Source organism: Medicago truncatula, chromosome 2 (genome assembly GCF_003473485.1).
Source record: "Medicago truncatula cultivar Jemalong A17 chromosome 2, MtrunA17r5.0-ANR, whole genome shotgun sequence".
NCBI lineage: Eukaryota > Viridiplantae > Streptophyta > Magnoliopsida > Fabales > Fabaceae > Medicago > Medicago truncatula.
The window spans coordinates 51,597,264-51,658,211 of NC_053043.1; the positions used below are offsets into that span (position 1 = coordinate 51,597,264).

Genomic DNA, 60,948 nt, shown 5'->3' on the forward strand with positions numbered 1-60,948 from the left:
TCCACCTTTGAAAGTGAAGAAGAGGTTGTAGAAGACACTGAAACACCAGCTGACACAGTTCAAGAGGTAGAAACAATGACCTCAACATCAAGTGATTCATCTAATGAAGATCCACCGGTACATGCTGAAGGAAGAATTCGAAAAGCACCTAACTATTTGCAGGATTATGAAAGTGGTGAAGGATTGTCCGCGGGTGAGAACTATTTTGCAATGTTTACTTCTCATGAAGATCCAAACTCATTTGAAGAAGCTGAAAAAGATGAGAAATGGAGAAAGGCAATGGACTTGGAGATGGAGGCGATAGAAAAGAATAAAACTTGGCAGCTTACAAATTTACCTGAAGGTGCTAAGAAGATTGGTGTGAAATGGGTCTTTAGAACCAAATTAAATGAGAATGGCGAGGTTGATAAGTTCAAAGCCCGGTTGGTAGCTAAAGGCTATGCTCAGCAACAAGGGTTGATTATAACGAAGTCTTTGCTCCGGTAGCAAGGTGGGACACAATCCGGATGGTTTTAGCTTTAGCAGCACAAAAGGGGTGGAGTGTGTACCAACTCGATGTCAAAAGCGCATTTCTTCATAGTAAGTTAATAGAGGACGTGTATGTAGAACATCCATTAGGGTATGTCCGAAGGGGTGAAAAAGAAAAGGTCTACAAGCTTAAGAAAGCTTTATATGGGTTAAAGCAAGCACCACGAGCTTGATATAGTAAAATTGAATCATATTTTGCTAAGGAATGATTTGAAAGATGCAATCATGATCATACTCTCTTTGTCAAAACAGGAGGTAAAAGAATTTTAATTGTGAGTTTGTATGTTGATGATTTAATCTTTACTGGGAATGATGCATGCATGTTTGAAAGCTTTAAGATGTCAATGAAGATTGAGTTTGATATGACGGATTTAGGGAAGATGAAATATTTCCTTGGTGTAGAAGTTCTGCAAAATTCAGACGGCATATACTTAAGTCAGAAGAAATATGCTTATGAGCTACTTGAAAAGTTTGGATTGCAGAATTGTAACTCTGTTAAGAATCCTATAGTTCCTGGATTTAAGCTGTCAAAGAATGGAGAAGGTGTTAGGGTGGATGCTACTGCTTACAAGCAATTAATTGGGAGTCTCATGTACATTACTGTAACGAGGCCTGATTTAATGTATGTAGTATGTCTCTTGAGCAGGTATATGGCTAATCCTACTAAGTTGCATATGCTGGCAGCAAAGAGGGTTCTTCGTTATATAAAGGGGACAACGGAGTTAGGGGTGTTTTATAAGAGAATGGATGACGAAGAATTGGTGGCTTACACTGACAGCGATTATGCTGGAGATATTGATGATAGAAGGACCACATCCGATTATGTATTTTTACTGTCTGGTGGAGCAGTCTCATGGGCATCAAAGAAGCAGCCTGTTGTAACATTGTCCACCACTGAGGCAGAGTTTGTGGCAGCCTCCTCTTGTGCTAGCCAATGTGTGTGGATGAGAAGGGTGTTGGAGATTGGGCTCTCACAAAACAAGTGTACTGTTACTATGTGTGACAACAGTTCAACAATTAAATTATCCTAAAATCCAGTCATGCATGGTAGAAGTAAACATATAGATGTAAGGTTCCATTTCTTGAGAGATCTCACTAAAGAAGAAGTGGTGAAACTGGTCCATTGTAACACAAGAAATCAAGTAGCTGATATTATGACCAAACCGTTGAAACTTGATGTGTTCCAAAAATTAAGAGATCAGCTTGGAGTTTGTGAGGTGCCAAGTTTAAACTGAATGCATATGTGAATCAGTGAATCAATTTAGGGGAGGAATTGTTAGGATTTATTTTAATGTTACTATTTATTTGGGTTCAGTTAATAAGTTCCTAGTTTCTAGGTTCCACCAAGTAGAATTGCATTTGTTTTTTTTTGTAACCATCAACACATTTTTAATAAGTGAGTTGAACTTTTCCTTCTTATCATGTAAGGCTATATATACCACCTCTATGTTATTCAATAAACTTAGTTGTTTCATTCCACAAAACTCTAACAGTCATACCTTACCTATATTATGACAAAGTAATCTCCACGTCAAAACATCTACCATCTAGTTCCTCCCTTTTTTGGCCTTTCAGAGAACCATCTTCGGAACGGGTCAAAACTACCACTATTCTATTGCCTAAGGGGTACATCAATATTTATAGATATATTTCTCACTCCAATAACATCAAAATCTTCACATAATCTCAGATCTTATGATCACACCTTATGTTCATCAAGGTTTACATCAATACATATTAGTCAATTCAAAACAAATCACAATAGTTTATGCACATGAAGATAATTACAAGTACAATCCACACAATAGGGAATCCATCACATCATACATTCAAATAGGATTCGTATTCTCATCTAAGAAGTTCCAAGTCATTTCAATACACTAAAAATCTTTAAGAATGCAAAAGAATTAGAATTGTAAAGAACGTTTGTGCAGAAAGTTGAGAAATGGCCTAACGGCTGTTATTTGACATTTTTAAGGATTCAATGGCTAAATGACTTGTTCCCACCACTTATACGCATCAAACTCAACATTAATTCGCAATAAATTTAATCAACACTCACGAAATCATATAAACACATACCATTTAAAACATAGCAAGTATTGCAGAATCCATACATACTTCAAATACCAGGCAATTTCAACATCAAAGCTACTGGTTTTTAACATCAATTTTAATGCTCTTTGTTATGGTTCACATGCTTTTAAGGTTAAATCTTACATGGTAAGCCCCAAATGAATCTTTTGATATATAATAACTTGTCATTGCACGACGCAAACACAATGTTTTATTCCAAAAGACTAGTTTGTAACTATAACATTATTATTGGTTTAGGAAAAGCAATGTCACGGAATATGTACCCAAAAAAACAATTGTTACCAAATTATTTTTTTAATAGACGAAACAACAATAGTCATTAAAAACTCACACACACAAGTGAAGGAGCCGGTGTTCAAACCATAGTCACAACGTCCAACCAATATTTAGTTATAAAAAACATATTCAACCTAGATTTTCCAGTTGGGATCAGTTATGTTTGTTTAGAGACACAGTCAAAATACTTTTTTCTTTTTTCCAAATTGTTAATTTTCTGTCAACCCAATTTAGAACTTTGCGTGGATTAACACAATTAGCCATTCTAACATTGTTGGACTTTTGTGTAAAAAAAAGAAAACATTGTTGGACTTTCTTTGTTTTGTCCTCCTTTTACGGCACCAAAAGATATTTAAATTCCAACTCTTTTCATAATGTATTCAATTATTTGATTCTTGTCTCTTCATTTACTTCAATAAAATATTCAATACAATCTTATTCTTCTTCGTTCTTCCAAACAACAAAGGATTTGCTTGTATTAATTTTTCAAATGGCAAGAGAGATGAGATCCATCCACAATTGGTGTGAAGCTGCACCAACGACCCTCCTAATATCTCATTCTCGAAGTAGGAGATCCTCAAATTCCTTCAGATTAGAACCTATTATTGAAGAGGAACCACAACTATCTAAGTCAATGTTGGAAAAGGGCGTTTTTTCTTTTCCTTTGCTACTCTCTGGATTGTTGTACATTTTCTTTTATAGAGAATTGTCTGTATTTGGAGTTTAGAAAGAAGAAAAAAAACAACTCAAGCTAATCATATAATGCAATTCTTTTTTCTTTTGCAAAGGCAAATCTAACACATTAGAAGTACTCTCATACAAGTCTTTTATGGTACAAGACAACCGGTAGAGTGTATTCCTAGTTTAGGTTTGATATTTTAAAAGAAAAGATCCAAAACAACTTATAAGTTATGATAAAATTATAGGTCTGACATCTATTTACTGATAATGCAACCAACCGAACCCAACCTTAGCTGCCTTCCATGGTCACATGGATGAAGCTTTAACAAAACTAGAAAATATAGAGGTTCCATCTTTCAGAAGGATCTGCGGATGTCCTTGTTCAGCCTTGAAAATAAGGAAGAAAGAAAATATTAAAACTGATGTTATTTCATGTCGGTAAATAACTTGAGCCTCAAGGGAACTATAGAATGGCAGCTAATGCAAAAACATTGTATGAAATTCTCATAATATGCAGTTAACATGTGACAAACAACTACACACTCACATTGCAATTAAAAAATGACACGTAAATCAACTTTGTGAAAATTTTGCAATGTTAATTTTAAGATCTACATAGTAGTGCATAAAATTATGTCCCAGCAGAGAAAATCTGAATGGTGGAGGAAGAGAGTGGGGGTGGGGTGCAGTCAGTTTTCTTTAATTTCAGTTTTTTTATCTTAACAAACTAAATGCACAAAGGTTGAAAAGAATTACTGTGAAGGTAACGAGTACCCTAGAAAAGTTGTGGAACTAAATCATACATTAACTATAGTAGATGAACCAAAAGTACAATTAAGACAAGTAAAACATACCAGGTTCCCGTGATCAAGAATCAGAATATTATCCAGATTTATTACAGTTGAAATCCGGTGAGCAATTGTGATGACCGTCATTCCTTTGCATTCACTGGATATGGTGCTTTGCAGCAGGGAAGCAGTTTGAATGTCCACACTGGCAGTGCATTCATCCAAACAAAGAACCTAAGCACACCACAATAATCTACTCGTCAGATTTGGAAGAGGCTTGTCATATATTATGTTGAGATATTTTCTTCATAATATCTAGAAACACGTTTCTTTGTATCAATAGAATGTGCTATAGTGAAGTTGTTGCTTAAGAAGATACTACCATCATCATCAACAAAATTAAACTATGACGGAAAAAAAATAGTGCAACCATTCTTACTTTTGAAGATTTAAGAAGTGCCCGCGCAAGGCAAAGAAGCTGCCGCTGGCCAACTGAAAATGACATCCCCCCTTCCTTTACAAGAACATTCAACCCTCCAGCTGCTTCTACTTCCTCTTTCACATGGCACTTCTCCAGTGCATCCCAAATTTTTGAGTCATCATTCGTTTTGAATGGATCTAGGTTATCCCTAGAATTTCGAAGATGTTCAAAATACAAGATATCAAGTGGACATGAAATATGTGTGCAATGAAAATAAATGCTAATGCAACTCTTTCCCAAAAATATAGTGAGAGAATATTATAGTATGCTTAAAAAAAATCAAATTGAGTACCGTAGTGATCCTTCAAACAAGAATGGACTCTGAGGAACAATAGCCAAATGTGTTCGTAGTTCTCTCACAGGAATATTTTGAATGTCCATGCCATCAACTGTGATAGAGCCTGCACATATTGGGGTAAGACGGAAAAGTGCAGTTAACACACTAGACTTTCCAGCCCCTGTTCTTCCAATTATTCCAACCTGATACATGCCGTGTAAAGGTATTAGACGAAGCTTTATACATATCCAAGACTATACGAAAACAGAAAGAAAAAAAAAATCAAGTATCATGCATTACCTGTGTCCCTCCTTCAATTTTAAAACTAATATTGCAGAGTGCAGCTGGTAAAGATGGCATATATTTCAAAGTCACGTGTTGGAATTCAATAACTCCTTGATTTGGCCAATCCGGATTCAAGTATTGACATCCAGCTTGTTCTTCTTGAGGAATATCCATGTACTAGAAAACATTTAATGTATGATAAGTATCGGAGTCTATACGTTTAAACATCTTTCTACTAAGTGAGATAACAAGTCTATTCATACTTGAAGGGCTCTTTCGATTGAAACCATTTCCTTTTCTGTTTCAGTGAAACTTGTTAAGAAACTCCCCAGCAGGGACACAATTGGTGCCGCATACGAGAGGGCCAATCCAACCTGTTGAAAAAATTAAATGTCAGGTTCAGTTTTTTGTATTTGTCGGTTGATCAATTCAGATATTTGCTAAAAGGAAAACAAACCAGTCCTGGAGTGCCAAAATTGATAGGCAAACTGCCATGAGATCCGGCAACAGCCATCAGGGCTATGAATGAGATGATAAATGCAGCTAATAACTGGAAGAAAGTCATTATTAGCAACAAAACAGTTGATATTCCATATTTCGTAAGTTCAAATCTAATATAATATCGAACAACTAATTTTGCAAAGTGTAAAGCTTTAGGTGCATTGAAATGTCAGTAAACTTAAAAGGAAAGTTACATACCTGAAGACGCAAGGAAAGCCACAGACTCGCCACTATCTCTGTATAGGAAGTCTTCTGATATAGTGTTATGTGGTCAGTAAATTTTGAAAAGAAAAAGTCCTGTCCACAATGACCATTGTACCAGAGTTAAACAGTTGCACAAACTCAAAAGGCTGGTAACACACCACAAGGTGATAAGGTAAGCAAATGATACCCTGAGAAGACCAAAGAACCAAAACTTCCACAAGTAAAATCTTAGGTTATGGATAAACAAAATTCTTTAAGAAATTTCACATGGTTAAAGTGGGTTTTTGAAACACAAAAAAATATAATTACCTGCACCATTTTTCATATGGTTCATGGATATAATAAGGAAAATATTTTAAAAAGATAGCTATTTCTCATCCATAAACAATGTTTATCATCACATCTTAAGTTATTAGTGAAATTCTTCAACATGGTGCAAAAGTTTCTCCAACCTCATGATCCATAGTTCAAAGATTACTTCCTCCACATTTACAATTGAATTAGATTTTAAATGACGGCAGCGGTAAGAATTGGAAGTCATTCAATAACACTCCTTACCTATAATTGTTATGATCTATGTAATATACATGAAAACAAATTTCTACTTATTATTATTACTTCTGTAAAATGACAAATGCATTTACCTCAGATTTAAATGCCCTAATAGTTGATGATCCATCAAGTGTTTCGGTGAAAGATGTATATATTGGAGAGCGAGAAACACTATCCAGTCGTCGTAATTCTCTTGATGTTGACCTGTAGAAGAACTGAAGCCATTGCATTGGTCAGTTCAACCAGCAGAGTAGTTAAATCCAAGAAAATGATAATAAGCAAAATGAGTACCTGAAGTCTACTGTATATATACCAAAATGGCAATAGCAGAACTAAGAAGAAGACCTACAAAAAAACCAAAATATAAAAATATATTGATGATGGAGACAATTAATGCAAATTTCAAAATCGCAGTGCATAAGAAAAAAAAACTAAGAAAAATCATGAATACCTGTACGTAGGACAGAATAATTGCAATACCCAGAAGGCCTACAAAATTAGCCAGGAGAATGTTCAAAATAAATGGAAGAGAATCATCGATTGTATAAAGATCTGAAGATAACCTGCACGTAACATTATAAATCATGAAGTCTACAAATTTCATATCCGTATCATCTGCAATGGCCTGAAGACATCATATTCTAACCTATTGAGTATTCTTCCGCCAGGTGTCTGATCAAAGAATTGCACAGGTGCATTGATAAGCTTGCTGAGCAGTCTATTGTGTACCTTGGTTGCCGCTTGTAAGCCACCAAATGCAAAAGAGAACGCCCTCACCAATGTGAAAATGGAATTCATAATACAAAAGAGACATAGTATAGCCTGGGGCATTCATTATCATCTCAAAATTAGAAAGTTACATTTATTAGTAGCCGACGGTAACTAGATGTTATGAAAACAAAAAAACAAAAAAAAGAACTTTCAATTAAGCTTAATATTTCCACAATGATCTTTACAGAATGATAGTAGGGGATTCCAAATTATAAAAATAAGGAACTTCGAGAAATTCTCAGTATTTTACGTAAAAAAAAGTTCTGGAAAAAAGTATTTTGTTCTGCTTCTTGATTATACGCAGTACCAAAAAAATATTTATTCTATCAACAGTATGTCCTGCAAAAAAGGTAATATGGAATCCATCACTACAGATCAGCCCATTACCAGATAGAAAGACATAGAGTAACTTGTTTGACCGTCTTCCGTTGTGGTATCAACCCAATATGAAAGCCATAAATCATTTGCATTGCGTGAAGCTTGCATCAGAAGAGCTGACAGACATATAATAACGGCAATGAACCAGCCAGTAAAAGCAGCATAATTCCTGCATAAGACACTAAAGTGTTAATGTACAATTTAAATCGCAAAAGATGACTTACAAAATTTACAACATAAGCTCCTCGTACATGAATGGTATCAACAATCAATGTGTTTATACTCACTTATACACTCCAAGTTCAACTTTCCCCTCTTTCCTCAACTCAACTTCAATTACATCCTCTTCTCCCTCCAGAGTATCCATGACAATTCTATCAGGAAGAGATTGCTCCTCGGATATAGAAGAATTTATGCTGCAAGATTGCTGATGATTATGTGGAGTTGAATCCATTTCATTCAATGGGGAGAATTCTGTATATAAAGAAGTTGGAAAATCAGAGGAAATTCCCATCCACTTTACGCATCCTTTGTCCAATACAATAGTCATATCTGCAGAAGATATTGCCTGCATATAAATTTAGACACATCATTATGCTAATCATCATATAAATAAACATCCATAAAAAAAATCACAAACAAATACAAATATATAGTAGAAATCCGTTTATATTGGGGTAAGACTTTGATTACTATGCCTATCATAATTTTAGATACAGTGTGATTCTTGTTGATTATTACACTGATTATTTGTGTCAAATCTCATAAGATTTTAAGCAAAAAAAAAGTTTATAATCATATAGTTCGTATTTTTATTTATTTCACAAAGATAATATTTATCTTGATATATCTCAATGACTGATTAAATAATTTTGGATTCAGGTAAAAATCTTATATATATGATATATAAGATAGTAATTTTCAATCCTATGATGAATTTTGAGAAATGAAAATTTGGTAAAATGTTATGGAATACTGTAGTAGTCCTTAAGTATCATTTTGGTGCAATTTCATACATACATACATCAGACACAAACATAAAATAATTGTAAAGAGAGTACGCAACGAACCTGAATGTTGTGGGTACAAAGCAATCGGGTTTTTCCCTTCAAAAGAGGACCAAGAATAGCATTGTGTAAGATCCACTGAGCAACTTGTACATCAACTGCACTAAGGATGTCATCGAGCATAATAACATCTGAGTCATGATACAGTACCCTGCCAATTAGACAATATTTAGTTCTTTTTCTTCATTATAATCAAATCATAAAAACCACATATAAGCTAGTGCAGTGAAAGGTGAAACGGAAGCTTGCACCTTGCCAACGCAAGACGAGCTCTCTGTCCACCTGATAAGTTGACTCCTTTCTCTCCAATATAAGCCATGTCACCACCAACCATCGATGAGATATCAACATCCAATGCACATGCATTTATTGTATCCGCATACCTGCTTACAGTGGGAAGATAATAACTAGGAAAGAGAAAAACTTTATTTGTTCAAAACATGTTTGTCAAGTTCAAGTTAACAGTAATCGGAGGAAATAGGTCTAAATATTCAAAGAGATAAAAAGTATTAGATTGTTGAAGGCGTTATACCTTTCGGGATTATAGCTTTTCCCAAATAGTATGTTGTCACGAACTGTTCCAGATATAACCCAAGGGACCTGAGAATTTTGGGAAATAAAGAAATAAGAAATTTCATTCTGAGGTTATGCATATGGTATTATCACATACAAACCTGTGGTACATAAGCTACAGATCCATGGGAATAAATAGATCCATGATCAAGCCGCATTTCTCCGAGAATTGAATATATCAGGGACGATTTACCGGAACCAACCTGAAGTGAAATAAATATAACTGTGGGCGTGCTTCAGATATTGGGTGATGTGCATTTCTTTCCATTTAATTTATCAAATTTAATTGTTGAATATTAAAAATACTGATGATTCTAACAGTCACAGATGACTAAGTGGTAGGATCATGACCTATTTATCGTATTTTGAACTAAAGATTTCAAATATCTATTAGCATTGTGATATGGAAATGTGATAGGCAGATATCCATTTTAATTCCTTTACCGCGAATGACACTGTTTTTATTTTATTGGATAAAGACATTGACGAAATTCAAAAAAAGATCTGACCTCTCCAATAACTGCAACAAAGGAACCCTTGGACAGGCTAAGAGTCACATGATTCAACACCAGATTTTTTGCTTCTTCATCACCACTAGACCAAGAACAGCATGCGTCTTGGATGAAGACAGCCAAATCTTGTAAAGAATCCGGCTGTTTACTCAGGAATGATGATGAACAGGAACTGTTCTCTCCCACTTCCCGTCTATGTTCAGGGCAAGAAAGAAACCTACTCAACCGTCTGGAGGATATGATGGCCTACAGTGGAGTTAGAGATTCTTTTTATTCTAAAAACCAATGAATGTGTAAAAAGAAACTTCTGTTGATAAAAACTCATGGAATATAGGAGACTCACATCAATCAATCCATTAATCACCCAAGGGAACGAATTAAGTGGTGAAATCAGCGTGTTAAACAAAGCAATACAAGTGAAAACCTGCAATTAAGATTTGCTTGACCGCATGAAATCTCTAAACAACTGACTGGAAGGAAAGAATAAAAGGACAATAAGACTAGGTATAACAAGCTTGAACTACCGTTGCAGCATCAAGTTGATGTCCCATCAAAGCAAAGAGTCCAAATGTGGAAAGAGAAAAGAGTGATGGTGTTGTAGCCCAAAAGAATACACACCAGGCATCCAAGTATTTCCGAGTCTATAAAACACAGATGAAACATGATGATCAAAATAAAATAAGAAGAAAACGAAAGTATCTTAGCAGCTTCTAAGAGCTTTTTTTCATAAAGTCTTACAGCCAAGTGTTTCACTTCCAAGGATCTTGTCGCCATCAACCAACTAGAAAAAAGAAGTTCCCATCCATACATCTTCAAAGTGCGAATATAGGTCAAAAGTTCTCCGGTTCTACGAATCCTGGAAGAAGCATAATATTAGTAGTATTATATGTACCAGCAGCTTTTGTTTATATTCATCATGTCCAACAGAATGAAGAAAAATGGTAAAATTAGTAAAAGAATGATAAGCTTTTAATCCTTAGACATTGATTCAATGAGGACATGGAAGTCTCAAAAGAAGTAAGCAACAGCTTGAAGACAACTGGATCGTGTTCTTAAGAAATATGAATCTATTCACTGCTGACACTTTTAGAAACTACAAGCGTCCCAGATAACTTTCAAGTGCTTATCAAATTCAGCTAATTGTAACTTACATTACTTTTTTAATATTAACCAAAATTTTCTAATGAAAAAATAAGCAGATTTTTAATGGTGTGCAATGTGCTGCTTCAGCTGTCCTCTGCAAGAATTTTTATTTTTATTTTTGAAAAATTATAAAGAAATGAAAAGTGAAACCATACTGAACTTGCTACATTTTACGAAGCTGGCCAAATCAGTTGATGGAAATACAAAAAAAAACAAAGAAGGACTTATAGTTGTCAAATTACCACTAAATAAGATGTTAATACCAATATGCAAATTTATTTAGACAAACACATGATAACTATAATGAGCATGGAGGATAACGAATCCCCTAAATGCAAAGGAAAGCACTTTCCCCAAAGAAAAAGGAAAAACAAATTATTACTTATGGGAAAGGTGATAATGTATGCATACCTTTCATCCTTCTCCTTCATCATTTGCTCAGTGGCCCTTGCAATCAGTGTTGATATCCATTTATTCACTGCATCAATTAAAATTCAGTAATAAATAAACAAAAATTCAATAAATGAAGATTTGACTATATTTTTGTATATTTAAAATGATATTTTTTTTAGTTTTTTTTAATCTATGTTTAGTTTTGGACTTTTGGATCTCTTATTGTTTAAAATTATTCAACTTTGATACCTGTTATTGATGAGAATGGGAACTGCAGTGTAGAGGATGGTTATCAGCTTAGTTCTGTGGTGTGTCATGTGTTACATCCTTCAAATGTCAGGAAATGTTGACGTGTTATCAATTAAATTAAATTTAAATAAGATTAAATGGTGTAATGTGTTTGACGCATTCTCTCTCACTCACAATTCCTTAGGTTTGCATTCGCAGGGAATGTGATTCATAATAATATTCAATAAATTAAATAAGAGTTCTTGTTAGGATGTATGAAAAACAAATTAAAAATGAACTGAAATTGTGAGTGATAGTTCTACCTGGTATCAATAAGATGGCTATTGCTAATCCAGACACAAATGCAAATTTGACTTGAGTATACAGAAGATAAAGCGCCACTCCAATTTGTAAAGGCAGGCTGAAACAATAAAGCCACAGTATATATGTAAGTTAAACATTATATGGTTTATGGTTAATAAAAATTTCATCAAATACATTTAGATAAAACTCAATTATCACATACAGCTAATAACTCAGAAAATTCCATGACACGTGAAAGTAGCTTGATTCAGAAATTATATTTGTAACCCATAATAAAAATCAAATATAAAAAATAATTAAATTTGACAAATAATTTTTATTGTAGCTAAAACACAGAAAGGTCTTTACAAAGACAATAAGCCAGTGGGACTAAAAATATTCAAGAGATAAGGAAAAGGATAATTTGATGAAATACATTAAAAATTAAGGGAGTACCTCCACATATCATGGAAACTATTACACAAGTTAACAGTTCGGTCAGCATCCACAGACATAAATGTTTGAATTTCTCCATTTGTAAATTTTGAACGCTCTGCTAGGTTCACATATAAACACTTGAAACAACATCAAACAATATACACATTTTAGAATGAGGTTGCTAAACTGTAGAGGCCATATATATGTATCAACAACATCATCATTTGGGGGAGGGGGATCGCATGAACATTTCATTTTTATGTACAGACAATAAATTTTTAGCATACCTTCTCATAGATTAGAGTCATGATACTAGATCGCAGCTTTAGCTTCAGTTTGGAAAGACGAAAAGTATATTGTGTATCTAGAAAGGATCTATACCAGAAGGACACTGATTTACTAATTGCTATTGGTAAATGCAGCAAAAAATGCATTAACAACTGATATAAAGCCATACATATCCAACATAGGTTTCTCAAACTCAGAGAAATGCAACATGAAAACATTAACCAACACAAGTAAAATTCATTACACATGTGTGTGAGTTCATTAAGAGAATCATTTCTCTTTGTTTCTCTACATTTGGTTGCTTTTTAATGGGGTTTGGATATTTGATTTGCACAGATTGGACTGATGTGTGGAAATTTGAAAGCTACCTAATCCTGCCATTAATTGTACTCTTCCCTAACCACTTCTACTAGAACCTTAGGCTGTTTATGTGGAGGACTTCCTCTGAATGGTTTTTATATATCAAACACACCAACATAGTTTCATTTTCCATTAAATCAAGATAATGAATCATAGGTTTTAACTTTTCAGTCTTTCTAATTTCTATGTTATTTACACAATTATGTAGGAATTCTACCAAATGAATAATGACCAAATGAAAAGCACTTAGTTAATCGATAGAATAATATTTCGTACTTTTCTATCAAACTATCAATAGTATCAGAATGAGTTTTGAACAAATCAATCAACCATAAAGATGTTTGTCAATAAATCTTTAATTTGATGTAGTGCAAGATAAAGCATCCAAAGTAGCAACAATAATTAGACAAGCACTGAATTATATAAATACAAATATACAAACTTACTTAATTATTGATGTGAGACCCAAGGATAGTGCAAGTAAATACCCATCCCAACTCGCTGAACCTGAAAGATGTAACAAACATGGAACCAATATTTTAGGTTTTTGTGTGAATTGGCTGATAAGATGCTAGAAAAAAACAATTCTCCGAAAAGAAAGGGGGATGGGACTATTATTGTTGTTGCCATGTTTCGTTTGGCAAATGAATTTATGTATCAAAGATTACGAAATAAAAGCAGTAAGCACAAAGAGTGTGATATAATGGAGATGCATTTCAATGAATTTATTGTTGAAACCTTGTTGAAGAAACTTGATCAGCTTGTTGAGAAGCAATGGTCCCGCAAAACCAATACCATCATTTATCACCTGGAAGAATTTCAAATACTTTGTAGTTCTAGAGCACAAAATGAAATAAAATAAAATAAAACATAGTTAGATCATAATTTTGGTTTCTTCTTAAGCAAGGAATTGGTTTTTTAATATTGACATGAATTTACTTCACAAAAGGCAAGTCAATACTATAAAAAAGGACAGGATAAAAACTACATATCATTTGGAAAAATCATTTTTTCTGAACAAGTGAACAATAAAGTAAATAATTCAACTGTCAAGGTGTCAAAGCCGTTATATTAAAGTGATAATCCATGTAATCCTACTTTTAAATTGACATGACAGTCCATTCAGCATCTAAACATTTAAAACACGTCAAGGTATCAGCACTACTAACTAGGATATAGGACAGATGCAATACATTAATACTATCTGGGTATTGGTAAGAATTGGTGTCATCTAATAAATGTGAGATAAATGTAAAATAAGTTTGAAGGAAGCGGTGTTACACCAGCCCATAGCAGGAAGCTTAAACATATAGAGTAAATATCGTATATAAATAGAGAAAGTGCAAGCTTCAACATTTTAGGAACTTAGATTTATCTAGCAGCACAAGAGTTGAATCTGTGATTTGGTGTAGAAAAATACCTTCAATAAACCAAGGCAGAGATATGGCCATCCATACGCATTACAAAGTGCACTAAACAAGGATGGATTTAAACTATTATTACTCACTTGAGCTCTCCAGCTATTCAAAATTATATCATGACAGAAAGAAGGACCCATATCAGGTAGTAGTGGCAGAAGATCGTCAGAGTCTAATTGCTTTAGCACACCTTGATTCATTACAGGACTTATGAATTTGAAAGTCATAAAATCCCAAAAGTTACAGTTATTTTCCTTCAGAAAGAAAGTTTGAGAGAGTCAACTAACGAGAGCATATCAATCTTATAAAAAGTTTAAGAAAAACAAAATAGAGGTGATGATTAGACAGCATATCAATTTTACACAGAAAGTCTGTGGCAAATAAACCTGTCAACTTTCAATTTGGTAATTAACCACCAAGTCAGACAATTGTTTTCAACAATTTTTTTATCTATTTCTGATTAGAAATTATGTTCCCACCGCTCGTAAGTTAAAAAAACTCAACTGTAAACCCATCCATTAGTTCCATGTTAAAAAGTTCATACTTTGGAATGAAAATTTGAAGTTAGCAATTTCTTCAAGCATAAGCTAACTACTGAAAGGTTTCAAAGTTGAAAGTTTATGAAACCATTTGACACCGTCACATTTTCACATTTCCCCCCAACATGTCCACTCATTGTGTAAACAAACAGTATGCAAGAGATAAATTGTATTCAAATCTAACAATTATAGCCTGCACGTATATCAGAGACTAATTATCTTAAGTGAGACTAGCGCAGTTTGAGAAGAGAGTTACAAGTGACAACATGTACTTACAAGGTCATGATTACCACCTTCCTCAAGGTCCCCTCCATTAGAAAGAAGCGGATCTTCCAATAAACTAAAATTATGACGGCAGTTCAGTCAAGAGCTTTGGATGTAATTTGGAAGCAAAACATATACTGCATATACTAAATGACACAGACAATTAAATGAAATGCACTTCACTTGGTACAGCTATAAGATCAAATTGTTTTGAATATGTTAGGACCCATAAGGGAAGTGAACTGGGAGAACAATTGAGCTATCAACTGTCTCATGTCCCACCTTTAAAAGAATTAGTGATACTTATCACTAATCTTTAAAAGAAAGGATTATATAAGAACGATAGACCAGTATATACCTGCTTTTGGAAGATAATCTCTTTAACCTGATCACATTGATAACTACGCCAAATGATAAATTCATGAGTACAACTAAACTTTCCATGATGCATGCTGAAACCTGAAATGAAAATTATCCCAAATCTTTGACATCTAATATATGGTACAAGATTTATTTGAAAATGAAGTAATGAAGGTAAACTTGACATGCTAAAAAAAAGCCACAAAATAATGGCACCTCCAATGATGGAAAATTCGTTATCAAATGGAAAATCCCCAAGATTGGATTCAGAATCCACCAGAAACATAAGACACGGTTGAAGACTATGCAATGAATGCTTGCACACTTTGTGAAGAGAATGATATTTGCCTACATATAGGCATAAGTGGAGATTTAAATCACAAGAAATCAAATGCATTAAACTCTTGAGAAGCTGACAACTAAAAATCAAGAAACTTACCCACACCAACAACTCAGAACAGCTATGTAACCACCTATGATATCCAACAAAGTGACCATCATGTTCTTTCTTCAGCAGAAACATTATTTCCAAAACTGAACAACATGCTCCAATGGCTGGTACAAAATAAAGGACGAATTTCTCCAGAAGACTCATCTGTTGGTTCATTCAAAAGCATCAAATATGGACCTAGTTACTTCATCTACATACTACGATATATACTAATAAATTATTTTTGTATGATCCTGCAATTTTCAACAATACCCGAAAATTGATGAATAATCTGTGAGATCTATTACTGTATAGAACACAGTTGAAAGCTTACAAAGAACTGTGTTACAAATATTAAACAGGGAAGATTATAAATATTCGACATGTTTCTTTGTGGTACTTTTCTAATGCCTTCTCAAAACCCTTTTAAGATCACAAGATCAGCTACTAGTACCTGAGCGTCTGATCTCTGAGTTCCTCGACCACTAATCTTTTGCTTAATTCCAAGTACAAGAATCATAGCAATAGTCACTACATTCACTGCAAAACCTAAAACAGTATGCACGATTAAGGAAAATCAATTCATATAACGGGACAAAATTGTGATGCAGAAACTTAAAACAAGAATCTCAAAAAAAAAAAAAAAGAATAAGGATATATGTCTTGAAAACAGTCTGAGAATCCTTTTCCATCCCATACCTGTAAAGTAAACCAGGACAAGAGAAATGTGAAATTCATAAAGAACCTTAATGATCTTAAAAGCTGCAACATTGAACTATACACAATCTAAATATTCTCAATGCTCCAGATTCCAGAAACAATGTTAGTACTTAGTTGCAGTTACACTAACACTGACACAAATAATAATTTAAAAAAATGGAAGAAATTGAATGTAACTTCCAACACAAGTAGTTAGATTCAAATTCATACAAAATAAAATATGGTCAAGAAAGCATGGATGCCTAGGTTTTAATGGAAAAGAGAATATGATTTGACAGAAAATGTAGTGTTTGATATTCATTCAATTCATGATGAAATAGCTAACATAAAAGTTAACGTAACATTAGAATTTGGAAAAATTGACTAGTTAAAGGCTAGAGATTATGAAATTGAGGTTCAGTGTTATAATTAAGTAAGTGTTTTTCTTGTTTAATAAATAAAAAAGAGTTGGAAAGGGAAAGAGATGCGTACAGATGGAGAATTAGGGCAAATTAGAGCGAAGAAGAAGAAGAAGAAGAAGTTGTCCATTGTAATGGAAGAAGAAGAAGAACAGAGCACAACAATAACACTGTTTAAGTTTAATTTTTAGTTGCGGGGTTCGGTTCGGTTCCTTTCTACTTTATCCTTTATTTATAATACCATGATCTCATCGATCATGTCTTTCTTTCACATGCAAATATATCAATATATTTTTTATCAAAGTAAATATCAATATATCAACCAAGATTTTTTTTTTGTAGAGCTTAGGTGGTTAGTTACTTTGCATTATAGTTTAGCTCAACAATATATTTTGTGCGAGAGTAATACTTGATAAACCACATCCATCAACAATAATTATTTCCTACAATTACTAATTATATAAAATTTAGTTCAATGAAAAATAAAAATCTTATATCCTACCAAACCAAATACTTGCAAAAACTACCGATCAAAATCATGATATTCTTTAGAGAACTAACAACAAGATTTATACGGTTTCCCTAAAAAAAGGTTGTCAAACTAGTAAAAATGTTGTGAATGAACTCAACTTCTCAATATGATGTAACCAATGCTAATTGCAACATATGAATCGTGCAATGAGCATAATAAACATTTATACATTTTTTTCGTGTTAACTTTATAGTTTGTTTGGTTATACCTTCATACATTTTGATTAATTTAATTTAATTATTATATTTTAGAACATTTTAAAGGAAAATGCCAAGAAATTACCGTAAAGAATCAAATATAGTAATTGATGAATATTTTTTTTCCTTAAAATAAACAAACTACCTTTGACTATTTCACTATGCAATGGCCTGTGAGTGTTTTTCTCCAAAAAAAAAATCAAAGAATGAAACAAGTTATAAATTTTAGCAAGTCAGATAGTTAAATAAAAGTTATAAATCTTGGTTTTTCTTTCAAGCAGGTTGTGTTTCGATAATTGATGGAGCAATAATGAAAAAAGTTATTATAATATTAGTTTGAAAATATGTGATCATTTATGTTTACCGTGACCAATATCATTTATGTATAGGGTGGTGTAGCATTGCATATATTAAGGGTGGCGATAGCCACTTTTGTCACATACTTAGTTCCGTCCATGCAGGAATCAAATTCAAGACAAAGATTCTTCAAACCTCACAAATTACAACAACAATAAACAGTAATCCCAGTCCAAAAAAAATAGTGTGAAAGTTCTGTCTGTAGTACCAAAATCTAATATCTACTGTGTCTTTCACTTAGGAATTTTAAATTTTATTGAATCTAAACCAACCACATCATATTGCAAAAGTAAAGCTTCTTTGTAAAATAATGCTGAAGGACCGGTTCATTCATGTGGATTATCAATGACCAAGGATATTTATTGTTTCAGAAAGCACTTTAATAAGTGGAAACTTTTCATGGAGAAAGGTATGCACAATTAATCCTGCTGTAACCAGATAGATTGATCAACGTCATGTGCATGGCAATGAGACATAAAGGAAACATATTAAAAGAAGGGATAAGGGATTAAAGTTCCTCGAATCTCTGCTCTATTAAAATCTGAGCTTACTTTCCCGTACGTGCAATCCATATCATAATTCCACTACACTTTTTAAAGAAAAAGTATATGATTATTGGCGTTATCCAAAGTCTAAAAAAAAAATCTCACTCTTATAATATAATGTCATTAGTTTTTAACTAGAGTAACAATCAGCAGAGGTGAGGAAAGGATGACAACGACAAGGGAATATTGAGGGCCGTTACCCCCAAATGCCACCCCTCTGCAGCCAAATGCACTTTCTATGCTAGTATTATTAAACAGTCGGTCGGTTGCAACCCTTGGTTCATTAAGTCCTTATCGTATTCTAGCATGGTCGTATGCTGTTTTACTCGGTCGCTTAGACTCCAGTCCCCCGAGTGTCTAGCCTTCCATGCAAATGTATTCCAATATTCCATGTCACTAGCTATCTCCAGTCCACCGAGAGTCAAGCCTATGAAGCGAAGGCACTCGACGTTCGACGGTGGGCAGCTATCTCAAATCCAGTTTGCATTTACCAAATCTAATGATGATCGAATTGCATCCCTCAATAGTCACTCCACACTGCCTGATTATGCACTGCAAAATTGTGAAACTACTTTCCAGCTTTTGCAACAAAATAACGAATGACACTGTTAATTAAGTGGTAGCCGATAAAATCGCACCCGTAGTTCTTTTGTATTACCTGTTAAAGCTATCTTCACACAACTGAACAGACTGATATAGATAAATTGTATGAATCATTTCACTGGCTATTAACACCACTATTTTATCACATACACACAGGGCAGAGGGTGGTTGTAGGGCCAAGGCCCCCTTCTTTTTTTTAGAAAAGATTTTGACATATCATATAGATAAGAGACTCATTCTATTGTTTGACTAATACCATGAGACATGGAGTGGTAACCCTTTTAGTAGCAATAAAATAATAAAAATGCAAATCAACCAAATCTTATCAACTTCTAGATTTGAGATTTTATTTGAACAAATTAGATTTTCCTCAACAAATTAAACTACTCAATCTGATCATATAACACAAACATTATCAGTCTAAAAATTTCTGTTTTTTAACTTCAACCATATCACAAATGCAGAGCATAGTCTGGTACTCCATCTCCGACTATTCCAATTCCTCAACCGATCTTTTATTTTCTTCTCCGGTAAGCAATGCCCTGTGCCCTTTTTAGAATATCAATGCTGTAGGAATAATATGATATAAATAAATTTTACCCACAACACCAGACTTTGTAGAATATCTGATGTTACAATTGTGGACACAATTTGAACACTTGGATCATCTAAAGAGACTTCCTAATTTTGGAGTATTAAAAACTATCTGATTTGTGCCATTGGTTGGTAAAATCTAGAAAAGCACAAGTCTATCCACTTGTGAATTGTGATTTTAACTCTTACTCTTACACTTGGTGTTCTTTTTCAGCTATAAATAGACTACACTTCACAACAAGATGGAAGTCAAACTTCTTAGATCAAATGATGTCATAATGTCTCGTCATAAATGATGTTTAATGATAGATCAAATAAATCTAAATCATTCTTACACAAAAAGGCTAGGAGATAAGCATACAAGAAGATCACAATCATTCTTCTACAAGGCATCACGAGCAGTCGAGCAGCTATTCGGCAAGTTGCATCAGCATTCAGCAAGTGATGATACTTCAAGTTCCGAGGCAGATATCTTATAATTATGAAACATAAAGAATTACTTAATATGCTAGCTGGCACACAAAAAAAATGCAAAGTGATCTGGATCAGAGCCCTCACAAACCTTTTGTATCTGGGATTGGTTTGCTCTCCGTTCCAGCTCCTCCAGGTCGATCTCTTTTCCAATGACGAGTTTCTCTATGGCTTTTATCTAGTAAAGAGAGACGTATATCATTTTAGCTTAGGGTGACAGAAAAAATTGGTGCTTTGCTCTATTGTAGAATCTTCTCACCTCATCAGGAGAAGCATCAAATCGAGCAGCAAGGATATAAATTGTGCTTCCAGAGATGCCACATCTTTTTAAAGATTCAGTAATCTATTTGCAAGACATGCTGAAATTAGCAACTCTAATTTGAAATCGGAACCACAACAGGTTAAATAACAATACGTAATTACATGTTTGGACCCTGAGTAGTTGTAAACGAGCTCTGACTGAAGAGTGTGTGTGGTCAAAGAGTCTTGCGACTTGGCTACAAGTGTCTTGTGTGCAGCTGCTATAACAGGGAAAATATATGGAATCTGGTGCAGTTCAGAACAGTGGGAACATCAGAAAGAAGCAAAAGTATTGTATACATTCATAGTTAATAATATAAGTACCGGCATCACTGCGAACTTCTCCTTAAAAACATAAGAAGGTCATGTTATGAAAGAGAAAGAAACAAAGTAAAATTAGTAAATCCTCTATAAACAAGTGTGTGCCTTATTGTCCTACTAATTACTACTTTTGTACATATTCTCTCGCAACATGACCTTCTCTTGTGAAACAGTTAGTGAAATTGGACATCTTGATCCTCTTGTAAATGGTGCTGAACATGAATAAAACACAAATATAAAAAAATTATACAAGAGAAGCATTGAGGAATTCGACTTTTGGCTCGAATCTCGCTGCTTGCATACTTTCCAATAGTTCCCTGCAAGAACAATAGTTAAATAATATGCTTCAGCTAAGGGCAGGTTGCAAATCTTCTGAATCAATTCCAAATAAAAAGATTAGTATTTTCATAAAGTATTTTGATATCTTTTTTTCTTTTTGAATCACTAAAAAAAATTATTGATCATAAAGGCACTATACAAGGAACAAGATGAGTCCTTGGTAGGCACAAAATTGTTACAGCAAGTCAACAGAAAATAACCAACTACAAAAGAACCAACTCTACACATGTAGCTACCCAACACAAATGAACCAAAAGGCCAAAGAGCAGCGCTCAAAACGGTGAACAATTGCTCATCTCAATACAACCTGAACCCCAAAATGAGCCCAGAAACTATCCACCAAACCATCCGAAAGCAAAGGAAAGAAGGTCACACGCCAACTCACAAGCAGAAAACCGAAACCAAATAAAAGACCTCCACAAAACCTACTGGCACTGAGGCTTAGAAACACCAGAGGAAAAAACCAGTCGGCAGAAAAACAACACCTACAAACAACCAAAACAGAGTAATAGAAACATGCCTCAGGACACCAGGGTCCCAAAAGCATTCGTTAATCAGACACTGATTCATCTTCGTCCTATGCACCCCCCCCAATCGCCACAACCAAACTTTAATTTCGTCAACCACCGCCAAAGGATCTGTATCCCATTTGAAAAGATTATACCCTTTCTAGCTTTCCAAATTACCTAAAGCATTGTACGCTATTTAAAATTTCTTGCACGTAGCTGCCCCCAGTTAAGCATTCAAAGAGCATGCTAAGATTTGGTGGTAGCATATCATAATTAAGCCCAACCACCGAAAAACACTATACCAAACAAAAGATGCAAAATTGCAGTGGAGAAACATATGTACAGCTGTGTCAACCGTCCTGTCCTGTCACACAAAACACAATCAACCGACATACCCAATGGAATGACTCCACGATACCCTAAGTTGAATTTTGTCGGAATTCTATTATGAAGCAATTTCCATAAAAAGACCACTGCCTTGGAAGCTGTTGGGCTTTTCCATATACTTCGAAACACAAAAGCCTCCAAAAAGGCAAGATTGACCTCGTTCAGCGTCAATGTAATGTAACTAAAAAAGAATATGCCGGTTTAACCTAGAAAGAACCTTCACTATAGAGTAGTGCAGACCCACAAATCTTCCTTCATTAACAAACTTGGCGAGGCAACGTCGTCAATAACCCCGCCTCTCACTCACACACACCTCTTTTGCCAGAGAAATTTCCACCTCCACCCACTAAATTCCCTCACCCCCATTTCATTCAACATGCTCTCTTTACTTTTACAGATCAGCGTATATGACCATAAATAGAATTTTATTTCCAACCACCATCATGATTAGAAGGAATCGGTATACGAAATAAAATTTATCACAAGGATTTAATTTGTATACACTGACGATGTAAAACTTTTTCAAACATGCATCCAATCAAATGAGTCATGTAAATTTGTGGAGATATTTTATGAACTAACCTATAAAAGCGGCACTATGGTGTAATTTGATTTGACACATGTGTAAGAAAGTTTCACCGTCAATGCATAGAAATGAATTTCTTTATCACAGATGGATTGTCGTAACAGCACAACCAGCACCAAATGTTGTTAACAGTTATCACGACAGTATTAAAAAAAGAGAAGCAAATTCTAACTACTGTAAAACTAAATTTTAAGATTAAGTGATTCCTTGTGAAAGTGTGAATAGCAATATTAGATGGCCACTCACTAAAAAACAAGCATGCACCTTGTTGACCAATTAAAGTAGTTGTATAACAAAGAAGTGAAAAAGAGTTGAACCTTTGATTTAAACATAACAAGGCCTTCTTGACAGTAAGCACAAAAAAAAATTATACTTTCGAAGCAATTCTAGAGTGAACCCATTTATGTTGATGAGCTTCATAGGTTTTGGTTTGAATGAATCTGTAAAGAAACCAAGCAAGAAGTGTTAAACAAAATAGGGAGAGAAAGCAACCTAGGAATTTAGCATGTCCAAGTGTTGTGCCTCAGCTTATCAGTGGACTAATATTCAGAGTGAAGACCCAATTTGGTTCTACAATTTTCTCGCAATCCAATTTAGTCTGACAAAATAAAACTAGACTAATTTGTTCCTCTTGTATAATTTGGTCATTATTTTGAAAAAAAGACTAAATTGAACTGTGAAAAAATTCTGAATGACAAAATTGAGTTTTTTACTTGAATATTTGTATTTGTGTGTGGTGAAAATAAAATAGAGTGAAGATGAATGAATGCATCAACAACAACAACAAACAAGTTTTATCCCACTAAGTGGGGTCGGCGACATGGATCAAATGACGTCATAGTGTTCTATCAAAAATCATATTTGGATCCAACTCATTTACCTCTAAATCCTTTCTAATGATTTCTCTAATGGTTTTCTTGAGTCTTCCTCTACCTCTTTTAACTAGACTCTCCTCCATTTGATCTACCCTTCTAACAACGGCATCTACGGGTCTTCTCTCTACATGTCCAAACCATCTAAGGTTATTTTCTACCAACTTTTCTACTATAGGTGCTACCCCCCACTCTCTCTAATGGTGTCATTCTTAATCCTATCTTGTCTAGTCTTACCATTCATCCAGCGCAACATCATCATCTCCGTTATACTTACTTTACTCTCGTGTTGGCTCTTAATCGCCCAGCACTCCGTACCTTACAACATTGTCGGTCTGACTGTTGTCCGATAAAACTTTCCTTTCAGCTTAAGTGGTACTTTCTTATCGCACAAAACACCTGAGACTCTTCTCCATTTCAACCACCCAGCTTGAATACGATAATTTACATCTGCTTCTATTTCTCCATCATTTTGTATTATGGACCCAAGATATTTAAACCGTGTAATTTGGGTATGATATGATCTCCAACTTTCACCTCCAAGGTAGACCCACACTTCTCCTTTTGTTGAAGTTACATTCCATATACCCCGTCTTGCTTCTACTCAGGCGAAAACCATACGCTTCTAAGGCTTGCCTCCAGGTCTCTAGCCTCCCATTTAACTCCTCCCTCGACTCACCAAGCAAGACTACATCATCTGCAAAAAGCATACATCTCGGTGCTAATTCTTGGATGTGTTCCGTCAATACATCCAAAACTAAAGTAAAAAGATAAGGACTTAGGGTTGACCCTTGGTGCAGTCCTATTGTTATGGGAAAATCTACGGTATCCCCATCCTGCATCCTCACACTAGTCGAAGCTCCCTCATACATATCCTGGATAGCTCTAATATAGGCAATCCTCACCCCATTCTTCTCCAGGGCTTTCCACAAAAATCTCTCTAGGTACTCTATCATACGCCTTCTCAAAATCAATGAAAACTAAGTGTAAGTTCTTTTTATCCGTCCGATATCGCTCCATCACGCGTCGAAGTAAGTATATCGCTTCCATAGTCAACCTCCCAGGCATAAAGCCAAATTGGTTATCCGTAACATGAGTCTCTTTTCTTAGTCTTCGTTCAATTACCCTTTCCCATAATTTCATGGTATGACTCATTAGCTTAATTCCCCTATAATTCGCGCATGGTAATACTAATAGAGAGAGGGGCATACCTTTGCTTTGCCTGCTGCGTTGTGTGAATAGATGAATGAAATAGGGACGGACCCAGAAATTGCAATAACCAATCACCAATCCAAAAAATATGTGTTCTTTTCAGTTTATATATTATTTTATTCCAACACAAGCTTAAGACACGGTGGTGGTAGATTGCTACGGTAGCCATTTTAAGATTGCTTTACAAAGGCAAATATCAATACTTTTCTGACACAGTGTCTTTATTGTCAGTTAAGATACCACAAAATATGACCGATAATCATGCTCTTACAAATGAAATTGTCATATGGTTATGGTTCGGTTCGATTTGGTTTGGATAACTGTGATTATTAATAGTTCGGTTCGGTTAATTAACTGTTATCAAAATAATGGTTCAGTTCAAAAATTTGTGAAATGGTTCAGTTAATTTTGATATGGTTTGGTTAACCGATTCGGTTCGGTTATTGGTTAATTTTGTCAACCCCTACTTGTGATATCACTAAGCATTTGCAGGAATATAGAATGATTTGAATTAAGAGGCCAACAACATCACCCTCTAACATGTAATTTATAGCAAGAAAATAAATAAAAAATTGAGAACAAGGGGACTGGTCATGGAGCAAAAGCTTCCGGTAAAAACAAGAACAACGAAAGTCAAAGTAAACTAATGTCAGTTTTTAAATTATTTGAAGTCTTTTGTTCCTCAACCATAAGATCAATCCAAGGGCTGTGAATAGTGAAGGAGAGGATCCGCTCGCGAAGTGGTAGTAGTTAATTATTGATTTAATTTTCTTAAAGTGTTAACAAAAAAAGTATTAAATTGAAAGAATAAATTAAAACCCTGAAAGAAGAAAGGTGAACAGCCGGAAAACGCAGTCATCAATTGATTGATTCATTCATTCCAGGTAAAGTATATTATAATTTTTACAAAATCCATCCATGAATCAATCATAATTCAATCTAAAAATTATGATTATTATTGACTTATTTCTGATTGATCGATCCTTACAGTAATTCTCTTCTTCGTAGCCGCCGGTGCTGGAGCAAAAATACAATAAAATGGGTATAATCAAGGGTTGCTTCTCTTTTATAGCAGGAACTGTTACCGGTGTTTACGTCGCTCAGAACTATAAAGTACCTGACATTGCTAAGCTCGCTGATACTTTCTTGTTCGTAGCAAAAGTCACCGAACAAACTTACCGCAAACCCGACAACAACAAGAAAGATGAAAATGATGATTAATTCAATCACAATCACAATCAGGTTATTTTTTAGGATCAAATTCAAAACATGGTTGATATTTGACAATAGTGCTTGATTTGTTTGTTTGACTGGCTATGTATCTTTCATTTACTCATTTGTGTGTCTCAAATCTTTCTCGATGCCAACCACTTTTCATGTATGTATGTGTATGTGATGGTATGTCTTATATTTCACAAACATGATGGTCGATGGAGGGTTGATGTGGTTGGTATTTAAGTCGTTAGGATCCACCTTCTAAAATAATTTGAAGGTTTTTATGGATGTACAGTTGTGGCTTTTCATTTATCATTATAACCAGTAAAGTAAAATTAGATTGGACAATCTTTGAAAGTAGGGAAGAGTTATGGAAAATGTGAGCAAACATGGATCCTCCCGTGAAGGGGAGGAAGATAAAGGGATTAGAGGGGAGCCAACTTCATCCTCACTTAATCGAGACTCCAATATTGGGTAGATTTGTAGGGTAGAGAAGATTAGCTTATTTCCTTATAATGCCAATGAGAAATGTGTGCTGCTTCTGATCTTTCTTTCGTTTAGGTTCTCTCTCTATATATCTATATCTCAATATACATGGGTGTAGTTAGAGAAATGTGCAATTTTGCATACTAGTCAATCAATTTATGGTTCATGGGCAGAGTAAACGGGTAAATGGTGAGCGTAAATTGAACAGAAAGATAATTGAGATTAATGAGTTGGCCTACTTTGTGTGAGTGTTTGGCAAATAGGTTTCTGAATAAACATGATCCTGTAAAATTGTTTTGGTCAGAATTGAATTTGAACTCAAGTTAAGTGTGTTTGGACTTTTCTAATCCAAAACGGTTTTTTCTAGATTACCTTTGAAGAATGGTGGATAATTTACCCACCAACCAATGAAAATGAGCAATTTGTTGGCGGGGTCAAGATAGTTCATGGATACCACTTAAAAATGTGCTTATGTGGCTAATGTGTATTGGTTGGGGTAAATTACCCACCATTCTTCCATGGGTACCCTAGTTGTCACCATCCAAAACTGGTTTGATGAAAAAGTGTAGTCTACATTTTGCAACTTAATAGTTAATGCAAAAGTTTTTTTTTATCACTTCTCGTTAATTAATATAAGATTTGGATGTTAGATTAGATACTTTGTGCTAACGCTAATTAAACATCTATTCTTTATTAAAAGATAAATCAATGTTGCTGGTGGTTGGTTATTTTCTTCTAATGACAATACCTGAAGTATCATCCAACCCATCAAACTAAATCCTTGTAATACTAACAACTATAAGTCTACAACATTGAATTCTGTTACATTTTTACGTGAAACCCTGTATACTGTCTTAAGCCATTCTTTCTTTTTGTTGTAGTTATGGATGATAGACAATGTTTAGTTGTCTGTTGTTATTTGCAGTTTATTCGGGTTTGCAAAGAAAGCTGGAACTCAGGGGTTAAAGTGATCAACATTCAGTAGGCTGTGTCTGATTGAGAGGAAAATTGGTGGGGTGAAAATGAGAAAATAGAGAAAAATATTTGTGTTCTCAGTCTTTGGATTGGTTATAAGATAAGCTGTAGAAATTGATATTTATACCTGTATTTGACTCTAAATTTTTTGGTTCCCAACCAATCTGTGATGTTTTAGGTTTTTATTCTCAATGGCAAACATTGTGTTGTCAAATTTTGACCTGTTCCATCTGGTACAATATTACCTTTTGAAAACAACTCAAAATGACCAAAACATGACGCAAATTAATCGTGAAAGCAAAGTAGTTGTTGTGGCAGTTCTATGTGGTTGCACCTTAGACCCATCCCTGGACATTTACTTGCGAACAAAGCAGTTGGATGTGGTATACTATACTCCAGTGCATTGTTTGCATATCTTAACACATATTACTGTGCCATAACCGTAATGGAATCATCGTGTAAAAGTAGCATATGATTGCATGCTCAATATAAGAGAGAAAAATGTTCAAGGGGTAAATTAAAACTTGTCATTATACCCTTAAACGCAATCCAAAACATATAATCTCTTATATAGTGATAAGAGGTTCCACGCATATTCATCATTCCACCAACACATCACCCATATTCTTCAGTTTGCTATTGTTACCACTTACCACACATAAAGTTAACTCTGATTCTGCAGTGAATTGCACACTATACGTAATGGGATAGTAAAGTAACAAAGAGACCTATGACATGCATATATATATATATATCGCAAATGCAACCCTTTGGTCCTTCATAATGTAACTTGTAATCTTTAATTTGTTGCTTTCTTTACCTATTCCATACGAAAAAGTAGAAAGTTGTACCTCCACGATTAATTTACAAGAAATGATATTTCTACGACTATTTTACAATAACTTTTTAACAATTTTCTCTCTTATACTCACATGATGTTATTATCATCTCTCTTCATTGTTTTTAACCAATAAAAAGATATAAAAACAAGATCGTCACCAAAGTTGTCATTAAATGAATGTACAAATATCATTTTGAAGTTGTATTGAAAATGTAAAGTGACATTCATTTTAAAACAATTTTTTTTTTGCTAAAGTGACATTCATTTTGAAATGGAGGGAGTAACTTTTTTATAAAAACATGTGTATTTAATGCATTAGAAATTAAACTATTAAACTTTTTTAAAAAATAATTTTTCTAATTTAGAATGTTTAAAAAATGCACAAGGGCACCTGTTAACAAAACCCTATATATATCAAAGAACTTGTATAATAGTATCAACAAAACATTTTAACATAACATAATGAACTATTTTGATTAAAGGGGTGAACAATTATTTTGAAAATTTCATAATTTGAGGGAGTATTATGGCGGACAAAAATGACTTTTGTCCCAGTAATTAAAATAAAATAATATTTCTGAGAAGTAAAATAAAATAAATAAAAAGAAGAAAGCTGAAGAGAAGACAACTCGCCGGAAAACGCAGTCGCAGTTGATCGTCGTCGTTCGTCTTCCAGAAACAAACAAACAGTGAGAAGATTCTATTGATTAATTTAAATTTAAATCCGTATAAATTAGGTTATAATCTCTAATTTTGATTGATCCGATCCTTACAGTGATTATTTTCGTAGCGGCAGCGGGAGCAACAATTGGTATAATCAAGAATTGCTTCTCTTTTGTAGCTGGAACTGTTGCCGGTGTTTACGTTGCTCAAAATTATAAACTACCTAACATTGCTGAGAGGGCTGATACCGTCTTCAAAATGGTCAAAGATGTTCATGAAAGATACCGCAATGATTAGTAATCAATCAGGTTCTTGTTTTTTTTTTTTTTTTGTTATATTGTTCTTTATGCTTATGCTACTATTATTTCTGCAATGATTTGTATCTTGATTGTTTGTAGTTTGACCCTATCTTTTCATTTATTCTTCTGTGTCACAACCTAGTGAGATAAGACTTGGATTGTTATCGTTATTCGTTGTTGTTTTACATGTGCACGAATTATAATTGATCAATTCTTTCTCGATGCTAAGGTTGATGTTGTAAATTGTAATAACCCAGTAATAACCAACTAATGGAGCAGTGGTTAATTTAATTTTTCTACTGCTCCATTAGTTCGTTACTACTGGGTTATTACAGATGTGGTGTTTTAGTAACAAGGATCTACCTTCTAAAAGGTACGAGTCTTTTTAGGATGTGATGTGATTTTTAATGTATATTAGTTGTACAGTTGTTTTCATTTTTATAACCATTAAATATAGACGAGGCAATCTTGAAATTAGGGATTGAATATAGAATCATTAGGTAAAGGGGTATGGAAATCCAAGGTTATCATCCCCAATGAGAAAAGATGGACCTTACATCGTATTTGTTTAAGGGCATTGGATGGGGGAAAGAGGAAATGAGAGGAATTATTTGCAATTTTCGTGGTTTGGTTTATTGTTTTGGAGGGATAGGAAGATGAAGGGATTAGAGGGGAGTCAACTTCATCCTCACTTAACTGAGACTCTCCTCCAATATCGGAGAGATTTGTAGGGTAGAGAAGATGAACTTATTAAATATGAAGTTTAACTTGATTGACAAAAATATCCTTATAATGCCAATGAGAAATGTTTGCTGCTTTTGATCTTCCTTTCATGTGGTTCTCTCTCTATCTATATCTCAATATCCATGGTTTAGTTAGTGAAGTTGCATGGCTGTCAATCAATATATGGTTCATGTGCAGGGTAAGTGGGAAAATGGTGTGTGTAAATTGAACAGAAAGAAAATAGAGATTAACGAGTTGATCTGCTTTGTGTATGTTTGGGTGAGTGTTTGGCAAATGTGTTTCAGAATAAACTTGATTTTGTAAAATCGCTTTGGTCAGAATTGAATTTGAACTGGTGTTATTTTTGTTATATAGTCTAAATTTTGCAGCTTAATACAAAAGCTTTTAATCACTTCTAGCTAATATGTGATTTAGATGTTAGATTTGATCACTTTTTGCTAACAACAATTAAACATCTATACTTTACTAAAAGTTAAATCAGTGATGTTACCTTTTTCCATGACAGAAAATACACACTTTGTTGGTAGTTGAGTGCTGTCTAGAATTTTCTTAGAAAATGACTTGCTGGTGATTGATTACTTTCTTCTAACGACAATAACCGAAGCATCATCCAACGTAACAAACTTGATCCTTTTATACTAACAACCGTAAGTCTACAACATTGTGGATATACAGTTTGAATTTTATTACATTTTATGCAAAATTCTGTGTATTATCATAAACCATGCTTTCGTTTTGTTGAAGTTATGAATGATGGACAATGTTTAGTCGTCTTGTCTTTTGTTATCTGCAGTTTATATAAATAAACAAGAAACAGAAAATAAATGTCAAAGAAATGATCATTCAGTATCCTGTGGTTGAGAGAAAAATTGGAGGGGTGAAAATGAGGAAATATTTGTGTTTTCAGTCTTTGAATTAGTAACATAAGCTATAAAAATTGATATTACTACCTGTATTTGACTCTAAATTTTTTGGTTCCCAACCCATTATTTATTTGTGATGTTTTGGGTTTTTATTCCCTTCAATGCCAAACATTGTGTTGTCAAATTTTTACCTCTTCCATTTAGTACAATATTACCTTTTGAAAACCATTCAAAATGACCAAAGCTTGAGGCACTACCACAAATGATTTTCATACGGGTTTGTGAAGAAAGCTGGAACTCTGGGATCGCAGAGAGAATTTATTGTGTAAGACCAAAATGCCCTTTGCTTTATCTGTTGGCCCTTCATTTTTCTATGTGGCAAACTAGCTACTTGTGTCAATCTATATGGTCAACCCCGTGCACGGGGACATGAGGCTTCTTTGGACTTAAAAGTAACAGTGCAAGCCAAGTAGCTGCTGTGGCCTGCGACGGTTCTCTGTGGATGCACCTCAGACCCATACCTGGACATTGACACTCTCAATAAACACCGTTGTTGATCCCTTCAAAGAATGTTACATGAAGCAAGTTATGAGTCATGATAGTGATGGGGAAGGGAGTGTTGTGATAACTATGCATGGTTTTTATGTGAAAGTGGGACAGGAGGAATAACTAGTTCAAATTAATATTAGTTTAGTTCTGTTGAATCCACTGTAATATTGTTTCTGCTTTTCAGGATTTCTTTGGAGGCAAGCCATAGGAAAATCTGGATGTAGAGGAAAAAAAGTGGTAAAAAATTCAAATACCAAAATGGGAAGGGTTAATTTTGTCATTTTAACTATATATTTCTTTTTTCCATCTTAACAAATACAAGTATTTAAATTTTTTAGTCACATTTCCTTATGAACAAAGCATTTGGATGTGGTATACTCCAGTGCATTGTTTGCATATCTTAACTCAAATTAATGTGCCATAACAGTAATGGAATCCATCGTGTAAAAGTAGCATATGATTGCATGCCCAAATATAAGAGGGAAAAATGTTCAAGAGAGAAATTAAAGCTTGTCATTATACCCCAAACGCAAACCGAAAAGAGGAGTGATATTTGTACAACTAGTTTTAAACAACCTTTGTGACAACCACTTTTTCTCACTTCTTATTGGATAAAAAGAATAGAGAGAAAGAAGAAGAGATAGAACAAAAATACATGTGAGTATGAGAGAGAGAGAGGGTTGTCACAAAAGTTGTCAAAAAGTGGTTGTACAAATATCATTTCTCAACCAAAAAATATCATCTCTTACGGTGATAAGAGGTCCTACGCATATTCATTCCACCAACACATCACCCATATTCTTCCGTTTGCAATTGTTATCACACATAAAGTTAACTCTGATTCTATAGTGCAGTGTACACTATACGTAATGTAATTTAATCCCTCATTCATACAACAGCGACATTCCATCTTTCATTCCTTTGTTATAAGACAGATGATATTGTCCACTCTAGTCTATGTGTGTGCTCTTCCTTTTTGTGGGAGTGGGATGGTAAAGTAACAAAGAGACCTATGACATGCATATATATTGCAAATGCAAATCATCCACTTTGGTCCTTCATGATGTGGACACCATACTAAGATGTCACATGTGATCTTTAATTTGTTGATTTTTTCACCTATTCAATACAAAAAAGTAGAGATTTGAGCCTCCACGATTCATTTACTGCCAGCCATAAGTTCTCACATTGATAAAAGAAAGTCTAGGGAGTTTACTCTTTTCTCAAAGTATTACTAGTATTTTTAAAATAATATCCAAACTTAGTTTAGCTTCGAATAATTCAATTTCTTAAGGTAAGTTACTCCACTAAGAAACGTTTTTTACTTATGAAAAACTAAGGCTGTGTTTGGTAACACAAATAAGCTAGTTTATAGCTTGTTGGACTAGCTTATAAGCTAGTTGGATGAAAACGTGATGTGTTTGGTAACAAGCTTTTCTCATGAGCTTATAGCGTTTTTTGAAAAACTATTTCAAGTAGTTTTTTTATAACTTTTTCCAATTTTAACCTTATTACATTAATTTTAATATTTTATAAAAGAAAAATAAACTACCCATGTTCCCATGTTTTTATAGTTTACTGCAACCAACCTACCCTACCCACACGATATACTTTTTTCTATTTTGTTGTTAACTTTTTCTTTATGACATTGCTTTTAATTAATGTAGTATTTAATTTTAATTTTAATTATAATATAATATAATAATAAATAAATTGTGAAGCTAGTTTAGTTAAATAAAGTTAGTAAAAAAATAAAATTTATTGAGTGAAAAATGTCAATTGAGTTCATAAAACACATTTATCATCTTGGAGATGAAAATAATTTGAAATATTAAAAAGAAATATATTAGGAAAAAAAATCATATATGTGATTTATAAAGAAATAAAAATAAACAAATATGTACTTTTATGTCATTTTATATTTATCAGTCATTTCAACAGCTAATTTTATCAAACACTTTAATTTTAATAAGCTAGCTTTTCAGCTATCAGCTATAAGCTAGTTTTTCAGCTATCAGCTATCAGCTAGCTTATAACTCATTTTTACCAAACACACCCTAAGTTTATATACACTTTTGGTCTATGTTGGTCCTCTAGTTATTTTTCCAAGTGATTTTAGTTCCTCTATTAATTAAACTTTAATGTGAAAAATGGCGTAATTAAGTCTTAAAAGTATTAATCTTTTATCCATTTAAGAAGAACGGTTTGTCTTAAAAGAAAAAAGGCCTACCATGACGAAATTATTGAACCCCTTATCCTATTTTAGTACCATTACCAATAACGTGTCATGTGGTGCGTATTGCATAACCAAGATGAATTACATCCATGGCACCTTTTTCATGTGAAAAATTTCTTTTGAAGTTGATTGGGTGGCAAGGCAGACTTACTTCTAATCACTTGGTTTAGGTTATATGTTAATCCGGGGACTAACATAAGACCTTGGCACTCTCTTAAGGGCATGAACAAGAACAACATCGTTAATTTACCTCCTAAAAAAAAAACTAATATGAGAACTCAGTTACATTCCTCATGTTTTCATTGACCCCATCCACCACTATCTTACAATACAGCTCCATGATAACATATTGAATACCTAACTCATGCCACCAACTTAGTAATTTACATAATCCCTCAGGTTGTGGTGGCACATGCCCATACCATAGTCCGAGATGACTTGGTCAGTTCCTCCTAATAAGTAAGAATCAAAATACCCTGATAAAATGTTACTACCTAATCAATTATGAAAGCTTAATATGATGGATGATGCATTGTGAGTGCAACATGGGACCGACCGGAGCTGCAATATGAGAATGATGGAGAACAAGAAATTATTGACATATATCCAACCATGTGAACCTGTGCCTCCTCATAGTGTGAAGTGAGAAGTGTGAACCTTTAGTCAAAAATTACAAACAAGAAAGAATTTAAAAATAAACAGTACTTGTAGATTCCTAACATTGCCCGAGTCATGGCAGCATAAGACAAAATAGCTGCACAGAATCATTCAATTCAACCAATACATATCTATCTATCTATTAATTAAACTATCTACCCAAAGTAGTAATAAATAATCCCTTGAAGTGTAACTCTTACATTGAACCATGAATTAATCGTAATTGCAAACACATCCATAAATATATCTTTTATTACTCATTTTGGTTTTTAAATATTTAGTTCAAACAAATTAGACATTGAGAACGTATTTGTAATTTTAATGCATTTAAGAACTATATATCGATAACATCTCACACATTCAAAGATAAAAGAGATTATTTACTTCAGTTAAATTTTCAGTGTAATAAGTAGTCCAAGACTTTGCCAGCAAAAAATTTCACTTTAGTCAAAAAAGCACCTTAGCTTGGGTCCATCCCTTTCTTTCCTTTTTCTAATCCTCATATCCCAATTGCCAATATTAATCTCATTCCATTATATGAATAAAGTAAAATAGTTGGTGATGGAAACCATAAATCAAGGAAAAGAAGAAAAAAAACTGAAAACATATTTAACAATAGTAGAATACAGCTCCTCCTCCTCTAATGATTATCTAATTGTAAAGCAATCCACTTTGGATACCAAATTCATTAAAGTAATCAAAAAACCATAGTCTTCATCTTCTTCTTTTTGATCATCAATATTCATTCATTCACATCACATAACACCATGCCTTCAAGACAATTAACTTCTACAACTTCCAATATTTTCACCAAACCAAAGTTTCTTTTCATAGCACTAACCATTTCAGCTTCTGTTGTCATCTTCTTCTCAATACTTTACTTCCTTTATCATCTTTGGCTTTCTCTTGTACATAGAGCTAAGACCATTCCTTTTGATGCAAGTTCTCCTTTGAAGCTACAAAGATTTTCTTACAAAGAGTTAAAGGTTGCTACCAATGTTTTTGACACTGCTAATATAATTGGCAAAGGTGGTTCTGGTACTGTTTTCAAGGGAGTACTGAAAGATGGAAAATTCATTGCCATCAAAAGGTTGGACTCTTTGTCTTTGCAATCAGAGAGAGAGTTTCAAAATGAGTTGCAGATTCTTGGAGGGTTGAGATCACCTTTTCTGGTGACCCTTTTGGGCTATTGTGTTGAAAAGAATAAGAGGGTTTTGGTTTATGAGTATATGCCTAATACAAGCTTGCAAGAGTCACTTTTTGGTGATGAGTGTTTTGGTTTGAGTTGGGAGAGAAGGTTTTGTATAATTATGGATGTTGCTAGAGCATTGGAGTTTTTGCACCTTGGATGTGATCCACCTGTGATTCATGGTGATATTAAGCCAAGTAATGTGTTGCTTGATGCTGAGTTTCGCGGGAAGATCTCGGACTTTGGTTTGTCAAGGATTAAGGTGGAGGGTGAATTTGGAGTTGACTTGTTTAGCCAGGATTTGGGGAAGAGCCAGGATCTTTGGAAGAGTCAAGACCTTTCAGGTAATTTGACTGCAGAAACTCCTGTAATTGGCACTCCTGTTGAGAGTGTGAGTGAAGTTGATTTTGCTCTTGCTTTGCAAGCTTCTACTTCATCCAAAAATAGTAGGAGTTGTTTAAATGTTAAAGCATTGAACTTGAACTCTTTGAATTATAATGCAAATATTGTTGGTGAAAGTGAAAGTAGGAATGTAAATGCAAAGGGTAAGGAAATTTCAAGTTTGGATACAGGAGGAGGTGGAGGAGGGGATGATTGTTGGAATACTAATAAGTTTGTTCCTTATGATGATGAGTTCTGTAGCACTGATTATAGTAAGGATGCTTATTTGGTTGATGAAGAGAAGGAAAATGGGAAACAATGGGGAGAAGATTGGTGGTGGAGACAAGATGGAAGTGGTGAATTATGTAGTAAAGACTATGTCAAGGAATGGATTGGGAGTCAAATTTGTCCATCAAATGCTGATTGGGATGATGGTATTGGCAGTGCTAAGATCAACAACATTCAGGAGAAGTCAGAGTTGGAAAATTCAAGTCCAATTGATAAAGCCAGTGATGCAAATGGAACACAATTACTACAAGTATCTGTGATGGAAAATGCAGATAATAAAGTTGTTGATATGAAAGAACTGAAGGGAAAGAAAAACCACAAGAAGAAGAAGAATAGGAAGATGCAAGAGTGGTGGAAAGAAGAACATATTGCTGAATTAAGCAAGAAAAAGTCGAATAAGCTTAAAAGTCTTCAAACTAAATGGAAGAAAGGCTTGAAAGTGCCACATTTTGGTTTAGGTAGAAGGTTCTATCTTTGCCAACGTAGTAAGAACTATGGAGAGGAAGGACAGAATGAGTGTGAACAAAATGGTGAGTTTAGCTTCAGAAGAGGTTGGAGGAAAAAAAGCTCACGTTCGATTGGAAGTGATATGTGGAGTGGCGATCTTTTCAGCCGCGAACTAAGCAGCACAACTAGCATGAGAGGGACATTGTGTTATGTAGCACCAGAATATGGAGGGTGTGGATTCTTAATGGAGAAAGCTGATATATACAGTTTTGGAGTTTTGATTCTTGTAATTGTATCAGGTAGAAGACCATTGCATGTTCTTGCATCTCCTATGAAGCTAGAGAAAGCTAATTTAATAAGCTGGTGTAGACACTTGGCTCAGGCTGGTGGTAACAACATTTTAGAACTAGTTGATGAGAAATTGAAAGAAGACAATTACAACAAGGAACAAGCAAGCCTTTGCATCAACTTGGCACTCAGTTGTTTACAGAAAATTCCAGAGTTGAGGCCAGATATTGGAGATATTGTTAAGATTTTGAAGGGGGAGATGGAGCTTCCACCACTTCCATTTGAGTTCTCACCTTCTCCACCTTCCAGATTATACAGCAGATCAAGGAGAAAACAAAAGGGCAATGGAGAATAGGTTTTTGTAATGTTGAAGGTTTCTTTACAAGTCATGTTAAGATCAGGCTATGTAGTAGAATGAGTGCATTTGGGAGCTAAACACACTCATATTGTGAGACTTATTATCATGTTGAATGTACATGAGAATGAGATTATTATTATTATTATTAATGCTTTTCTCAACTAACAGTTGCATAAACTTTAATTGTTGACTTAATTTCCACTAATTGTCCCAAGTGTTATGGCATTGTTAGAATGCTGGCTTTTTGCAGCTGAACTGAATTTGATATGGTTGGTTACACATGTTTTTGTTAGGCTTGACATACACACACAAGTTGTTTCTACTTTGTTTATTTGTTTTATGTCTTCAAAAACAACACATACATCCTAATCCTATATTCCTATTTGTTATATATTTACTTAATGAAGCTTCTGAATGTTCATGTTGATGAAAGAACAAGAGGCTAGCTAGCACAAAGATTCATTTTTGGAACAATGGTTGGTCTATTTTAGGAGATCCAATCCAACAACTAAGTTGGTTTTTGGTTAACAAACAAATTAAATCTAACACCTAAAATGGGTTTGAAATTGGGTGATATTGATCATAGATTTGTAGTCTTGGATGGACCACAGAACACAAGTCATTATCAAAGACTAAAGTAAGTCACTATGAAATAGAAATAGGAGTGCTTGTTCTGTCCCCATAGTAAAATATACGTGTCATAATCTCACTGATAATTTTGCATGACTTAAAATCATCTAGTTGTCTTCATCTTCACCAGTAGTTCTTAAAGAGGACAAAAGCCATTACAAATGCTACCCAGTCCAAAACAAAACCGTGTATACTTATAATTACGACAAACTTAAAATGAAACAAATCAAGTCTTCTACACGTTATTAATACTTGAATACATTAAAATAATAATAATAAATAAATTATCAACTTACTCTCTCTAAACTGTCTATCTAATTTAGTTTCTAAACTATATAAATATAATAAATAATTCCTAACATTCGTCAATTTACTCACTATTTTATAGATGTTAAGGACCAAATTATTCGAAATCCAACCCCTACAAATAATATCCATGTAACTACCGACAAAGCTATGCGAAACATGATCGATATTTTATTATAATTATAGTGCATTATCGTGACCATATTATCCAGTCATGCTCCCTCCAAAGGCGTATATTGGTCAAAGAAATGTCAAGTATCCTACCATTTAAATAGAACTATCTCTGGTGTTTTACGCTTTTCTGATAACACAATCTGAAATCGGTAAGATGCGCGAAGAATCAATATGGTGGAAAAAGAAATTGTCTCCCCTTTTTTAATAAAGGCGAGCCTAAGCCCAAAAAACTGATGAAATAAAATGATTTATCAAACGTAAATTTCTTTTTCAGCCCCACACTTTTCATAAGCCTTTGATTTTTCCGAATTTTAGAATTTGGAGTGTAAAAAGAGGTGTTGTTTGAAACTTTTTTTTTTACTCGTTTGTATTCTAAAATTCAAACAAACCAAGAACCTTTAAGAAGTGTGAAAGTTAGGAAAACAAATTCACTTACCAAACACCTCTGTTTTGATCAAATAAATTTACAAAATAACGTATAAGTAAAGGTATTGGCCTTGCCAAACATTCTAAAACTGACTTCAAAATAATGGAATTTTTTTCTGACAATTCAAACAAATAGAGTTAATCTTTGAAACAAAAGACTTGTATTAAAAAGAATAGTCACAAAAAAGTTTTAGGATTGACAATGAACCGAACTAACTTGAATTTAGTTCGAAGTTCGATTCAACAATTGACTCGATGAACTTGATTCATGAACCAAATGCGCTAAATTTGAGCTTAAAATTAATTTCATTAATTAAATGAGTAGGACATGAACCATTCGTTTGATTAATGAACTAGCTCGATTACACACCCACATAGGTATTTATCCTTCTTTTTTTTTAAATACTCCCTCTTTTCCAAATTATGACATTTTAAACATTTCACACGTATTAAAAAATGCAATTAATTTTGTATTATTATGAGTTGATTTACAAAATTGTCCTCAATAAATAGTATGAAAAAGATAAATTAAAGAATTGAAATATGAGAGGGCAATAAATAATTAAGGATATAATAGAAAAAAGTAACATTAATGCTTCATTGGTATTGTAAAGCAACATATGGTTTATTATTAAGTTTCAAAGACAATTATAAATTAATTATTATTTTAGGATTATAAATTAGTTGATACATATTACTATATTATTATATAATGTATTATTTAATAATTTTTTTTTTTACTTCCTCTCCAAAAAAATAATCTATTTTTGACTTGAAAATAATCAATCATGGAAAACTTTATATTTCACGATGCCATGCGAAGTTCTATTGAAACTGTCCTTGTCTCAGCCTTACTAAAACATACATTTCATGCGGCTGAAAGCACTTTGTCAAATCTTGAGAGAAATAAAAATAGGAACTAAAAAGATGCTTTATCCAACCAATTATTAATTTAGTCTCACTATACAGACATTGCTGAATCAGAATACCATGAGGAATATTCCAAAATTGATACAAAATTGAATTTAGAAAATTGCCCTTGATATGAGCAGGCTTTGCATTTGAATTTTATGATTGCATAACAAATGCAAAACATCACATCCGAATTACCAGGGTCCCTTTTCCCTGAGAACCAGATGACTAAGACAAAAAAAACGCATAACATCATATGCCACCCTGCAATTGTTTTAATCATGTTCATGTTGGTGTAGCTTCTTATAGGGGCATGAGTCTTCTGTACTTGAAGAACCACACAAATGCAGAAAATATACACACTCCGCAAACTCCTGTTATTATAAGGACCCACTGGAATGCAGATGGGACATCAAATAATGGAATTTCAAAGTTCATCCCAAATATTCCCGCCACCACTCCAAAGATTGCAACCACAAATGTTGCAGTTGTGAGCAAAAGCTCAAACTGGATAAGCTGATTCCGCACGTTATCCTGTAATAATACATACATTGTATAAGCATGTGTGATACTTTGTGCATTATTTTTCTCTTAAACTAACCCTCCCCCTCCCAATTATGCATTGTCTCTATGAGTATGTGTGGTAATTTGTGCATTATTTGTTTGATCAGTTATAACTAATAACCAAAGTACAATAGGATAACCTTTGGTGACTAATATGAGAAAGAAGGAAAACAGAATAACACACCAGTTGAATGTTGATGAAATCTTCAGTGTCATCAATGTATTCTTTTAACTGAAACAAGAAAATGGAAACGGTGATAGATAAACTGCGGTGAAGTTGGAAAGAAAAGGGTTAATATAAGATAACAGTGCGGGTGTTTACCGATGTCAACTTGTTTAGAGTGCTGTCAATGACAACAAAGTATGCTTCTAACAACATCTCAAGTTCTTCTATATTTTCATTATTACTTTCAGAACTCCTCATGCTCTCGTGTCGACTCCTAGCAATGCTCAAGCTCTTCTCAAGCCTCCGAGAGTGAGAGTCGGGTGGTGATGAAACAGGAGAGACTGGAAGAGAGATGGATGCACCATCAACCGGTCTATATCCAACCATAGACTGATCTCCATAAAATGACAATTCCATTCGTCTTTTCTTCTCGGTAAGGTACATTTCAGCCATATCACCATCATCATCCATAAGCTGCTCTATTTCGTCTCTAACCTGACACATTATCCACAATATTAGCTCAGAAAATATGGTTCCTATCAATTGTCATTTTCAACTGTGAAGAAAGAATAACCATAAAATGAACATCACCTTCTGAACTCTCCTAGTCAGGGCAACAAGTCTACTTTTCAAACGACGAACACGTTCCAAATTTAGAGTACTGATCTTCGATGTCAGTCCATCCAGCAATGGATAAGCCTCAATTTCTAACTCTGCTGCCTTTTGCAAATAGAATAGAGAATGTTACTGACAAATTTGTGAAAACCAAATAAACAATAATATGAAGAGAAATATACTAATCAAGCAAGCATATGGATAAAAGATTCAGTAGACATCTACATTATGACAGAATTTTGCACATCAACACATTTTCACAGGATTTCTTGTCCCGGCCTTCTTTTTCTATATAAATGAAGGCATTAATATCACTACAGTTGCTTCCAGTTTCTTTCCATCATACCACGGTAAGTATATATCCTCCATGGTCGATGTCTCTGGCATCAAATCAACTTGGTTCTCTAATATGTATAAATATTGTCAATCCACTGTTAAATCGTTAATTGCTGTTTCCCACATTTCACCAGAATAACAAAGCAAGTAGAAATTCCCTGAGAGATGCACAGGTTCACATTTAGTTACTTTTTTCTATGAATTTTTTGTCTCTATTTTATCACTAACTTCTAGGTAATAAACACCTAGTGAATTTTTCCACCAACAATCCGCATAAGTTATATTATACATTAAAGGCTAAATTACACCATAGGTCCTTTAAGTTATTTAATTGTAACAAATTGGCCCTTTAAGTTTTTTTCGTACCACTTACGTCCTTTAATTTGTTCCAATTAAATAACTTAAAGGACCTCTAGTGTAATTTAGCCTACATTATATTATACATAAAACTGAAATCATCCCAAGCAACAAGTACAAAATAGTACTAGTTGTGAATCTTGTGGTTACTGCAAAGCCAAATAATCATCCCATTGCTTTGTAAAACATGTGAATATGAGGCGTGGCTTCACAACTCTGCCTATAAAGAAACCATTCTAGAGTGCGAAAACATGCCACCAATGACAAGAAAAGTAGATGAAATTTGATATAAGTTTGATATACAAAAGGATGAAGATTAGAACAGAGTGTTCAAACTCAAGATCAAATAAATGGGTAACTGCACTTGGGGATGGGAAAGAAAAAAATGCAATAAAACTGATTCTTTTAGTGCTATACATACTGGCTTTCTCTAAAAGACCGCAACAGAATATTCCAGACTCGGCATTATGTTACCACAAAAGAGGTTTCTGGCTATTAGAAAATGAACAAAAGCATGAGAACGAGAACCGAGAAGAGCTAGGGAAAAAGGGAGATTTTTGTGTTATTTAATCTAGTTTGAACACTAAACAGATTTCCTTGATTCGTTGATATAAAGTGCTAGTCTCCTGACCATGAGCAGAAAGCAGTCTGTAACTGTCTAAAAGGATATCAGAATCAGATAAACTAATTCTGATAAGCAATATATACATCTGATAAGTTCTGTGCTATAAGATAGTAATGCAGTTACTCTAATACTGGCCTCAATCAGTGGACACAGATCCAAACAACATAATACACATCATCAGATAAATAAAATTACCTACCATATGATACTACTTCCACATATTGCATGCAGAAAGTCAACTCTACCATGTAAACAATTCTATAGAAATACAAGATTTTGGTTCATCGCAACCATTTCTCTCTTCTAAAGTAAGTCAAGAATGAAAGAAAAAATCATAATCTAGGAACCAAAAGAAGATAGCCTTTGATTTAATTATGAACTTGTACTAACCTGGGTGTCAAGAAATGTGCATGCAGCCTCCAGGGCAACTTCAAGAGCTCTGAATTCAAAAGGTAAATAATCAGGTGAATTGTTGCTATATAAATTTTCAAAATTCCTATTGCCTCTCCTTTGGTTCATGTCAGAATGGTCTGATTGCCAGACCTCGCCTACCTCGCCCACCCCAGTTGTTGTCAAGCGTCGTTGAAGATCAATCACATATTGCAATACATATTTATCAAGGGAATTCAAGAGAAGAACCTCATCTGCTGTAATAATACACCGTATCTGCTCCAGATTTACAACAATAGCCTTCTCCCTACCAAGGATTGTTGATGGGTAGACAAACACAGGATCAAGTAGGCGAAGATCACGGGCAGGAAGATCGCAACGCCGCATCATAGTAAATTTGTCTACCTCAATGACCTGAGAGTTTCCAGATGTGTCAACACGGATCCACGATTTAAGACCTTGGCCTCGCTTCTTGACCTCCACAACATCCACTCCTTGAAAAGCTTGCCTTCCAGAGGCCGTTGGTCGATTGATACCCTCTCTTACGTTAAAAGCCGATGCAGGTTTTGGTGGGAGTAGCCGCTCCTTGAGATCCGCCATTATGGAGGTTCACTAACTGCGGAAAGCATATATGAGGCAAGGATATCAGCCACCTAAGTAGTTTATTGTTTTCTATAAGAAGTATGTATCAAGCCACGCCGTAACAATCTGAAACATAGTTGTGGTCATAAACAACAGATGAAGTATGCAATTATTGCAAATGTGCGATAATATATTGAATAGGTGACATCATGTTCTGAATAATGATAAAAGTGTTTGTTTGACTAAGCAAAAAGCGTGGGAGGACGAGGATGGTGTCCTCTCAAAGGCTTGATTTGACCACAGCCTAACTGCAAAAGGTTTTAACTTCTAAACACCATTATTGATATGCATGTTAAAATGGTATGATGAGTTATTATTGTGTTTGTAAGGATCTAATAATAATTACTAAGACTAGAATCTATGATTATATCCATGTATGTATGTTTTGGGGAAAGTAAGAAGAGTAAATCAGATTATAAACACATGATTATGGACTTTATTATTGAATCCGAAACCGGAATAAAAGCATTTATGATAAGATGCCGGCAGACCCAATATTGATTGAGTGAAGAAAACAAGAAGGTGCATACAGTTGAGTAGAGAAGAGAAAATACAGGATGTCGTCGAACAGAAAATCAGATGAATAGAATCAGAATCCTCCTGTAAGGCTAGAGAGAGAGAGTTTAATAATAATAATAATAATATACCTGAAGGAGGAGTAGGATGACGACGAAGGAGAGTGAACTGAGATAGATAGATAGATAGAAATAGAAGAGTAGTCCGATGATGTTCGGCGGAATTATATGAAAACAATAACTTCCTTCGTTTCTTTGTTTAGTCCTTAGTCAGTTCATGGAGAAATGAAATCAATCCAACAACACATTCATATTCATTGGGCCCCCTCTTCATCTCTAATTATCTAAATAAATTAACCATTCTCAATATCTAAACATTATCAATAAATCCAAAATGTTTACAAACTTAACCAAATTATGTATCATCAAAATAACTTAAAAACTAATCTATTATAAATCTCAAACTTAAAAGACCTCTCATATAACCTAAAATTAACAATTACTCTCTGCCTATGAAGCCGGATACTCCAAAATGGTGACGTACTCGTATCAGATACGTACCCACAGAGTATCAAAATTAATTATTTTAATTTAAAATATATATTTTATTGGATACTTAGAAGATACTCGACAGATACAAACAAATACTTATAAGATACTTCGCAAAGACATATCCTGAAAAAAATGAAGGGTAAAAAAAATGAGACTGTGTTGTGAAAATTCAATGGAGATTAATTTGATTCAATTTAAGATATAAATCACTATAATTATTTTTCGATTAACTAATTAAAAATTATGTTTTTGTTGAATGAAAGTAACGAGAGAGATGAGATTCAATCAATCAACATTAAACATACTTTGTTTTAAGTTCTTTTATTGATGCATTTGTTAATATCCTAACATATGAATGAAAATATAATATGATTTATGCAAAAAAAAAAAAAAAAAATTATTTTGATCACATGTATTATTTTTTGTAAATTGTGACTTTTATGATTATATAGTATTGAAAAGTAATCGATGCTTATTTTTTTCAAGTATTTTACATGCATATAAATTCTAGGCTAAATTGCATTTTTGGTCCCTGAACTATTTAGGTAGTGTCGTTTTGGTCCCTTAATTAAAATTTGATTTATTTTGGTCCATTAACTTTTCTTCGTTACACATTTTGGTCCTTTCCGTTAATTTTAATTCAAAAATATTAGGTTTTCTTCATTTTCTTCTGAGATTCTTGTTGTTGAAGGTGAGGTTCAAACCCCGATCACCAAAAAAAAAACTGGAATTTAATAATTAGTTACTAACTAGTTTGTGAATGTCTGCCTATAAATAGGCTTGATGTAATCACTTGTATTATCTTTTCCAACATGATATGGTATCAGAGCAATGTTATTTGTCTAATTCTATAGTTTAATGGTTCCTATGGTTCAGTTGTCTAATAATATTTTCCCATTGGATATATGGATTTTAAATTTTGGCATTGTTGACGGTACCAGGACAAGATGTAACTTGAATTGTGTTTATAAGTAAAAGACAACATCCCTCACCGTATAGTTGCGTTAGCTCCACTCAAATTTAAAAATGCTACTAATTTTTATCCAAGATTCATTGGATCACTCGCTATCGAATCACTCAGACCGCACTTAAGATATTTAGTCTTGGACATGAATGAATGTATTGAGTCCCTCATTGAATGATAAATGGCGTGAAAATGTGTTTAAGTGAGAGGCTTCCCTCACCTTATTAGTCGGTTTTGCAGGTGTAACCAAAATTTTGAGATACCTCATTCCCTCGATACCACACTTGCATTTAAGTCTTCTATTCTGATGCAACTGAACATTAACATTGTCATTAATGATCAGGTTTTTTTTTTAATTAAAGAGGTTCTACCTCAATTGAAGTAGTGACAAGTTTTAGACATTGAAGAGGAATAAAGTGTTCACCGGATTAGGATAAATGCAGCACTGATGGCTACTCTTTATCAACAGCCCAGAGTGACAGTAAATAAATTCATCTTAAATGTCATTTTTCCATCTTGATGTCATTTTCTGTTGTCTGGCTGATTAATTATATGAAATGTAATATTATAAACCCTCTTCAGGTTCAAGGAGTGTCGTTTGGAACCGTAAATAGGGACTAATAAGGTGAATGTTTTACTCCTCTCAAACAAATTATAGGTGAATGTTCACAGGTTGTAACTCATCAAGTTAAATTGAGCTCATCTATACATAAAAGAGTACTGTATTTTAGTAACATCTATACACAAAAAGAACACTTAAAATATTTTCCTTAATACATGTAAAAAATGACAAAAGATGTTTGTATAGGTCCTGTCTTTAAAAACAGACGTAGGTGGTCGCTTATTGTTTTAATGACAACAAAATTTTAATTACTAATATAAAGTATTTTCTTGAGTATGTGTTACAAATAATAGGATATAATATCAAGCAAGTGATGACATTGGAAGGGCATAAATCCACTTAGGATGAGTGCAATAGAAGCTAGCCCATCGGAGATAATTTAATCATAAAAGCAATCATTAGAAGATAAATAGTCCTAAATGAATCTGATATATCTCCTAAAATAGAGATTAAAATCAAAACATAAAATATTTGTACTGTATTTCAAGAAAGAAGGTTCAGATGATTGATCTAGTACAAGTGCATCAAAAGAGATGTATAATAGTCACAAGACCAATATTACTTAAAAGATGACAGAGAATGTATATCGAAAAATATACTTATATACAGGAGTGTAAAGAACAGAAAAAATCCAATAAAGAAAAATTCCACTTAGAGGCGAGATTCAGAGTTGGTGAATATGGCGAGATTCAGAGTTCTGTTTCTACGACACCATTGGAAGTTGCTCTTTCTCTTATCCATTGCCGTTGTTGTCAACACCATGAGAAAGAGATGACGAAAACATGAACAAGCAAGACGGAACAAATCAAAGATGGAAAGCGAGAACATGAAGTCATGAACAGGAAACACATATAAACAGATGTTACAGCAACACACGAAGACGGAAAACTCAGCAAGGATCGACACATAGAACGCGTAGAAACAGAACTGAAGGCACTCAATAAATAATACTTTGCTATAGTCCAATTTAACTAAAACCAAGGGCAATGAGTTAAAAAATATTACTTTGCTTTAGTCCAATTTATAGGCATTCAGGTCAATTTTCAAAAGGCAATGATAAAAGAAGTGAAAGGGACCGAAAAGGGTCGTATGTCCCTTTCATTTTAGTATATCCATGAAGTAGCATACATTTGGAATCACATTCAATTGTCTAGAAAACACACGACTTTACAGAAGCTACAAAGTATAGCTTTATAAAACCATGGTGAGAGCTCATTGAGACGCGAGAAATATGTTCCAAATGCAAATCCAAACAGACTGGTACACATTATCAAATTTCAAAAAAAGCAGCAAAAAATCAGATAAATACAACAAATTGGTATTAAAATGGGTCAAAATATCACTGCATTGCAATGTAAAGATATATAGTTGATGTAATATATCTTTTTTGAAAATCTTAATGGACACAAAATCATTTTATTAGAAAGATAGCATTTTCATTTTTTCTGCTAAATCTATGTAATTACTACTAGGGAAGGTGTTTTGGTCTATTACAACTTGATAGCGAGACATCTAATTTATTCATTTGGGGTTGAGATGCCGATCAGTACAATGTAAATCTGTGAAAACACCGTGATCGGGTGTATTTTGACAACAGCCAAGTTAACATTTTTATAATTTTTGTTATGAAACATGGCATCCATGGATGAAGGAGAGAAAAACTATGAAAATATTGTATTGATGGTAAAGAATAATATTACAAATGATTGAATTGACCCACTAATGGGGTGGTTACAACTATATATACTACTCTAGGACTAATACTAATTGTGACTAAACTATATCTCTAATAATTTTCAAATTAAAATTTGTTAAAAAAAGGAATGAGAGCCATGTCGGTTTCATTAAAAAAAGTATTGTTAGCTATGTGTATAAATGTGTTTCAATCATAAATAATTTATGAGATGTTTTCTCTTCGAAAAATAAATGAGTTGAAGAGCAAGATTTTAGGGTTATAAAGAGGTTGCTTATGCAATCTGGTGCAGAATGATGGTACAAGTTTAATTAGCATGTCAATATGTACAAATATAAACATCTGATCTGAAGCAAAACAAGTCCCTGAAATATTCCAAACTCATAATTAAAAACATCTTCTATGAAACACTATCTAACACAAACACGGACACTTGACAAATCCGACTCTCCTACAGTTAGAGGATCTCACATTCACGTAATCAGGACCACAACTTTCAAATGTTAAATTCAGTAGCCTCAATCAAGCAATAAGCCAAATCAAGAATAAATTCTTAGTGAATAAGCAGCAAAAAAGAAATTATTACATCTCAAGTATCGCCAATGCAGTTCGTGCAAGAAACAAAAACATCAACAATTAATGTGCGACAGACAGACAACTAAGATCAATATGTATCATACCATTACTAACAAAACCTCTAATACAAAGAGGCTAACAGAAATTTAATCTGAAAAAAAACTATATGCTAGATTGTTATCCATTTTATATAATAGGAAATCTTTAATAATGCTTGATATGTAAAATCATAACATTATGAGTTGAGTTAACAAATCAAATCACAAGCATTCACGAAGTTAGAAATATAACAGTATAGCTTAATTCTTTTGGATGTGTTCTGAACCTCTGAGAAAAAAAAAAATTACTGCAGACATGTGAGCAGTACATCAAATCAATGCCAGTAAATTAAAAAAAAAAAATATTAACCATCAAGCTTCAGCTAAAACATGCAAAAAGGCTGGCTGAACATCAAGCTTCCATTTTTAGAGTAGAGTCAAAACTTAAAACAACATATCTATGAATGAAGTTCATGCATTATTAGAGATTTCTCCTTTCTTTATCCATGAATGAAGTTAATCTCGAAAGATAAATAGACACACAATAAATATGTAATTCTATTATTAGAGATTAAGTTTGCATCACCAACAAATATGAATTCTATGTTCAATAAATATGATTACGGCATAAGGCTCTCAACAACATGATCAAACAATGTATGAGTTTCATGCCTCAAGTAATTATTAGTAGCAAGCACTTTAACGCTACAATAGGAAAGTTCAATATGCTAGTCCCCATCTGATAAGTGCAGCAGGATCAAGCATCTGCACATAGTTGGTGGTGAAAACTATCAATCTTTCCCATCCAAATGCAGACTATGAAACCTGATTACCATCTATTAACAAATATATAAAAGATTCCTGTGCAGTAGTTACCACAAGATAACAAGTTTACAATCAACATCAATGAAAAAATAAGTGTTATCATAGAGGTTCTTCTATTATTCCAATCTAATTGTGAAACTGATCTAAGATATTGGGGATTATAAACGGAGTTACAATTGTAACAACCTGTTCTACTCCGCCAATGTTGACTACAATCAAATACCAGATCACATAATTAAAAAAATGGATGAATACCACAAAACATTTAGAGACGTCAAGTAAAATCAATTTGAAACATACATATCTTAATCCTCGGTAATAATTTTACAGGAAAAGATAGGATTAACAAAAAACAAATAAGCACATGGTGTGAAAAAAAGAAAGATAATCCAAATTAATTACCATAAAGCAAAATCTCGATTGCAGCATACAAAGTGCAGACTGAAAGCAAGTAAATAAAAATAAAAAGTGCAGACTGAAAAACCCTAACCTAAAAAGAAAACGAAAATACTGAAAGAAAAATTTATTCATGGATAGCTAATAATTCTATTCTAGGGCATGACACTTTGCTTCATGACAAGTTCATCAGCCCTTTCAACAAGCTTCCTCCTTAACTCGTAAATGGACACCATAAATTGTTCAAGCTGATCACTACTCATATCATCAATTGAATCATTCCACCAGTCACCCTTGTTGAAAATCTTAGCCAAATTTTGAACATCTTCTAGTTTCTTCTTTTCCGTCTCCAACATCTTTTGTGCCTCCTCATATTGTCTATTGTAATCTTTGCAAGTCGGAGAATTTTCTGCTGACTTTGAATCCTCAAACTCAGTGGTTCCTTTGATGTAGCTATTGAGGACAACGTTAGTGTCGGGTTGCCCAAAACAGTAGAGTTTGTCACCAGGGGAAAACACAATGATGGCTGCATGAACATCACATAAGACACAAAGTTCGCTTGCTTTTCTGAATAAACCTTGTCTTCTTTTTGAGAAAGTGACAAGTTTGTTGGAATCTTTCTCAACCTTCTTGATCTCAATCTTCTGGCGCCCCATGTTCTTCTTTCTTTGGTTAACCATATCCATGGTGATGCTGAAATTGCATTCTTGTAAAACTTGATAGAGATTTATTTATAGGGAAAGAACCGTGTGACATAAATTAAGATCCTACAATTTCTCCCTATCTAAGATTCTAGATCAATTTATTTTAGACTAAAAAGATTCTAAACCAAAAAATTATTAACTCTTACATATTGAGAAAAAATTTATATTCCATTTTTTATCAAACTGTTTTAAGACTGTAAATAAAAGAGTTTTAAGAAGGTAAATAAAAGAATTACATTTTGTCAAAAAAAATATTATATGAGGTCCCTTCAAAAAAAATATTTAGATGAGGTTTTGCTTGGTTAGAAATATTTTAGTTTTTTTTGGTAGTGCGAAATATTTTTGTTTATCAATATAAATTTTGATTGCCATTTTATCACGTAAAATTGTGTTTTTTTTTACTGGAATCATGCCATAAAAAAAGTTCCTAAAACTTCTCCCTATCTAAGATTTTAAATCAATTCCTTAAAAAAAAAAAAGATTCTAAATCAATTATGCATTAACTCTTACATATTGCCAAAAAATTTATATTCCTTTTTCATGAAAACAATTTTTTATTGCTATTTTATCTCCTAAAATTGCTTGATTTTCTAGAGCAAAAAAAAAATGCTAATTATATATGGTTCTAGTTTTGGTTTTTCTTTGTTTTGCTTGAAATAGTGAAATAGGAAGAGTTTCTGTATCCCAATGCTCAAACATTTATTTTTGGAAGAAAAAAACAACCAAGTCATAACATCGTTAGAGAATAAAAAAAATTCATAAAGTTTTTACATAATCCCTTTTTTTAATTAGGACTTAATTGCACTTTTGGACCCCTACCTTTCCAAAAGTTGCGGTTATGTACCCCTAACTAATTTAAATACAAAAGTTGCGGTTATGTACCCCTATGTTTTGATTCTTTGGCAGTTTTAGACCCCAAGGCAAAATAAAAAATAAAAATTATACGTGGCACCTCACTTAGGGTGCCACGTCAGCGTTGACCGAGTCAACAATGGACGGGGGTTCAAAACTGCCAAATAATCAAAACATAGGGGGCTGTTTTGTATTTAAATTAGTTAGGGGTCCATAACCGCAATTTTTAGAAAGATAGGGATCCAAAAGTGCAATTAAGCCTTTAATTAAAAGTTTTATAATATTGTTTATCCAAGCTAATTAGAGGTAGAATGTTGTTAAATAACATCTAAATCGTGATTGTATTTTTTTTGTGACTTTCTTTTTTGTGGTATGAGTAGTAGTGATTAATAAAGTTTTGCTTGTTAAGAAAAGATAAAGTACAATGGAAAACTAAGATGTTAAAATAAGCAATTATTATTATTATTACCAAATAATTTAGGTAAAGCACGTTTACACTGAATCAATACTTGGTTCAATCAGTAGGCTTAAAAGAGATAATTTCTTTTTCTAGGTCATAGTCAATTAACAAGTTATTTTGAGCTATGTTCCCAAATATTTCAAGGCCGTTAGATGAGATGAAACCAAAGCACATAATCCCATCTTCAAATGGAAAAAATGTTCCATTAGAATTTAGCTTAACATCTGCACCATTAAAATGTGCAGTAATGTCAGGAACATTTAGTTGTTTACCAGTGGTATTGTAGCAGAGGCTTAAATGATGATCAGGTGGTTCGATACGTGGTAGTTTAACCTCTTGTGCCACATATGATACCAACTTAGACAAAAAAAGATTTGGCAACATAGTAAGCGGTGTACCTGAGTCAATTAGGATGTTCTGAGTAGAAGCATTTGATCTTTCTCCATATTCTATTCTATTGTTTCCTACACTAAATGCTTCTAATGTTAGAAAATAATAGTTTTCTTGACCATTGACTTTGACCATAGGAGTTGAAACAACAATTTCACCAGAAACAACAACATCTTCTCCAAAAATAAGTTTGCTAGATGAGTTAGAATCACTATTATAAGGAATCAAACAGTAAGAGAATTTGCTACCAACTGACGACGAGCCTACTTGTTTTATAAGCGACATTGGTCCCCTTCCCATTCCAACTACACCCGAGCTTTGACTGTTATCTTGTAGCACATTGATGTGTCCACATCCTATCACAATGTTAGGAAATAAGACACTAGATCCTGAGGTGGAATCTAATGTTAAACTATCATTACTAAGATCCCCTTGTGACTTTGCATCACCACCATATGTAATAGAATATTCACAAACATCTCCTCCATTGGAACAAGAGATATGTGTATCATTTGTATCTTTACATGTACTAGAAGTGCAGGGAATATTTTTGTAACTTGAAGATTTTGAAGGATTAAATATAGGAGAGGTTTGATTGAAACATGTATTACAAGGCTGGCATTGAAGCCAAACTATGTTACTACCTGTATCCATAAAACCATAAACTTTAAAGGGTGGGGTACCAACTGAGTAACTAATGAGATACTCACCTAATTCTGGGGTTAAAGTTGATACAGGTTGATTTTTATTGAGAGAGAATTCTTTGGTGAAGTAATTGACACGATTGATTGAACGATGCACAACATTATAAGCTCTTTGAAATTTAGTTACTGTGGGATGGTATAGGGGTGATTTTGAGAAGTCACGGTGAATCATTTCAATACTTAAACCTTTTTTCGAAGCATGAGAAAAATAAATGAAACAACAAAGATAAAAGAAAATAAGCGTCAAAACTGAAAAACGAGACATTATTGCTAGAGGTTTGAGAGTATAGTGACACAAGTTATGTATTTATTTGAATTTCCTTCAACAACAATCAAAAATGCATTTATTTGACTTTACTACTATGCCATTATCTTTGACCAATGTCTTCAAGCAAAAAAATCTTTGACTAAAAATCTTTGACCAATATCTTCAAGTAAATAATTGTTATTCAAATTCTGTGTTTTTTCTATAATATCCTTAATAATTTATTATTGTATTGGGCAAATTACACTTACATTCTCTGAGATTTCTTTAAATAACACACAAACCCCCTCTAGTTTAGAAATGAACATTGACCTCCCTTATTTGTTGACGGCGTTGATGCTCAGTTAACATTAGATTTCTTGGCTACTGTGAAAATTTGTGGAATACAAATTGAGGAAGGGTCAATTCCTAATCAATTTTCACCCACACCCTTTTTTTTATAGTGAGAAAAATATTATATTTGTTTTTTATTTGGTTTTTAATCATTTAACATTAGAGCACTGCTCTGTGATTTTGATAGCCAGCGTAATAAATGTTGAAAATGGAGAAGATAATCATCTTCTAACGGTGGGAAGTAGATAAAATAAAATATGGACAAAGATTATAACTTATAAGCTAATTGCAAAATCACCCTTTCCCATTCGTCTTCATCAACGTGGCTTGAGTTGACTGATTTTTATGGCTTGAGGAGTTCATTTTTCGACATTGTTTTAGTTTTTGCTTCATCATATGTGGTTTTCTTCCTTTTTTCATATTCTACATTATAAGGTTTTTTTTTTTTTCAATTGTTAGTGAATTATGTACCAGAAATTATTATGTTGCATGGTTGTAGAAAAATCTTCTTTTGTTATGGTAAGATATTGACACAATTATTATTTTAGGTTCTGGTATTGTAGTTGAATTTTTTTAATGCATGTGGGTTATTTTAGTTTTTGTAAGTAATCCTAAAGTTGTAACAGTTTTTATATTTGGTTTATTCTTTCCTATATCATTGAGCCGTACAAAATTTGACCGGTGTAAATTTGTTTTGGTCATATCAGTGAGGTCCAGAAAGTTAATGATATCGAAATTTGATCACATAGAAATATGTTAGCTTCTTTCGATATCAGAATGAACAAAGGAAATAAAATGAAATGATGTATTATTGTATTTCTATATAGGACTTTCAATGTCAAGGGATTATGACTACATTAAGGATCTCAAAAATGATTTGGACATTTGGAAAATAGAATTTGGAGTGCTGGATTCTTGGATTGTGACTGATAGTAATGAGAATCAACATATGAAGCTCATTATTTGTGATGCAAAGGTTAGATGAGTTAGTTAAGATTTGTTGTAATTTCCTTTATGATTTATCAATGTTACTTATTAGTGTACATTTTGATTTATTTATATTTTTTGGTTTCTTTCTCGAATTTAGGGTGATCGAGTTCATGTAATATACTCATTATCACCGACAGAGCAAGCTATGAAAAATACTTGGGTGGACAATGATTCAATTTCTGCAGAGAACGTGTGATGGAAGAAGGTGGTACGCTCAACTTTGATCTCGAAAAGTCACCGAAGAACTTGCACGTTCGAGTTGTTCCAAAGTAGATCTTTGTTGCTGAACTATTTGAACTTCTAGTATTTTGATGTATCGCTTTGGACTGTAATCGTAAATTATATTGACTTTGGGATGCCATTTGTTCTTTTCACTTTGTCTAATGTAAATATTGGCAAAAATTCTTTTTTGATTAGTCTATGACACTTGCAGTCTCTTTTATAAACCTAACTATTATGTAACGTTAATCTGCACATTGTTGGTTCCTTCATTGGTTTCAATTAGTATCATGTTAATTATAATGTTGTTTTTCCAATCGCTTGAACAAAATAGAACATGCTCTTTTACTACAGCAAATCTTTATAATGCTTTGGTAAATATTTTAGAAACGTACACACACACACACACAATATATATATATATATATATATATATATATATATATATATATATAAAACATCTAATTAACACTACAATTTGTTTTGTACCTAGCACTTTTCAAATGAGATATCAAAGACATTTCTAAAAGGAACACGGAAAACAATCACACTCATCGACAAACAAGCTCAAAAAAGGTATAAGTGTCGGCAAAGAGAGTAAGTTACGAAAAATACGTAGGTGGTCAATGGTTCAACTTTTGCCGAGAACATATATTAGAGGTAGGTGATAAGCTAATTTTTGACCTAGAGAAGCCACCCAAAAATATGCACGTTCAAGTCATTCCCAAATAAAGATTTTGTGTTCATGATCCGCACTTTCAACAGATCACCTTAATTCTAATCCTATACTAGATTATCTTCACTCACTAATGCTACTTCTTTGCTTCATTTCATCTGTTTTAAATATGGGTATCAATCCTTTTTTGGTAACTCTATAACAACAATGCTCTTTTTTATAATTTTGGATAATATGTAATCATAATTCACACATCATTGTTTCCTTTATTGGTTCCAATTGTTTTCATCCTAAATATTATGTCAATTCCTAATCTCATAAACTAATTATATGCTCTCTTAATCAGCCCATACATATTTTATGATGAATCACAATGTTCCGTCGTTTTAACATCTCTTCTTTCGAAGAATTTTTTTATTGAATATATTATTGAACCCGTGGGAAGCACGGGTTTGTAATTAGTTGATCATTGAAAATACACACACGTACTGAACCAATTCTTCTATAATTACCTTCATATGATGAACGATGGCGCCACATAGCAACAATTGAGGAAAAACTCTACAATTTGCTATTGTAGTAATCTACAACTCTCTCTCAATTTAGACATCTAAGGTTCTATTTTGTTTTCTATTTTAAGTTTTTCTTTTAACACATGTCTTCTTCTACTTCTACTTCCTCTTCAAACTGAATATGGGTCAGGTAGAAGGAAGCAAGATTCCAAAGTGGGATCTAAGTATGGCAGCATAAAATAGTATTAAAAGTAAGTATTTTTGTATCGTCTCTTTAAGGACTGGTGTGATGTTTAAGTCGATCAACACTTAAATATGATTTTAAGTGATATAATTGTAAGGTGTTTGGTTTCATAATCTATAAATATGGTTTCAAAATTTTTTGCATGGGTATATTTCAATTTTTTTACCGAGATGGCGTAATTGTTGAATCATTCAATTGGTTGGTTAGTTTGTTAGAATGCTTGTATCATAAGAAAATTTGTTAGATGGAAGTTTTACTCATACAATAAGCCTATATAAGGCATTGGTTGATCAATAAGATTTAGTTGAACATTTTCACCAAAATCTCTTTTCAATCTTTGTTCTTACCTCATACGCTCGATATTAGAATTCCTACAAAGAGATATAAGTGTGTCCATTTCTATTAATCATATTCATTTGATCCTTTCTCCACCTCTCCAACTAATTATCGATTATGTTTTACTTAAAAAGCACAAGATAAAAATTTGTTATGAAAAAAATTGAAAGAATCACATCACATATATTCATTATTGATACAAAAATCACGGGATAAATAGTTGTCATTGATGAATAAAAAATATGGGAAAAATATTTTCCGTTGATGCATAAAAATGACAAGACTAATATATGTTCCAAATACATAAAAAAATATGAAAGAAACACTTTTCTTTGAAAAAGTGTTTCTTTCAAAGCACGAGATATAAGCACGAGATATATATTTATCATTGATACGTAAAAAAAATACGAGACAAATATTTGTGACTTATAAATATAAAAATAGAGGGAAAGTATTTTTTAAAGCTACATAAAAAAATGAGACACATATTTATCGGAAAGTATTTTTCAAAGCTACATAAAAAAATGAGACACATATTTATCACCAATAAATATGAAAAAGAAACACGATCATAAGATAAATATTTGTCATTGAAGCATAAAAATAAACATGAGATAATAAATATTTTTCATTGATAAATAGAAAGGAAAAAAAAACAAGGGATAAATATTTGTCATTGGTACGTAAAATAACACAAGGCTCCATCAATTCAGGAAGTCATTCAGCTTAGTCAGAGAAATTGGCTCTTTGCAAAATTGTGATCTTATCAACAGGAATCACTTGAGATTTAATAGCAAGGAGATCAACTTCAGATCAGTTATATTAATCTCATCATCTTAGGAACTGCCATGATAGGTAATAACTCCAAGTGTGCTGCAAATTAAACACTTCAATTGTTGATTTTGTGCTTCATAAAGCACTACTGCACATATGACATTTTGCAACATTTTTGGGGTGACAATTTTAAAAAAGTGTTACACACATAATTTATTTTCAGTTTTAAGAGCACCCATAAAATAAAATGTTACTCTATATTTCTTTTTGAACAAATAAAACAAGGTAAATGTTACCAACACTTCAGTGATAACTCAACTCTCGTTCTCTATTCTCTCTCTCACCAAAAATCTCACCGATCAAAATGAATCGACGACAACAATCAATCGCCACGGTCGCCGCCACATCACCACCGTCATGCATCATCGTCGTCACGCCAATTCAGTTTTCTTTTCTCGACCACAAACAACAAATCGATCACAGAAGCAGAGCTATTCACCACATTAACGTTCTTTCTCTCTTCACAACCTCGAATAATCACTTTGATTCTTCGTTCAGTTCACAACGTCAATTCATAGCTCGATTCATCAGCATTCCATTCATTGCAGAATCTTCATCTTAGGGTTCGTGATTTTGTTCTAATTAATTCAATTTGAGATAAGTGATAATTTGTGTTTTTGTTCTTAGTTATAATTTGTTGATTCTGTTATTCGTTATTCATTCATTCATTTGTTCATGCTTATGCTTTAGCTGAAGCTTAGCAATCATCGATTTCGGTAACCACCAGTGTCCAACCATCAAGAATTCAACGATATCAATCTTCGGATTGCAGCTCTAGCTACCAAAAGACAGCATTGTTTCCCTCGTTGTATTATTGTGAAATTTGACAGTGAAATTTTCTCTTGGAAGGTATTATTGTGTTGCATAGGAGGTGTTTGATAAATTGTCTCAATGAAATTTGAACCTGTTTTGCAATTGTTTTTGCAGGTTTTGGTGTTGGTTGAGGTTTCGGTGTTGGATACGATTTCAGAGGTCTCTTTCTGCATTGCCTTTAATTTCTTCTCTATGCTTCAATTTTAAATTCTCTAAATTCTTTTAGGCTGCAATTTTATGTTGGACTTTGTTAATCCAAAAGTGTTTTTTTTTTCTTTTCAAATTCCCTTTTGTTCTATTCTAATGTCAATGTTATCACTTTAGACATGCTCATTATGTATGCTTATATAACTGATTGTATATTGGTACTTAGTAGAGCTTTTAATTCACAAGTTGGAAAGTTGTTTCTTGGCAGAGGAGGTAAAATAGGTGAACTAGAAATTTCTCATATTATAGGGTAAAATATTGGTGGCAGGGAGTTAAAAAGTGTTGTAGTCCACATTATTAGATTATTATATGCACGTAGTCTAATCGTAATACACCCTACTATTTTTTATCATAATGCTACTCACAAACATTACCTGGTCTCTATCCTTGCAACAAAAATCATGGATAGAGCCTAACCGGATATTTTATAACCTTGCAGTATAATCTACAAAATTTGAAGATATTGTAAGTGATTTCATGTTTCAAGTTCCTATCAATATGTTTCAAGTATATGTCTAAAGACTTGCTAAATTTGAAACAAGCATAGCATTTGAAATAGAATAGAGATGATGTCAGCGAGTAGATAATATATATAGCAGGCTCCCCTGTCTTTATATATAAACATAGGCTCCCCGCAATGTAAATATATAAATAATAGGCTCCCCACCGTTAAATGTAAATAATGTGCAGTAAACTGATTTGTACTTTGTTCTTAGCACTCAGCATGGGATACTTTCTTTTGCTTCTTTTCGTTCAGTTAATAATATATAGGTTTGACGGTGATGCAGGACCAAAACGGAAGTTATTTTGATTCAGGGTAGTTCCAGATTGTTGCCTAACAAGGGTGATTGGGAAATCAATCTATATGAGTTCGATTTCTCAAGTTCTATGCGTATTGGAAAGGTACTGCCTCCTGCGTTTTATTCTCTTGTAGACAATGTGAATGATGAAGGAAAAGCCAATACTATTTGAGGTACTCTAGCCAGTACTGCCTCCTGCATTTAAGTGATGTATTTGTTGTTTTGATTTGGTGGTAAGCAACAAACATTGGTGTGGAAGTGCATCCATTGGATGTCTTCACAAACTACGGCAAGATTTGCTTCTACTGTTGGGATACTGCTGGATAGGAGAAGTTTGGTGGCCTCAGAGATGGATATATTAGTAAGTCTCCTCTTCATTTCCCTGAATCAATTTAAGTTTACTTCTGCTTGCATGTTGTTAGATTTTACACATATAATTCTAGTTGTTTTGTTGTCTCAATTCAGAAATACATGTATCCTGTAAAGATTTGAAACATGAAATTTTAGTTCTTTTATCATATATGGTATCTTGACTCAAACTATAACTTGGCCTTGATGTCCTGTAGTTTTGCATTTCCTTTTGCAGTCGTTATTCGTGTGGTGATGTGTTATTATTTTGTTAAGTGGGAACTCTAGCATTAAAGAATGTAATGAAATATTTTTTTTAATAAGAACAGTTTGTCTAAGTATTTGTTTGTATATGCGTGGGAAACTCACTCAAGTTTCACAGCAACAAACAACGTTACTGCAAAAATTTGGGAGAAATATTATTTTAAGAATATTTGCTGATAAGGTTTTATCGGTTATTCACTTCTTCTATAAGTGAAACAAGCTGTTCATGAATCTAGATTTCTGCTTTTTAAGCCAGACCGCCATTAAGGATTTGTTTGCACCAAATCCATAGATAAAGTTAAATTTCACCTCATGCTAACTGGTAATCAACTTGTTTAACAGGGTGGGGAGCTCTATTCTTGGAGGTCTGACTTGACAGTTCCATTTTCTAGATTTGCAGATATGGATGGTCTAACATCTTTAAAAAGGTCTTATTTGTTTCTTCATTATCCTCCATTAGCCCTGTTTATGTATGGACCCCGGAGATTACAGTCTTCTTTCATCTTTCACCTTCATTGCAGGAAGGAAGTAGATGGAGGCATTACTTTAATTAAGTATATCTTCCCAACATATTGTTAGTTTAGCTTGTTAAGTTCATGTACATTTATACTTTTTTGCTTTCTTTTTAATGAGTCGGGCCCATCTGTCTTTCTTCTGATTGTATTATTTACTTTTGGTGCTTTTAACTACAGTGTGTCTATATTAGGAATTGGTTTCAATTTGTGTATAGTGATCTTAATATTAATAAGAATTTGAGATGGAATCAATTGTTTGTGTTTTACTGATTGATCTACCCAGTCTTCACTATTCAGTAAAATTTATGCAACATAATTTTTTGCAATTCCAATTAAAACTGTTAGCTACAGATTGGCTACTAATTAGCTTCAAATTAGTAACATTTATATAACAGAATTTCTAAACTGTTAGCTATAGATTGGCTACAAATTTGCTACAAATTAGCTACTAAATGAGTAACAATTTTTAAGTGTTGCAAGTTTTACTCTCAAATGTTACTGAAATCATTTAGTAACACGGGCTTTACCTAACATTTGTCAAATGTTACAAGATCTAAATAGTAACAGTTGTTTTTGATTTAGTTACAATTTTGAAGTGTTA

The 60,948-nt window shown here is 33.4% G+C and overlaps 8 protein-coding genes and 2 long non-coding RNA genes across 20 annotated transcripts; 5 read left to right on the forward strand and 5 right to left on the reverse strand.

Annotated features, from left to right (window-relative positions):
• Positions 1–866: 866 nt before the first annotated feature.
• On the forward strand, positions 867–1,559 carry LOC120578426 (secreted RxLR effector protein 161-like). Its single transcript, XM_039831148.1, has one exon. The coding sequence runs from the start codon at positions 867–869 to the stop codon at positions 1,557–1,559; it is 693 nt and encodes a 230-aa protein (XP_039687082.1).
• Positions 1,560–3,278: 1,719 nt separating this feature from the next.
• Positions 3,279–17,466, reverse strand: LOC25487988 (ABC transporter C family member 13). 3 transcript variants are annotated; one of them, XM_039830931.1, is made up of 37 exons: positions 17,327–17,466; positions 16,794–16,834; positions 16,590–16,692; positions 16,145–16,300; positions 15,922–16,053; positions 15,704–15,804; positions 15,358–15,421; positions 14,545–14,796; positions 13,863–13,932; positions 13,571–13,631; positions 12,764–12,851; positions 12,495–12,613; positions 12,059–12,156; positions 11,526–11,592; positions 10,710–10,827; positions 10,496–10,612; positions 10,315–10,395; positions 9,969–10,217; positions 9,561–9,662; positions 9,419–9,486; positions 9,138–9,269; positions 8,890–9,037; positions 8,107–8,387; positions 7,829–7,988; positions 7,317–7,492; positions 7,122–7,233; positions 6,962–7,015; positions 6,763–6,885; positions 6,113–6,211; positions 5,871–5,963; positions 5,677–5,787; positions 5,429–5,590; positions 5,144–5,331; positions 4,810–4,999; positions 4,437–4,604; positions 3,871–3,969; positions 3,279–3,500 (listed from the first exon to the last, which is right to left on the reverse strand). In XM_039830931.1, exons 1-36 carry the CDS (start codon positions 17,381–17,383, stop codon positions 3,889–3,891), a joined length of 4,422 nt encoding a protein of 1,473 aa, XP_039686865.1. In that variant the 5' UTR covers positions 17,384–17,466; the 3' UTR covers positions 3,279–3,500; positions 3,871–3,888. The 3 variants fall into 3 exon arrangements, with proteins under 3 accessions (XP_039686865.1, XP_024633050.1, XP_024633051.1); XM_024777282.2 differs by lacking the exon at positions 3,279–3,500 and having other exon boundaries at positions 3,654–3,969; XM_024777283.2 differs by lacking the exons at positions 3,279–3,500; positions 15,922–16,053 and having other exon boundaries at positions 3,654–3,969.
• A 2,755-nt stretch (positions 17,467–20,221) lies between these two features.
• LOC25487989 (EKC/KEOPS complex subunit Tprkb) lies at positions 20,222–23,716 on the reverse strand. 3 transcript variants are annotated; one of them, XM_024776081.2, is made up of 6 exons: positions 23,487–23,712; positions 21,424–21,490; positions 20,976–21,098; positions 20,812–20,895; positions 20,644–20,730; positions 20,222–20,553 (listed from the first exon to the last, which is right to left on the reverse strand). In XM_024776081.2, the coding sequence occupies exons 2-6, from the start codon at positions 21,472–21,474 to the stop codon at positions 20,509–20,511; spliced, it is 390 nt and encodes a 129-aa protein (XP_024631849.1). In that variant the 5' UTR covers positions 21,475–21,490; positions 23,487–23,712; the 3' UTR covers positions 20,222–20,508. The 3 variants fall into 3 exon arrangements, with proteins under 3 accessions (XP_024631849.1, XP_024631848.1, XP_039686866.1); XM_024776080.2 differs by having other exon boundaries at positions 23,312–23,708; XM_039830932.1 differs by lacking the exon at positions 21,424–21,490 and having other exon boundaries at positions 23,312–23,716.
• Positions 23,717–25,853: 2,137 nt separating this feature from the next.
• On the forward strand, positions 25,854–27,981 carry LOC25487990 (uncharacterized). 3 transcript variants are annotated; one of them, XM_013610162.3, is made up of 3 exons: positions 25,854–25,962; positions 26,069–26,320; positions 27,661–27,981. In XM_013610162.3, exon 2 carries the CDS (start codon positions 26,117–26,119, stop codon positions 26,297–26,299), a length of 183 nt encoding a protein of 60 aa, XP_013465616.1. In that variant the 5' UTR covers positions 25,854–25,962; positions 26,069–26,116; the 3' UTR covers positions 26,300–26,320; positions 27,661–27,981. The 3 variants fall into 3 exon arrangements, with proteins under 3 accessions (XP_013465616.1, XP_024631507.1, XP_024631506.1); XM_024775739.2 differs by having other exon boundaries at positions 26,087–26,320; positions 27,705–27,981; XM_024775738.2 differs by having other exon boundaries at positions 25,855–25,962; positions 27,705–27,981.
• A 1,591-nt stretch (positions 27,982–29,572) lies between these two features.
• LOC25487991 (uncharacterized) lies at positions 29,573–32,216 on the forward strand. 2 transcript variants are annotated; one of them, XR_005644238.1, is made up of 2 exons: positions 29,573–30,948; positions 31,095–32,216. It is a non-coding gene; the product is annotated as an uncharacterized lncRNA (long non-coding RNA). The 2 variants fall into 2 exon arrangements; XR_005644239.1 differs by having other exon boundaries at positions 31,898–32,216.
• Positions 32,217–35,153: 2,937 nt separating this feature from the next.
• On the forward strand, positions 35,154–37,752 carry LOC25487992 (putative receptor-like protein kinase At1g80870). The gene has a single exon (XM_013610165.3). It carries the CDS (start codon positions 35,374–35,376, stop codon positions 37,552–37,554), a length of 2,181 nt encoding a protein of 726 aa, XP_013465619.1. The 5' UTR covers positions 35,154–35,373; the 3' UTR covers positions 37,555–37,752.
• Positions 37,753–40,000: 2,248 nt separating this feature from the next.
• Positions 40,001–44,508, reverse strand: LOC25487993 (magnesium transporter MRS2-1). 4 transcript variants are annotated; one of them, XM_013610166.3, is made up of 6 exons: positions 44,348–44,508; positions 43,059–43,674; positions 41,327–41,455; positions 40,892–41,230; positions 40,754–40,801; positions 40,001–40,539 (listed from the first exon to the last, which is right to left on the reverse strand). In XM_013610166.3, the coding sequence occupies exons 2-6, from the start codon at positions 43,656–43,658 to the stop codon at positions 40,309–40,311; spliced, it is 1,347 nt and encodes a 448-aa protein (XP_013465620.1). In that variant the 5' UTR covers positions 43,659–43,674; positions 44,348–44,508; the 3' UTR covers positions 40,001–40,308. The 4 variants fall into 4 exon arrangements, with proteins under 4 accessions (XP_013465620.1, XP_024633148.1, XP_039686867.1 ...); XM_024777380.2 differs by having other exon boundaries at positions 43,059–43,766; XM_039830933.1 differs by having other exon boundaries at positions 44,231–44,354.
• A 5,528-nt stretch (positions 44,509–50,036) lies between these two features.
• Positions 50,037–50,567, reverse strand: LOC25487994 (agamous-like MADS-box protein AGL62). The gene has a single exon (XM_013610169.1). The coding sequence runs from the start codon at positions 50,565–50,567 to the stop codon at positions 50,037–50,039; it is 531 nt and encodes a 176-aa protein (XP_013465623.1).
• A 1,384-nt stretch (positions 50,568–51,951) lies between these two features.
• Positions 51,952–53,163, reverse strand: LOC25487995 (aspartic proteinase CDR1). The gene has a single exon (XM_024777201.2). It carries the CDS (start codon positions 53,161–53,163, stop codon positions 51,952–51,954), a length of 1,212 nt encoding a protein of 403 aa, XP_024632969.2.
• A 4,440-nt stretch (positions 53,164–57,603) lies between these two features.
• On the forward strand, positions 57,604–60,621 carry LOC112419522 (uncharacterized). The gene is made up of 4 exons (XR_003009639.2): positions 57,604–58,249; positions 58,328–58,372; positions 59,209–59,581; positions 60,175–60,621. It is a non-coding gene; the product is annotated as an uncharacterized lncRNA (long non-coding RNA).
• The last annotated feature ends 327 nt before the right edge of the window (positions 60,622–60,948 follow it).

What these genes read in the sequence shown, in the direction of transcription:
- LOC120578426 (XM_039831148.1), top strand. Translation starts at nt 867, where the DNA reads ATGTCAATGAAGATTGAGTTTGATATGACGGATTTAGGGAAGATGAAA.
- LOC25487988 (XM_039830931.1), bottom strand. Translation starts at nt 17,383, where the DNA reads ATGGACAACTTCTTCTTCTTCTTCTTCTTCGCTCTAATTTGCCCTAAT. An exon ending in AGTTTCCATGATATGTGGAG is followed by an intron (nt 12,157 to 12,494) that starts GTACTCCCTTAA and finishes TTATTGTTTCAG; the next exon opens with CCTGCCTTTACAAATTGGAG. An exon ending in CACTTCTTAAATCTTCAAAA is followed by an intron (nt 4,605 to 4,809) that starts GTAAGAATGGTT and finishes TGGTGTGCTTAG; the next exon opens with GTTCTTTGTTTGGATGAATG.
- LOC25487989 (XM_024776081.2), bottom strand. Translation starts at nt 21,474, where the DNA reads ATGCAAGCAGCGAGATTCGAGCCAAAAGTCGAATTCCTCAATGCTTCT. An exon ending in ACTACTCAGGGTCCAAACAT is followed by an intron (nt 20,896 to 20,975) that starts GTAATTACGTAT and finishes TCTTGCAAATAG; the next exon opens with ATTACTGAATCTTTAAAAAG. An exon ending in ACCAATCCCAGATACAAAAG is followed by an intron (nt 20,554 to 20,643) that starts GTTTGTGAGGGC and finishes CATAATTATAAG; the next exon opens with ATATCTGCCTCGGAACTTGA.
- LOC25487990 (XM_013610162.3), top strand. Translation starts at nt 26,117, where the DNA reads ATGGGTATAATCAAGGGTTGCTTCTCTTTTATAGCAGGAACTGTTACC.
- LOC25487992 (XM_013610165.3), top strand. Translation starts at nt 35,374, where the DNA reads ATGCCTTCAAGACAATTAACTTCTACAACTTCCAATATTTTCACCAAA.
- LOC25487993 (XM_013610166.3), bottom strand. Translation starts at nt 43,658, where the DNA reads ATGGCGGATCTCAAGGAGCGGCTACTCCCACCAAAACCTGCATCGGCT. An exon ending in TGACTAGGAGAGTTCAGAAG is followed by an intron (nt 41,231 to 41,326) that starts GTGATGTTCATT and finishes ATAATGTGTCAG; the next exon opens with GTTAGAGACGAAATAGAGCA. An exon ending in CTCTAAACAAGTTGACATCG is followed by an intron (nt 40,802 to 40,891) that starts GTAAACACCCGC and finishes TTCTTGTTTCAG; the next exon opens with TTAAAAGAATACATTGATGA.
- LOC25487994 (XM_013610169.1), bottom strand. Translation starts at nt 50,567, where the DNA reads ATGGATATGGTTAACCAAAGAAAGAAGAACATGGGGCGCCAGAAGATT.
- LOC25487995 (XM_024777201.2), bottom strand. Translation starts at nt 53,163, where the DNA reads ATGATTCACCGTGACTTCTCAAAATCACCCCTATACCATCCCACAGTA.